Source organism: Galendromus occidentalis, unplaced genomic scaffold (genome assembly GCF_000255335.2).
Source record: "Galendromus occidentalis unplaced genomic scaffold, Mocc_1.1 scf7180000075388, whole genome shotgun sequence".
Taxonomy (NCBI): Eukaryota; Metazoa; Arthropoda; class Arachnida; order Mesostigmata; family Phytoseiidae; genus Galendromus; species Galendromus occidentalis.
The window spans coordinates 166,682-227,629 of NW_003803378.1; the positions used below are offsets into that span (position 1 = coordinate 166,682).

The 60,948-nt window shown below is 51.3% G+C and overlaps 17 protein-coding genes and 2 non-coding genes across 20 annotated transcripts; 10 read left to right on the forward strand and 9 right to left on the reverse strand.

The window, feature by feature from the left end:
* Positions 1 to 7,190: 7,190 nt before the first annotated feature.
* Positions 7,191 to 11,508, forward strand: LOC108865282 (uncharacterized). Its single transcript, XM_018642209.2, has 2 exons — positions 7,191 to 8,765; positions 9,946 to 11,508. The coding sequence occupies exons 1-2, from the start codon at positions 7,191 to 7,193 to the stop codon at positions 11,506 to 11,508; spliced, it is 3,138 nt and encodes a 1,045-aa protein (XP_018497725.2).
* A 944-nt stretch (positions 11,509 to 12,452) lies between these two features.
* Positions 12,453 to 19,783, reverse strand: LOC100907539 (uncharacterized). Its single transcript, XM_018638106.2, has 8 exons — positions 19,581 to 19,783; positions 16,221 to 16,547; positions 15,486 to 15,682; positions 15,096 to 15,282; positions 14,078 to 14,228; positions 13,792 to 13,949; positions 13,423 to 13,658; positions 12,453 to 13,268 (listed from the first exon to the last, which is right to left on the reverse strand). The coding sequence occupies exons 2-8, from the start codon at positions 16,540 to 16,542 to the stop codon at positions 13,080 to 13,082; spliced, it is 1,440 nt and encodes a 479-aa protein (XP_018493622.2). The 5' UTR covers positions 16,543 to 16,547; positions 19,581 to 19,783; the 3' UTR covers positions 12,453 to 13,079.
* A 279-nt stretch (positions 19,784 to 20,062) lies between these two features.
* Dus4 (Dihydrouridine synthase 4) lies at positions 20,063 to 21,679 on the forward strand. The gene is made up of 5 exons (XM_003736987.3): positions 20,063 to 20,379; positions 20,575 to 20,741; positions 20,838 to 21,104; positions 21,256 to 21,361; positions 21,481 to 21,679. The coding sequence occupies exons 1-5, from the start codon at positions 20,207 to 20,209 to the stop codon at positions 21,677 to 21,679; spliced, it is 912 nt and encodes a 303-aa protein (XP_003737035.1). The 5' UTR covers positions 20,063 to 20,206.
* Positions 21,528 to 24,393, reverse strand: LOC100907825 (uncharacterized). The gene is made up of 2 exons (XM_003736988.2): positions 24,298 to 24,393; positions 21,528 to 24,081 (listed from the first exon to the last, which is right to left on the reverse strand). The coding sequence occupies exons 1-2, from the start codon at positions 24,363 to 24,365 to the stop codon at positions 21,792 to 21,794; spliced, it is 2,358 nt and encodes a 785-aa protein (XP_003737036.1). The 5' UTR covers positions 24,366 to 24,393; the 3' UTR covers positions 21,528 to 21,791.
* A 2,903-nt stretch (positions 24,394 to 27,296) lies between these two features.
* On the reverse strand, positions 27,297 to 30,873 carry LOC100902381 (peroxisomal membrane protein 11C). Its single transcript, XM_003736952.2, has 5 exons — positions 30,735 to 30,873; positions 30,349 to 30,460; positions 30,130 to 30,247; positions 28,008 to 28,234; positions 27,297 to 27,790 (listed from the first exon to the last, which is right to left on the reverse strand). The coding sequence occupies exons 2-5, from the start codon at positions 30,456 to 30,458 to the stop codon at positions 27,604 to 27,606; spliced, it is 642 nt and encodes a 213-aa protein (XP_003737000.1). The 5' UTR covers positions 30,459 to 30,460; positions 30,735 to 30,873; the 3' UTR covers positions 27,297 to 27,603.
* On the forward strand, positions 28,608 to 28,679 carry TRNAE-UUC (transfer RNA glutamic acid (anticodon UUC)). The gene has a single exon. It is a non-coding gene; the product is annotated as a tRNA-Glu (tRNA).
* TRNAQ-UUG (transfer RNA glutamine (anticodon UUG)) lies at positions 28,685 to 28,756 on the forward strand. Its single transcript has one exon. It is a non-coding gene; the product is annotated as a tRNA-Gln (tRNA).
* Positions 30,874 to 31,330: 457 nt separating the features above from the next.
* eIF2Bgamma (eukaryotic translation initiation factor 2B subunit gamma) lies at positions 31,331 to 33,199 on the forward strand. The gene is made up of 6 exons (XM_003736951.2): positions 31,331 to 31,531; positions 31,682 to 31,775; positions 31,869 to 32,260; positions 32,363 to 32,550; positions 32,634 to 32,841; positions 32,991 to 33,199. Exons 1-6 carry the CDS (start codon positions 31,409 to 31,411, stop codon positions 33,186 to 33,188), a joined length of 1,203 nt encoding a protein of 400 aa, XP_003736999.1. The 5' UTR covers positions 31,331 to 31,408; the 3' UTR covers positions 33,189 to 33,199.
* Positions 33,200 to 33,254: 55 nt separating this feature from the next.
* Prp31 (pre-mRNA processing factor 31) lies at positions 33,255 to 35,631 on the reverse strand. The gene is made up of 5 exons (XM_029110635.1): positions 35,436 to 35,631; positions 35,042 to 35,255; positions 34,709 to 34,914; positions 33,729 to 34,623; positions 33,255 to 33,543 (listed from the first exon to the last, which is right to left on the reverse strand). The coding sequence occupies exons 1-5, from the start codon at positions 35,496 to 35,498 to the stop codon at positions 33,410 to 33,412; spliced, it is 1,512 nt and encodes a 503-aa protein (XP_028966468.1). The 5' UTR covers positions 35,499 to 35,631; the 3' UTR covers positions 33,255 to 33,409.
* Positions 35,632 to 36,578: 947 nt separating this feature from the next.
* Positions 36,579 to 39,129, reverse strand: LOC114828116 (histone-lysine N-methyltransferase PRDM9-like). The gene is made up of 2 exons (XM_029110965.1): positions 37,000 to 39,129; positions 36,579 to 36,779 (listed from the first exon to the last, which is right to left on the reverse strand). Exons 1-2 carry the CDS (start codon positions 39,127 to 39,129, stop codon positions 36,579 to 36,581), a joined length of 2,331 nt encoding a protein of 776 aa, XP_028966798.1.
* Positions 39,130 to 39,780: 651 nt separating this feature from the next.
* On the forward strand, positions 39,781 to 40,788 carry Polr2J (DNA-directed RNA polymerase II subunit RPB11). Its single transcript, XM_018639420.1, has 3 exons — positions 39,781 to 39,956; positions 40,116 to 40,193; positions 40,366 to 40,788. The coding sequence occupies exons 1-3, from the start codon at positions 39,879 to 39,881 to the stop codon at positions 40,561 to 40,563; spliced, it is 354 nt and encodes a 117-aa protein (XP_018494936.1). The 5' UTR covers positions 39,781 to 39,878; the 3' UTR covers positions 40,564 to 40,788.
* Positions 40,582 to 41,488, forward strand: LOC114828121 (uncharacterized). The gene is made up of 4 exons (XM_029110981.1): positions 40,582 to 40,588; positions 40,763 to 40,893; positions 40,979 to 41,047; positions 41,313 to 41,488. Exons 1-4 carry the CDS (start codon positions 40,582 to 40,584, stop codon positions 41,475 to 41,477), a joined length of 372 nt encoding a protein of 123 aa, XP_028966814.1. The 3' UTR covers positions 41,478 to 41,488.
* Positions 41,489 to 41,686: 198 nt separating this feature from the next.
* LOC100902907 (putative gamma-glutamylcyclotransferase CG2811) lies at positions 41,687 to 42,837 on the reverse strand. 2 transcript variants are annotated; one of them, XM_003736956.1, is made up of 3 exons: positions 42,505 to 42,837; positions 42,119 to 42,341; positions 41,687 to 41,797 (listed from the first exon to the last, which is right to left on the reverse strand). In XM_003736956.1, exons 1-3 carry the CDS (start codon positions 42,780 to 42,782, stop codon positions 41,795 to 41,797), a joined length of 504 nt encoding a protein of 167 aa, XP_003737004.1. In that variant the 5' UTR covers positions 42,783 to 42,837; the 3' UTR covers positions 41,687 to 41,794. The 2 variants fall into 2 exon arrangements, with proteins under 2 accessions (XP_003737004.1, XP_003737005.1); XM_003736957.1 differs by having other exon boundaries at positions 41,740 to 41,797; positions 42,180 to 42,341.
* A 378-nt stretch (positions 42,838 to 43,215) lies between these two features.
* Positions 43,216 to 43,774, reverse strand: LOC100907965 (gamma-glutamylaminecyclotransferase). Its single transcript, XM_003736989.1, has 2 exons — positions 43,518 to 43,774; positions 43,216 to 43,429 (listed from the first exon to the last, which is right to left on the reverse strand). Exons 1-2 carry the CDS (start codon positions 43,772 to 43,774, stop codon positions 43,216 to 43,218), a joined length of 471 nt encoding a protein of 156 aa, XP_003737037.1.
* An 841-nt stretch (positions 43,775 to 44,615) lies between these two features.
* On the reverse strand, positions 44,616 to 46,794 carry LOC114828278 (protein inturned-like). The gene is made up of 4 exons (XM_029111755.1): positions 46,472 to 46,794; positions 46,172 to 46,319; positions 45,872 to 46,040; positions 44,616 to 45,672 (listed from the first exon to the last, which is right to left on the reverse strand). The coding sequence occupies exons 1-4, from the start codon at positions 46,643 to 46,645 to the stop codon at positions 44,616 to 44,618; spliced, it is 1,548 nt and encodes a 515-aa protein (XP_028967588.1). The 5' UTR covers positions 46,646 to 46,794.
* A 333-nt stretch (positions 46,795 to 47,127) lies between these two features.
* LOC100908243 (tRNA-specific adenosine deaminase 2) lies at positions 47,128 to 47,609 on the forward strand. Its single transcript, XM_018639459.2, has one exon. The coding sequence runs from the start codon at positions 47,149 to 47,151 to the stop codon at positions 47,599 to 47,601; it is 453 nt and encodes a 150-aa protein (XP_018494975.1). The 5' UTR covers positions 47,128 to 47,148; the 3' UTR covers positions 47,602 to 47,609.
* Positions 47,610 to 47,678: 69 nt separating this feature from the next.
* Positions 47,679 to 48,701, forward strand: LOC100908385 (putative gamma-glutamylcyclotransferase CG2811). The gene is made up of 3 exons (XM_003736992.2): positions 47,679 to 47,723; positions 47,857 to 48,107; positions 48,258 to 48,701. The coding sequence occupies exons 1-3, from the start codon at positions 47,679 to 47,681 to the stop codon at positions 48,502 to 48,504; spliced, it is 543 nt and encodes a 180-aa protein (XP_003737040.1). The 3' UTR covers positions 48,505 to 48,701.
* Positions 48,702 to 48,843: 142 nt separating this feature from the next.
* Positions 48,844 to 53,610, reverse strand: LOC100908530 (uncharacterized). The gene is made up of 3 exons (XM_003736993.2): positions 53,332 to 53,610; positions 50,124 to 50,506; positions 48,844 to 49,970 (listed from the first exon to the last, which is right to left on the reverse strand). Exons 2-3 carry the CDS (start codon positions 50,376 to 50,378, stop codon positions 49,653 to 49,655), a joined length of 573 nt encoding a protein of 190 aa, XP_003737041.1. The 5' UTR covers positions 50,379 to 50,506; positions 53,332 to 53,610; the 3' UTR covers positions 48,844 to 49,652.
* A 1,745-nt stretch (positions 53,611 to 55,355) lies between these two features.
* Positions 55,356 to 59,550, forward strand: LOC100908668 (OTU domain-containing protein 4). Its single transcript, XM_003736994.1, has 10 exons — positions 55,356 to 55,421; positions 55,947 to 56,127; positions 56,795 to 57,116; positions 57,221 to 57,442; positions 57,569 to 57,670; positions 57,837 to 58,034; positions 58,110 to 58,272; positions 58,449 to 58,610; positions 58,745 to 59,168; positions 59,274 to 59,550. Exons 2-10 carry the CDS (start codon positions 55,964 to 55,966, stop codon positions 59,548 to 59,550), a joined length of 2,034 nt encoding a protein of 677 aa, XP_003737042.1. The 5' UTR covers positions 55,356 to 55,421; positions 55,947 to 55,963.
* Positions 59,551 to 60,948: the final 1,398 nt, after the last annotated feature.

Consider the following 60,948-nt stretch of genomic DNA (forward strand, 5'->3'; position numbering starts at 1 on the left):
TGTATTGATGCATCTAAAACGGATTGTAGGCCAAAAGCTCCTATAAGGGACGATGTCAGCAGATCCATCTAGCAGGATTCTCACCGTGATGAGATATTCATTCAATACGCATCGACCGAAAATTGCCTGATCAAGTCGACTAGCCGACGGCGTCGTTCGTCCGGCCCTGTATTCCCACGATCTGTCCACTGACGAGATACTAACGCTGAGAAAACCCAGCGAGCGGACACCTAAGCGATGCTCCAGAACGAAAGAGTGCGTCTTGAGCTCATTGATTCGAATGAGGCCATTCTGACCACCAGAGTCGACATTCCTAAACTCTAAGCCGGAGACGATCTCCATTACGGCGACGACCGGGGGCTCGAGCGACACTTAGAGAGAGAGCCAGGAAGTAAGTTGACTCAGCTGCATCATCAAGCGTCTGTTCAAGACAGGCGGATGGAATACCGCCGGCTTTGCGCATTGAATGCTCGCCGGTTCCCTCGCCAGCTTGCACACTTACTCGTTGTCTGACTGAGTAAACGCTAGTGGCCGATCTCTGAGAACTACGGCTCCGGAGCGGTGCGAGGGCACCGATCGGGTGATGTCTCAACATTTCTTCATGCAGCGAAAACCGACGCGAAGGCAGCTCGAGGTGAGAGAATGTCTGACTCTGTCTGCCCCAACAATCTTCGACAAGTAGCATCCCAACAGATTTTCTCCCTGGCGACAAACAGGTGCGGACGTGAATCAGAATACATTGTTCAGAGATGAACGATAGATTGAGCGATTTTGGGCACTGCGTCGAACAGATGACTGGGTAAGCCTTCGTAAAGGTGTGGAACTCTCAGTAAGACGCTTTCGATGCTCTATTCAGGATGCGGAAGCCCCGAATCAGTTTATTTGTGCAATGTTATTTTTTCACTGAGGACCGCGATTTCTTGCGTTTTCCTCATCGGGAATGAGCGACCTTGGCCGTGCGATCTGTAACACCGAAGGGGGAGGCGCAGACGATGAGAAGGACAGGACAGGAAAATTTGAGGCCTGTTTCCCGCAAAAGTTTTTTTACGGCCATTCTAAAAGTTCTTCTTCTTCTAATATTTTCCCGGCTCGTGGCTCGACTCGGAGCATCTGCCGCATCTGATGACCTTCAAGTTGGAGGAAAAAAGCACAGATGGCTTCTTCTGACTGGGAGGGCATTTAGTATTTTTTCCTCTCTCGTCTTGTCGAAGGCGTCCCCGTCCAACGGAGGATCGAGGACGAGAAAGCCCACATACGAAAGGAGATAGAAGGAGGCGAACTGTACCCTAGAAATAGCTTAGGTTGCTTCTAAAAGTATCCATCCAAGACTTGGCTTTTGCCCAAGACAGTGAAAGACGCGGGAAGACGAACAATGGCTTGCAGGAAGGCACATCCCGACCCGCCGAAGCTATAAGAGCTCCGGCAGCAGGCTCGTCTGCCGATCCCCGGCAGCAGAATCCAAAAACTGATATTCAATTCAAGTTTCCTGCGGAGACACCAGTATTTGGAAACAAAGCGTCATACGGACTGTACAGATGATATCCTGAACCGGAATCATGAATACTTCGAGCATCTCGTTCGGCGAATTCTTTAGTATTAATTCAACGATCCCGAGCTCACAAACGGATGAGTTCCCGTTGCGGGAACAAAACCGTCGGCTCGGGACACTTTTCAAAGCTCGGGAAGGGACGGATTGAAATTTCACTTCTCACAACAGCTGCCTAGCTATCTGTCTCTCGCACGCACCGATGATGGCGAAGAAACTGGTGATGAGGGTGGTCGTTAGCTAACTTAGCTGTTTCCGGGAATGGGAGAAGACATGGGAAGGATGGAAACAAAAAGATTCTGAAGAAGAGTTGTTCCTGTGGAATGGTTTCGGAACGACGGGGAGCAGCGAGACCTCGTTCAGCGCACGAGCGCGCTCGCCGGCACGAGTCCGCACGCGATTCGGCCTAAGTTCCGACAACTCTGACGAAGAATTATCTGCTGTAGTCTGCTCGACAACTGCCCATCACGGTCGTTCGCTCATCCGGCGGAGCGTGGAAAGGATTATTTCTTGGTCCCCTCCATTCGTCGTCGGCCACGGTTCTTGACACTTAGTTTCTGTCACCAGAAATAACAGTGTCTCTCCGCGGGTTTTTTCCCCGTCCACAAAATCTTTCCCGCACATTAGCGCTCGGAGACAAAGTCGGTGCTCGCGGGGAGACAAACGACGAGAGGACTCTAGATGACAAAAGAGAAGCGCAAGGCCAAACCTCTCGGAGAAATTCGCCCCTCGACGTGGTGGACGGTCGATATTCTATTCATCGTCTTCGGCGCGGCTCATCAATTTTAGGACGAAATTCGATCGCACCAAGGATCAATTTTTCCTCGACGTTGGTACTCAATCGAGTTCGAGCTCCTTGAGCGGCCTATATTCTCTCTCTGAGACCTTGCTCTCGGTGCGGATTACGTCCGCGTTCGCGTGCGGAATTTACGTGGACTTCACCAGTTCCAAGATTATTCGAGCGAGAGTCGACGTAGGCAATCCGAAAAATGTGATCGGAGGGTCGAAACCGGAGGGCCGCTCGATCTTTCCCGAGACCTCGATGATTGGTCGATGGGATCAGTGGAAAAATCGAAGGACCCAGTGAGGAACTGCATCGCAGCCACGCTGTGTCTATTCGAGCGCAGCGGTGGACCATGTCGTGTATGACGGGACCAGAATGAGCATCGTCTGTATGGCGGTCGTCCTTCGCGGAACACAGGCTTGCTGGTGACCTCCGCGGAAAATTCGGCGGCGACTCACTTTGAAGCGCCGGGGCTCGCGAGAACACACCTTGCCGGGATGAGCTTCGCCGCGGGACCGAGGCATTCCTCTATAAAGCTCGCTCTCGACATTCTTTATGGTTCTATTAAGGTTGACTCATGCTGCTGCATTCTGCCCAGTTTCAAAGTTATTGACTCCGGTGCCCTTCCGATTCGACCCAGTAATTCGAATCGTACTCTAAAGCTCTCCGGATGGTGGATCAAATCGTTCCTCTGTAACGCGAAAAGTCTCGGGACACGCTTCGGAAACTCGGGACGGAACCCTCAGTCTGTTGAGACGGAAGGAAATTTTTTTCGGAGGACCAGAATCCCCTGCAGGGGTAAATTTTATTCCTAAAAAAATCATCTTCTTCGATTAATGCCACTCGCGACGATATCGGGACATCTGCCCGCGGAGCGGGATCGAATTCCTGAGCCTGTCAGCCTTCGCCTCGCGTTCCTTCGCGGAGATTCGATCAGGTGCGTCTTTCTTTGAAGGAGCCGACTTCCGCAAATCGAGGCGCGAACTGCACCTTCATCTCTTTCGCACCTGTGGGAAGCAAAGTAGCTAGATGGACGACGCTCGAATTAACCCCAAATGCTCCTATGCTGAGAAATGATCGGTCGAAACGAGTGATGAATGGCCGACCCAAAGACAAATCTCGGAACATATATCCTTCAGAAGAATAGAGAGTCAGCTCTTGCTTCTCGTATCCGATGATGACGGCGTTCCCCGGGATCGATGAAGAGAGTTGAACAAAGCGAATTATTCATCGGAGAAATCGATCTGAATCTTCCTCGCAGTTTGGTGATCGCGGTGAGGGTAAGCGTTTTCCAGTGACTTTTCGTCCGAATTGCGGCAGGCTCGGGACTGTCGTGTGCGGCTCGACCGCTTGTCGTTTGCAGCCACAATCTGCAAAGCTGTCTGAATCTTGCAGCTCGTTTTTGTCAAGACTTCGCGGAACCCCTCTCGGATGTTCTGCCTGCGTCAGCGATTCTCGGCACGGGTAGCACGACGGGTTTGAGTCGCCGAACGAATCCGTTTGGCCTTTGGTATCGCTAATTCTAAGTGTTCGGTGTCGTGACAGAACAAGTCCCCAAGCAATATCGCGGACGTATAAGAGATTCCAGATCGAAGGTTTAAAAAAAGGTATCCTCTGGTTCCCGAAGAATGAACGGCAGGACATCTAGAAGAGCTGTAAGGGATCCGCGGAGGGCATCGCGTTGTCAAGCGAACTGAGCTTATGGGAGGTCTTCTGAAGAGAGGTCCCGGAACCGGAAAACTCCGCCGGAAAATCTACGCGGCTCACTCAGATCAGAGATGCTCCCATTCATCGAGGGAAGTCTCGAACGGAGTAAGAAAGCAGCGCGAGAAATCTGCGAAGATGAGCTTGCACAAATTGCGCGACCGACAGTGCGCCGCCGTGGGACGCTACGCATCTTGATGCGGGCATCATATTCGCCAGGAATCTGTCACTTTCGACATCGATCCGCATCCTGTCAAAGCATAGACGGAGTTCCAATCTCCTTCCGGGGGCCTCTGCCATGCTTACCGGAAGTTAGACGCAATTCGGCAGCCGGAGTGGGAGGCTGACGCGAATCGCAAAGGAGTTTGAGTTTTGAATTTCCGACAAATAGGATTTCCTCTCTCGAACCAAGCGAGTCTGGCGCACAAGGACGGGATTTCCTGCGAGATGGCCTCTCCGAAGTACTTTTGAAAATAGTCGTGATAAGAGATAGAGGAACCGCAGCACCTCTTCTCTGAGAATTGGGATTTTATTCGGTGACGTTCTTGTTGCTTTCACCAGTGTCGGGGTGCTCACTGAGTTCATGACTGGATTCGACTCCGACTGTGGAAGTACTGCCAAGCTATTTCCAAGTCACCACCGAGAGACAGCCGTTGACAGTCGCTACGAGTGCGATATACGACTCGTCTCCTGGGACCAGACCCAGCTCGATCTGCTCTCGGCCTGCCACGTCTCTCTCAATTCCCCCCATGCAGACCCAGGGACTTTGTCTATCTTCGGGAATCCGCTCATTATACGGGAAGCCACGGAAAATTCGCTCGGGAGGGAACCTTCCTCCCGCTGTTGGAACTTCGACCTGCAACACTTCGCCCGGAAATTGCCGCGACGATGGATTCTATTCCCTCAATTAGTCGGCTTTCTTCCGCGGCGAGAACAAAGAGGGAGGAAACTCGTAATGAGACATCGGATAAGTCTTACCCCCCCCCGCAGCAGGTTGATTACGTGTTTCCCAGGGAGAAGAATTCTGATCTGAGATATCGAGAGCTGAACTTGAGGTCGACTTGTGAATACAGAGTATATTCCACCGCTGGGGTTCTACTTACGGTAGTCCAGGACTAATCGAATGTGCCAAATTTCATCTAATTGTAAGCTAAGAATTTGCTCGTACCGGTCACCTCTTTCGCGGAAGGCTGCAGCTGAACCCATTTGATACGGGTACTTATTGCGGGTCCAGAAGCATTTTGATCTTCTGAGTTGAGAAACGAGAGACCGATTCGAGGAGAAAATATGTTAATGCGAGAAGAGACCGCCGTAGTTTACTGGGTCTTCTGAATTTTCAAAGATAAGGACGGAGGAGGAGAATATCGATTCATTGTGCTCCGACACGGGGGAAGTCGATTCCGATGGACCCCATATTCCGAAGTTATTCCGACGTAGAGAAATACAGCCATGGCAAGGATATTCCCTGGGATGAAGGGAGTCTCCCCACCTCTTCCGGAGCATATAATCAATGATCAGGATGCCTGCTAAATTCAATTTGGAAGCCAGTAACAGTGAACCTGTAAAGTCTCCGTTGGGCGTTTTTCTCCGAGGAACTCCCAGTCGTCTTCCAAGATCGTTTGAAGATGATCCCCGAATGAGCTTCCAGGTGCCTATCTCATCTCATACAATATAGCCCCGGGAACCATCTCTCGAAGTCTCGAATATGGCTCGATATCTGACCTTATTCCGAAGAGCTCGTTTAAGAGTCTGCGAGTATTTCGCCGACCGAAGTGACTGAGCTGGAGGGATGAGCTCAGGGGACGAGGCGCTCAAATCGTCGTCCATCTCCCTGATTCCGGAGATAATCCAGCCTCATTTAAGGCAGAGATCATCATTCGAATCATTTGTACTCGAAAAGTGGGCAAAGAGCCGTCCCGTATCCCCCTGATCGGCCGTAGTAACTCTCTGAGCTCGGGAATCGGTTCGGCACTGCGCGACCTTGATCACTCCAGCCGCGGCAAGATCTCAGAAAAAACACTAGATGGCCCGACACTGACGCCACTAATGGGATATATATTTTTTTGACACCAGCCAAAGAGCCTCTACCCCTAGCCCGCCCCGTTCCCCCAATTTACAAGGGAATTCCTGCTTTGCAGTGCTTTGAGGCCCACCGCTTTCAGCCAGTCGAAGACTCTCGAGACTTCCGAGACCACATATCCCCCGATTTTGTGTGACTCCTCCCGGCTCGGAGACTTCGCTTTCTGAGCTCTTCCCATTACCGACTCGTCCGTGGAATCTGACCAATCCGGGTTTGGCTTGAGCGAAAACTCTCTCGGATTCGACTCCGGTCTTGAAATGGTGACAGCGACGATGATCTCCTCGGCGATCGGCAGCCGAGCTCGATGATGTGGACGGCGAATCTCCTGTGCTCGGTCGCTGTTGTGATTTTCGAATCGTCACCGCGTGTGTCAGAAATGAATTTCATAACCATCGACTGTATCCACATCCGAGCTGCAGATCCTCCTTCTCATCGAAAAATATTCTGCCGAGACAGAAATTTCCACAAAATCAGAAAGCTGACCGCTGTCTCGGAGTCATCACAGCACCGGGACTTTCAGACAGAAGCTCCCACAGAAGGTTCCAGCGCCAGTCAACGACTTCCCTCGTGCGGAGGATTTTACAGCAGTTGCTAGACGAATTCCCCGTTCACCGTCCACTCCCGCTGAATGGCTCATCGGTGAGAGCGGGACCATTGAGTTGATAAATTGTTGGGAGAGTCCGGAGTGTCCTCTTCTCTCCTAATGCACCGCGTTGACACAATCTCGCTCATTCTCCCCTCCTCGAAAAGACGGAACGGAACTCCGTGCTTCCTGTTTCTCTAGGAATATGTCTACGGTCGCGGGTATTTCCTGTGCCGCGAACGAGATTGTTCGGTCCAGAATCGTTTCCCTCACCAAACTTCAGCTCTTTCCCGCGTGACAGAAACAAGTCCGCGTACCCGAAACAACCAGTGTCGAACATCAACACGAGTATGACCACCATCGCCACCATTGCCCTCATCATCATCAGCGGCGACTGCAGCATCAGCTTCGGAATCGACTGAAGTCGTCGGCCGCCGCCACGACCGAAGCCAGAAAATTTTTCCAGATTGACAAAGCGGCAATCGAAACGGCGATGCGGTTGTGGTGTTTGACAACAGTCTTTGGTGCTACTGCGCTTATTTCTGCTTCGGGCCAAAATCAGCGGGACTCATTAGTGGAACAAGTGCGTCAAGTGGACCCGGCCATATACAAATGGTATCGAGATACCTATTGGGATACCTGCGGCGAGATCGAACAGCGGTCGTCTCCGCCTCCCGATGACGTGAATCGAAATACGAATCGGAACGATCAAACGACTCGCGCTCCATCTTCGACTCGAGCTCCGTCTCGACCGCCGACGGTAGCCCCCAGACCAACTCCGGACCGAGGACAGCAGGGCAACGACAGCAACAACGGATACCGCGACCCCAGTTATCCGCCCAACTACGACCCGAATAACCCGAAAAACTTGAACACGAGGACTCTCCCCATAAGTTTCCCATCCGAAGCCGACGAAGCCCGGAACATCGCGCACCAGGACCGCATCAATAAGGAGGTTCTAGCCCAGCGAGAATATATCGGACCAAACGGGGGTGCTGCCCCGATTAGCAACCCGGGTTACCAAGCCGGATCACAGGGAACAGGACGCTTCCGCTTCGGTAACGGACAAAACAACGGGTATGGAGGCGTTAATAACGGGGGAGCCGGATACAACAACAACAACGGCTACAACGACAACAGCAACGACGGCTACAACAGAAACAGCAATGGCTACAACAACAATGGCTATAACAACAACGGCGTCAACAACAGACCAAACGGTGGTAAATACGGCTCTCGAGCTCAGAGTCCTCAAATAGTTCGACTGGCCAACGGAGACACTTTGATCATCCTCAGAACGAAACGTGAAACCGTCACGGACACGAAAATGTACTTCCCAACCGTGGTAGGGGGTCGAGAAGCCTCTCGAACCTATCCTTGGATGGTGCCCATAGTTGCGAAGGGTTCCGAGGAGAGCTACGTTATCTGGTGTGGCAGCACCCTAATAAGCGATCGGCATCTGCTGTCAGCAGGTCACTGCTTTGATATTCGTCAAGATCCGGCAACGTTCAGCGCTCTCATCCGAGCGCACAACATTTCGCAGCCGCAGGAAGTTGTCGACCTGAAGAGTATCGTCATTCATCCGGACTACCAGCCAGGAAAATTCTACAACGACATCGCCATCGTGACGCTTGCGAAACCTGTGAAGAATTTCAAGCCGGCATGCCTTCCGATTGAAGATCCGGTAGGTGTTGATGACGCGGGGAAGACCGTCGAGGTTCTCGGATACGGTTCGTTGGCGTTCGGGGAACGAGCGAGTCAGACGCTACAGGTAGCGAAACTGGAAGTTTTCAAAAACGACGAGTGCCGAGCGAATTATTCTTCGAAGCAGGACACGGCGCTGAATCAGGGAATAATCAAAACCCAACTCTGTGCCGGGGCCAGAGACGGATCTAGTGACGCGTGCCAGAACGATTCCGGAGGTCCTCTGGTGAACGATGACTATCTGGGTCGACGCATGGTGGTCGGTGTCGTGTCGTTCGGTTTCCAGTGCGCTCGGGAAGGATATCCGGGAGTGTATTCAAGGGTGAAAGAATTCCTGCCCTGGATTATGCCGATCATTCGAAAAGTTTGAGAGCCACTTTCTTTCGATGAGTTTCTCTATTGGAGTCGAACCATAGAAATGGAAGAGTCCGCGGGAGAGGGACGGAAACGATCAGGAAAGAGCGCTCGCGCTCGGGGAGGACCCGCTGCAGAGTGAATCAAGGAGAGAAACTCCAACTAAAGGTCACGAGATCTGAACGTGGATATCTATTTAGAGATAATAAACAACCCATTCATTATTATCATTCCCATCATCATCATCATTCAGAATATTCCGATACTTTATTCAATTCACGGATTATCGCATGGGTCATCAGAGGGGTCGGAAACCCTCCGTCATGAAGACCAAACCGCATCCGGAGGAGGGTGCTCGGGGGAAAGCGCAGCACGTCTTGAGAATCATAGCCGCGTATCCCCGAGCTCCCGAATACGAGGGAGTATCGAGAAATATCTTGTCAACCCGTCACGCGATTCGTTCCTATTGTGAGTCGGGTCGAAAAGCGTCGAACTCGGAGGAAATACGATGGGAGAGACGCTTCCACGCGGCGTCTCTGAGAGGGCATGTTCTCGTTGGAAACAGCGACCGAGAGAATCGCTGGAAGCGTTGTATTCAACATTTCTGAAGGATTCTTGTTTCCTCGAGTGTTTCCATCGGTCTTCGGCGAATTCGTAAAACCGGCTGCGATAATTGCGTCATCGTCCCCAACAATGGCGATTTCAGAGCTCCGGAGACGTCACCGGCGGCGGACCATGTAACATTGAAGTCTCTCGCGCAAGCCCCGCCGCGGTGAATCAGCATTGATTTGAAACGAAATTCCGGGAGAACACTGTTTTGCTGCACGGCGCGCGCCGCGTTTTTCGTGGTTGCTCCCGCATCGCAGAAACGGCTAACTCCGTGCGAAAGTCTCCTTGCAATGAGAAGACGCATTTCATCGCGGTGACGTAGGTGATCGGGTATGGACTCCCTGTATAGGGAAAACCGTCGTTGATTGGAATGGTCGGAACAGCGGGAGGATTGAAGGTGAGGGGGGAATGGAGAGTCGCCTCACACTGAGGAATATAATTGATCCTGCTCGAAATTTCGTCGACCTCTCGCCTATTCCCTCACCATAGTGTGGGTGTCTCAATGTTCCCTCATTGAATTGATGCACAGAAGCACAGTCTAATATCTTGGAATTGTTTACCCGACGTTGTTCTCCGTGGAGAAAGCCTTACCAGCAGTGCCCGGCCGCGGGAATTTCTGCGGTTTCTACCGAAAACTGTCGAAAGACATCATGCTGTGCCGTACGTTCGCGCTTCTCAATTTGCTCGTGTGCGCGTCGGCGTTGCCCGGAGGGATAAATGCGAAAGAAACTTCAGGAGACGCCTCCAGCCTCGAGCCCGGACTATACCAGTGGTACATCGACAGCTTCTGGAGCACGTGCGGCCGGACAGAAGATAGAGTTCGCCCTACGGAAGACCACAGAGATCTTTTGGGCAGTTTGGACGAACGCACACCTCCGTCGAGTGGAGTGGACGACACTGTGAAAACAACCGAAAAGCCGCCTGCACTGGCTCCTGAAATAACAACGCTGTCTACTAGCCCTACGGAAAGAACAACATCCCGGGCGTTCACAACGAGTGAAGCCGCTCCAAAAGCCGATGGACTTTTTCCGTTTTCGGGGGACCGCGAGATAAAGGCATCGGATGGGTTCATCGGCAAGCCCAATAATAACGGACAGACTTCGACTGCTGGGGGGACCCAGTCGCTATTCATAAGCTTCCCTTCCGTAGCTCAGGAAGCGCGGGATATCGCTGAACAAGACCGTAAAAAGCAGGAATTCCTTTCCTTACGGGAGAGACAAAGGTCCCCGTATAATGCTGAGCCAGGTGAAGAGTTTTCGTGGGTCCCTGGCTACATGCGCGGATCCGATGAGGAACGCGGAGCGGTGACTCACGGACCCTCTCGAATGCGATCAATGGACGCGATGGGCTACCACTCGAACGTGGGGGAGGGTTCCCCTGTCAGCAGGAAGGAGCGAGACGCTCGTACACAGGTCGCTGGAGGACACGAAGCTACGAAAATATACCCCTGGATGACTCCGCTCATCGCGAAGGGCATAAATAACAGCTCAGTAATTTGGTGCGGGAGCTCCCTCATAACCAGCAGACACCTCTTGACCGCTGCCCACTGCTTCAACGTCAGGAAAGATCCGACGCTTTTCAGCGCCCTGATCAGAGTTCACACTCTCAGTGAGCCTGGAGAAACCATCGATCTGGAAACAATCACCATCCATCCTGATTACGAGAAGCACCTCTTGTATAACGACATCGCAATCGTCACGTTGGCGAGAAACGTCGAAAACTTCAAACCGGTCTGTCTCCCAGTCGGAGAAGGCTCCGCAAGCCTCGGGGAAACTGGAGCGCCGGTCGAAGTCTTGGGCTTCGGTTCTCTGGCCTACGGTGAAGGATCGAGCAAGACCCTGCAGGTGGCGGAGCTGGAAGTTTCAGCGAATGAGGACTGTCACTCCAACTATTCCACGAAGCCGGACGATGCGCTCATCAGAGGAATTATCGGTAGTCAGCTCTGTGCGGGAGCGGCGGAAGGATACGCAGACGCCTGTCAGAACGATTCCGGGGGTCCACTGGTGAACGAAGACAGCAGCGAGCGTCGCATTGTTGTCGGTATTGTTTCATTCGGATTCCTATGCGCAGGAGAAGGCTTCCCCGGAGTTTATACCCGAGTGTCAACGTTTTTGCCGTGGATCTTATCCACAATTCGTGGGTAGACGAGGTTGGCCGTGGTGAACGAGGAATGTGATTGGGAGCAACCCAGAGTGAGGAGCCGACGTTCGTGTTAACCTGAAGCCCTCTGACATTTCGATGTGTTTGATCGATGCATGACATCAATGCGTGCCATCGGGAAGTCTGTCCGCCCGCCGAGCAGAAGTTAAGAGCGGTTCGTGTCCTGTGAATGAAATACTCAATAATGAATTGATAAAGCACAAGACTCCCACGCCTGAATTCCGACTCACTGTAGTGAGCAGGGCTGAGGGGAAAAGGAAGTTTGATTGCTCCGTGGATGCTCCTTCTGGACGGGAGAACTACCGAGGTCCTTTTCGACTCCGAATAGATCCACCGTTGAGATCTGCGACTCGGAAGGAAACAACCACGATTACATGGATCCAGAGAGTGGAGCAGCAATGTCAGGTCTGGAGACAATCGGCGATACAGGGAGTTTCCGACGGGACTGACCCGAAACGAGCAAAGTCTCGGGGTCGGGGAGTAGTGGAATCATCCGGTACCAACGAGTAATCGTCTGGATCTTTCGTTGGGATTTTCCGCTGAGGTTTCTCGAGATGGAGCAGTTGGCCCCTCCTTCTCTCTCCCTGGGTGCTCGGAGAGAGATCCCATCAGAGAAAGAAAAATTTTGTGTCACATGTAAACGCTCCTGGTTACCGACTAACCAGTGCAGATTTTTATTTCGTAATTAAGCAGTGTGCTTGCCGCTCGATTTCCCTCCCTCGTTGGATCCCAATCGGAACTTCAACAAATTGATTTAGATTTGGTCTCTGATTCTGTAGTTCGTTTCAGATTCGACGGACATGAGCCGCGATCGGAGTCCGATCCGCTTCGTGGAGTTCTGAACTTGCATCATAGAAGATGTTCCCATCATAACAGTTGAACGATCTCGAGTCGCCAAGAGATTCGTATTTAGAAATAAGATGTCGGCTCATTCATTTTATATTAATCATCATTCCTCCTGGATGGTTTTTCTTTGACCGTGAGATCACTCCCAGGACCGCTCCGGGTGCGGTCACATCGACCCCTTCTCCGGGGAGGCTCCGAGAAGAAAACCTCAGACTACCATATCAACTCTGGAGTCTGAATCCGCTCGATCACAAAGTGCATTTATACATATGCATCACTCTCTTAGGCATTCAATGTTCTCATTTCTATGACAATCTTTTCCCTACCTAGGAGCCCGGTTCGAAGAGCCGAACTCAAACAACCTTGGTGCAAGAAAACAGTTCTGTCAAAAGTCGTGGAAAATAGTTGAAAGAACCCTACAACACCAAATTATACAAAATATACAAACGAGCCTCACAGTCGTCCGCTCGATCGATCATCTATCTAGATGATCACAATAATCCATGTAATGATATTATTACTCGAACGAATCTCCGCTCTGACGACAGACGCTTCGAGACGTCCCTCGAAATAATTGCCCCTTTTTGGATACCGCAAACTCTATAGACTCTCGAACACATGGATTTTCGTTCAGACGCAATACAATAAGATCGATTGTCACCGTTGATAGAGCAGCTGCTGGGAGTCGGAAACGACCCGCATCGCCGACTCAGCTGAGAGACATCGCCTTGACATTTATTCGAGTGTCGCTGATGTTCGTGTTGGTTTTGCCGTTCAAACGAGCTATCGGAATGTTATTCGGCTGGAGACCTCGGAAATGTTCTTGGAGAAACGCAACTGTTCGTCGTCTCGAGAACTCCATGGCCTCCTCGGACGGAGTGGTGAGCGAAACGCATCCCTGATGAGCGAATGAGTCGAGTTAGGAAATATTTCGAGGCTTTTTCACGAAGGCTTTGGGATCGGGACGGATATCACGGCGATTCTAGGGGCGGGGGAAGCCTCCGGTTGTAAATCGTCCCCGAAGTTCATTTTGGGAATCAGCTCCGACTTACGGAAGAGTCTCCACTGAGACGACCAGTGAAGGAAACACTCGAATCTCGGAGACCGCCTTTGTTGAGGATATTCTGACAAGCTTGAACTTTATTTCGAAGAATCGCTCGACGTTGGTATATTGAACTCAGTCGGACGGTTGCTTCGATTAGAGTAAGACATTTACGCTTGCCATAGATCATTTCGAGCTCTTCCACATCTTCTACCGCATCTCCGAATTCCTCCGCGTCTGCCTCGCCTGCAATTATGGCGAAAAAGGATTTGAGCAAAATTATTTGCTTCTGTCGACGCCGACAGCTTCGAGATGAAGAATCGGACCGAGTGCGCCGTCAGTTCCGCTTCACCGGGGGATTCGTATGCGACATACTAACCAGACGAAATTTTTTCTAGGATCATTTTCTGCTTTTTCAGAAGAATCTCCTCCTCTTGGAGTATTTTGAGGAGGTGTTCGTAAATGTCCTTCTTGAGTTCAGTGAGACTCCGGTCTTGCTTCTTTGGACTATTGCCTTGGGACAGTCGGTCGTACTCTCTGTGGAATAGGAAGCGAGACATGAGAATCTTGAAGTCTTGGATGCTGCTATCGGGAGTTTTCTTCCAAACACACTGGATTTCGACACGATAATCGCGCTGGGCTTCAACATATTTGGAGAAACTCACCTTCGTTTGAAGGTTCTGACTGCCATCATCCAGCGCAGTCTCTCTTGACTCACAAATACACTCAATTTCAAGAATCGGGCTTGATGCGACGCGGTCCAGCGCGCGAAGTCGACTCCGGCACCGTGGTCACGTTTCATTCGATCTCGCTGACCTATGCAGGAGAAAATCGTAGAATCGAGTGAGCTTGCAATTTTGGGAATAATTTCATTGGGACTAAACATCGTCGCGGCGAGGAGAGGTCAATCCTGGGCGAAAAAACTGTCGATTGAATAATGCAAATGTCGCCGAATTCCACGCCATGGGGGAAAAATTCGATGCTGTGCGAGCCGAGAATCGGGAGTCATCGGAGGAGACAAGAATGGACCGATGAGCGAGAAACGGCACGGATGGCACTCCGAACTTATGGTCATCGAATCTCCGACAATGAAGATGGGTCCGGAAACCCAGACAGACTTTCATCGCTCTGCGGAACGAGAAGACGAGGAGCGGAAACGTGGTCGGCTACTTTCATGGAAATTCCGTGGCCACCACGGATTAACTAGTGGATTGAAGGAGACGTCGCATCACACGCTTGTGTTTTAGTTCCGGAACGACGCCCCGCGTACGGGTTGAAATTCGCCGCATTCTGCTCGGTCGCTCGCTCGCCTGCCTGCCTGCCGGCTGACCGTTAAGCCGGATAATCAGCGACTTCAGCAGCGATGCTTGGTGCTACATTGCTGCTCCTTCGTTTAGATGCTTATTAGATTCCTGCGCACGCTTTTGGAACCGCTGTCAGAGCTGTGGTGCGTAGCGATGAGCTATCACAATCCGGTGCTCGTAGAGGTAAAATGGCTTTTCCAATAAATCTTCGAAACGATCCAATTCGAAACCGCAAGTGAAGGTCGTCGCGGAGAGCGCCGGGGAAATCGAGAATGACCAGAGTATAGGGAGAACGTAGAAACATTGGTGGCCCCTTAATGACAGAGCAGATTTTCGAACGACAATGATTTAGGCGTCTACGGAGAACAGCTCTACCCACCTAAGACTAGATCGAGACAGGCGGCGTGGTAGATGATGGTGAGTTCATCCACCGCTTGTTGAGCTTGCTCCGCTCGATCGGTCCAGTGAGAGGATCGTTGCTTTTCGCAAAGATCTCTCATCTCAGCGAACGTTGAAATGCGGAAGTTGAACAGTTCCCCCAAGGCTAGACTAATATTCGTAACAATCTGGAAGTAGATGGGATGAATTACCCGCGATGCCAAGGAAAAATCAACGTTCCAGTCCATACAAGAAAAAGCCGACGAAAGCCTGGATCGAAGCGCCTAGTCAACGGAGATGGCGAACCCGATGTCGAGCTGACTGAGTGAGATTTTTCTCAGAGCCATCCTCGCGGCAGGAGTCCATCTGTGATAAAGCTCAGAGTTCTTACCTCATCTTCCATGCTGTAGGCGGTATCGAGACCGAGACCCGCTTTCGAATCCAGCAGACGAGTGAGCTCATCGCGGCTTTTTGCCAAATCGACTTCGAGGATCTTCCGCTGGAATTTATCGACCTCCGGGTCGAATTCGGCATGCGAAACCTCTTCCGCCATGAAAAATACCCATGCCAGCAGAGTAGCGCCGCAACCTGATCGATAGGGAAGAGACACGGGCTTTTTAGAATCAAATTGTCATATAGCTTCTTTCGTCTTCGATCGTTTCCGAGCCGTGTGATCCACGTGACGTGATCCACCCACTTCCAGTAGCAGCAGAGAATTGCTTCCCAGAGAAGAGCGGCTTGAGACAAACAAGGTCAATACTCCGGGGAGACGCAAACTTTGAGGAAATTTTCTTTCGGCTGATTTTTCGGAAAAAAAAATTGTCAGGAACGGCTCAGTTATTCATATCGGAGCGCCGTCGATAATTCGATCTGGCGATCCATTCTGTTTTCCGGAGTGTTTTTCGAGAGGAGTTCTAAATATACGAGTATATCTGTGTATGAGACATCGCAGCGGGACCATTCGGAGCCTCGACGGCCGCATGACAACGCGAGCTCTATCATGGTGCGTCGTCGCCTAGGACAGGGAGACGCAACAGGAGCTCATTCAACAGCTGTCAACGGAGGATTCGCAATGTCATTCTACTTGACTAGCCATCAACTATCGCTCGCAGAAACGGGGACTCACCGTCCAGAACTCCTTTGAGGTAACGCTTGAGGTTGGCGCAGACAGACGTCGCTTCGGAGCACGTTCGAGGAGCGAGTTTGGTGGGGAAGACTTCGTCGATCGCCGGATAGACCTGACGAAGTTCACCGTGTGCTTTGTGAATTTCGGTGGCAGTGAGATGTGCTATATGCTTCCTCCGAGCGTGCAGGGCCAAAGCGAAACGCTTGCTCTGCGGCTCCCATTCGACAAATATTTGGTGGTCGACAGGGATTGCGGGGAGCCGTCGCGCCGGCGACGGTGTCGGCAGCAGGGGTGACACCCTGGGCTCCACCATTGTTGACATACTACCTGTCGAAAGGAATCAAGTCAATTAGCACGGAAGCGATTAGCACCTCCCGACAACTTCCGCAGATCTGCGAAGTGACTCTGACGTTGTCTCGAGGGGCAGACGCATCGTGAGTTCGCAGCCGGAAGTCGGGTTTTTCCGCGGGAAAGAAAAATAGTTCCCTGGTCTCCATCCTTCTCGGACGAATTCCGAAAGGGATTCCTTGGGTCGCGGCACGGCCCTTCGAACCCCGAGACCGAAGTTCCGTGCCTGAAGCCAGGATGAACTCTTGCGAGAGGCCGAGGGGAGTAGAGGCAGAGAGATTGACAAATGAGCTTCAGATTCTAATCCGAAAATTTCATTGAGCCGACGCATCCGACGCTCTGGGAGATCCTCTGATTCGGCTGAGGGCAGATACGGTGAGGGTTCTTCCTCCAGGACGTAATTACGGTACTCTGATGCATCGGATAAAAATGTCGTCAGAAAGAAATCGTATCTCCAAGAGAGAGTCCCTTCTCTCAAGCAAACACCAGCCAGTTGTGTTTCGTCAACGCACCCAACCAGGCCAACGACTGAACTGGCTTTGACAATCACATCAGCGATGACGGTGGCGGCGACGCCGCGACCGACAATAACGGCACGAATATAGCAAGCCTTAGAGCGATACAGCGATTTTCGGAATGCGAGACGCAAATCTAAATAGATACAGATCGTCCAACTCATGGATAAGCAGCTTCGGGACGGAACTGCTTCGTATGCTCAATCAGTTTCGATTCCGATGAAGCTTGAGAAAAAAATCCGCAGATTCCGGAGACAAGTCTAGATGGAGCAGCGCGAAATGACTTTCCTTCAGTTTCCCGTTTACTTTCCTTCCACAACAATTTTCATAGAACCTTATTCTCACGGGATAGAGACTGAGTCAGCTCTTGACGAGGACCTGCCCGGCTTGACATAAAGCGTCGTTCCCAGGACGGCTTTTTTAGGTTTGAGCATTTTCGGACTGGTAGAATTCAGGAAGGGCAGGGAGAAAGAAGAAAATGATGAAGAGAGCAGAATCATCGGTTTTGAACTGAGGCAAAGCTCCGGTAGTCGGAGGAAGGGGCGAGGAGACCACACCCAGTCAACAGGCCACGCGACGAGCGTCGCGATGTCTTCTAACGGGCTTCGATCTTGAACGATGCGGCGGAGTGTACGGAGTTTTGTTGAACGATTTTCATTGGATAAATATACGGATTGAGATGTTTCCCGAATATTCGGAAACATTGTCATCGATATTCGATCGGAGTGGTCGTGGCCTAGAGCGTGCTTATCTCCGAGGCTGCAGAGACCCGACCGACGATGACTGAGATCGATCTCCGATGTCTCATCAAAGCCTCGTGGAGCGAAGGAGTTTCCGAAACTCTATTTTGGACAATCTAACATTGTCCTTACGGAATCCCGGGATCTCACGTCAGCTCGTCCGAAGCCTCAGCCGAATCTCAGCCCGTATAGTATCGTATGGTTTATCGCGGATCGCTCGTTCTGTTTGACCATCGACATCGTGGGCAAAACGGGCAGCTTGAAAAGCGTCGCCGCCTTCCCGAACTTATCCCCGATTCTAAGCGTGGATTATTACTGTTTACGATCTGAAGTGGTTTCCAGCGAAGAGTTTACGTAAACTCTCGGAGATAAGCATTGACAGGACGATACGTGCAGTGATTATGCCTCGAATATGGTAGCCGTGGAAAGCTCTCGAGACATTCACACAGCATTCGAAGGTGATATATTGAGATATCGTCCTGATTTCCTGAGTTTCGCCACGCACCGAATTGCTCTGAAAATTCACCCGATCATCAAGAGCCATACGACATAACGACGACGGCTGGTCGGTCGGCTGAACAAAAGAAAACCGTTTTCCCAAGGATGATTCCGTCAAAATCGACCTCCGCGTTCCGCTTCCCCGTCAGACGCGGAATGCTTTTGAAGAACAAATTCGCCATAACTCGATATCTGCTAGCGGAACTGAATGAAACGGAAGTTCTTGTGACCTGAAGAGAATAAATTCCAGGAGGGTTCGAGTCCAGGGAATTTTCGACACGAAATTTCAGCTTTTGCCCCATTCCAAACATGTAATATCCTCTGTCGAGTGACTAAAACAAAACGAAAATCGATACAACGACCAACGTCGGATGTTTGACGGGAGCGAAAACTGGTTCGTCTGTAGACGTTGGGCAACAGATTGGGCAAAACCTGATTGAAACCCCGAAAGCGCGAGCGGGAACCAGAAATCGGAGAGATAGGCTGGTGACGATTAAACGACGACGAACTCTTCCGAGCGTCATCGGGAGACGGTGAAGGCGATGAGACCAACGGATGTTTCCTCGACGACGGCCTGACAAGCTATGATGAACTTCTTGAGAACTCGGAGCTCAATCGTCCATCCAGACATAAGCAGGAAGCTCATAAGGCTGCGAGAAAAGAGCCGAATACATCGATCGACCGTCAGACGCTCGAGCGCTCAGACGGTATTTGAAGAGGGCTCTCATTTTCGGTGGAATCCCGCGGTTAGGATCCAAGACGATTTTGTGCTAAAGCCGTCTATATATTCTAAACAGAGTGGTTTTCGTCGCAATCGCCTTCGTCGTATCCGCGGTTGGTTTTGCTGCTTGGCTGCCACTACCGCAGCTCCTGTTTTTGTTGATGCCAACTACACCGACCGAGTGGAAACTTCGCTCCAAAAAAAATAAGTTGCACCCGCACGCTAGTCAACGGAGGCGTCGCTTGAGACCTGACTGTCACGAGGGAGCTTCATCTGTCGTCAGATATCGTCACAAATTTCCGCATAACCTCCCGTTGAGCGAACCTCTGCGAGCATGTCCCAAAGTCGTATCCTTCGATCGAAATCTCACGCACATACGTACACTCGCTCGCAGAAGCACACGTCGACGCGCGGCGGTACACTCTGGAGAATCGGACGTGGGCGCCTTAGTGTGGGCGCCCAGCTTTCCGTGTGGCACGGTTGGATCAATTTCTTTTTCCACCAGTCTCATATCTCTGCCGCAAGCAAGAGCACTCACCGAGCTTTCGTCAGCACATTATTGACAGGAGACCGGGTTGACGCTCCACCCAAGACCAGTGATGTGGGGCCGTAACTCGGTGACCTCGAGCGTCCACCGGCTCTCCTCGAAATCGTCCAGTTCACGGAGGGAAGCGCACTCGCTCAGCTATCCATGGTTTCGCGGCTCAAGCAGCCGACTACGATGACCGACCACCACAAGCCATTATTTCCACGAAGTCAACAGCTGCTCTACACTCCGAAGTCCAGCGGTGAAAATGCCGATAGGGCGGGTCGGGTCACAAACAGATTCTCTTCTGGAAGCGCGGAGGAGCCCGACGAATTTCCCACGGCGATTCGTACAAGGCGAGTGGAGCTCACGCTTGCTCGTAACACTACGTTATAATCGCGACGTACGCCGGAATCTCGTCTACGGTTTCGACCAAAGCCACGATTTGACGGGGAGAGGGTACGGGCTATGAGGGGAGAGGGTACTCGTTTGAAACTTCCACGAAGATCACATGGCAGCAGCACCTGGGGAAGTTTCTCAATATTTTCCTCCGACTCGTCTAGTGGGATTCTGGATTCGAATTCGAAGCGTTCGAAGACTTGTGCTTTGACAACTGTCGCCGGCTATGAGTCCTCGTGATGACGTCGCCAATCACCGATCTCCTGGAAAGTCCAGAAATGACAAGAATATGCGCTCCCATGGTACGGTATTCGAAACAATCGTTCCGTGAGTTGGTGCGTCTCTACGATGTGGACATCGCGTATACCCCGATGGTCCTCGCGGAAAGTTTCACGAAGAGTGCCAAAGCCAGGTGAGGGCGCCATGATATAGAAGGATGAGCTGCTTAACCCCCGGCTCTTTCCCGCGTGCGGGGATCCTCGTCTATGATTGATCGATCGATCGATCGACGGACCATTCCAGAAAAAGTCCACTGTTCCCGAGTCCGAGCACATGTGATACCCTGACGATTCCAGATGTTTCAGCTCCCTGATTCTCTTAATTCCAGGAACGTGGAGTTCTCCACTTCATCGACGGACCGTCCCCTTATCGTTCAATTTGCCTCCCACGACCCAGAGGAATTCGCCCTGGCAGCAGAAATGGTCTCCCCGCTATCCGACGGTGTGGATCTCAATTGTGGATGTCCGCAACGTTGGGCGATCCAGGAACACTACGGTGAGCCTCATCGGGATGCTCATTCGCCGGCAAATTCTTCGAGGGCTATCTGACGCCATCTTCACGACAACATCTTCCGAAGAAAATCCTTTCCAGGATGTTGGATGCTCAGTCAGCCAGAGTTGGTGGCTGATATGATTCGAACGATGAGGAGAAGACTTCCGAACGCCTACACGGTCTCGGTGAAGATAAGAATCAAGGACGATCTGAAGGATAGCGTGGAATTCGTAAGACGCATGGAGGCAGCTGGTGCGAGTTTCATCACGATCCATGGAAGAACTCCGGCGCAAAGAGCAGAAGTTCCGAACTTTGAAGCGGTCAAGATTTTGCGTCAGGCTGTCAGGATTCCCGTTGTGCACAATGGTGAATCTTCCGCTGCTCCGAAAAGTTTCGAGTTTCGATTCTCGAATCCGTCGGATAGATGAATGTTGCGCAACCTTCGAGATTCTTATAATGCTAGAAGAGTGCCCTCCTAAGCGTGAGCTCATGTCCGATTTTTCATTGTGTTTGGCAGGTGGAGTTAGGAGCCTCGAGGAAGCCCGGAGAATCCATGAGGATACCGGTGTGGCCGGCATCATGGTGGCGCAAGGCCTCTTGAACAATCCAGCTCTGTTCGCAGGGTACGAACAGGGTCAGACTAGCGAAATTCGTGAAAAAAAAACCATTGGGTTTGTTTCATGACAAGATGTGTGGAATGAAATCGCTCCCTTTAATACTCGTTACATTACTCTCCTTACAGGCATACTCATACACCGGAAAGCTGTGTTCAGAAGTACCTCGATATTGCGACGGCGTACGGAACCCAGTTCGCGCACTTCCAGCACCACGTTACTTACATGGTCAAAGATCTCTTACCCAGAGCGGATAGGCATCAAATGAATCTCCTGTGCAGTTATGCGGCCATTTTGGATTTCTTGGAGGAGAGAAACATTCTGTGATATCGTGCTGTACAGTCCATAGAATATATTACAATCTTTCACTGTCCGGATGCTTTCCCGAATTCCGATCCCCTAACTCGAGCGCACAGATCACAAGGAACGGAAAAATCACTTATGATGCTTTTCTACGTCCAGGCTTGAATAGCACCGGCGAGGTTGTGAGATGAAGAAGCGAGATCGCCGTCGGTGAAGTGAAAGCTTTCTTCTGCGGTGAGAACATCAGTCGGCGCGTGAGCTGTTTGCGAGGACTCGTTCGTGGGGTTTTATTCGGCGTCTTCCGTGGTGTTCTCCTCGGGGTGACCTTCGACGGAGTGGCCTTCATCGGAGACTCGTCGACCTCCACGACCTGCTCATCCTCCTGAGAAACGTTCATGATCGACGACTGTCTCCTGAGTGTTTCCTGGGTCCGACGAACTCGATCCGGAGCCTGTTTTCCGACGGGGGTTTCCGGAACGACCTGGGTTTTGAGAATCCTCCGACCTCTCGGAGTGGTCGGCATCGATCGCGTGGAGGACGTCCGCTTCATCGGCGAATGCGCGGTCGAGCTCGGCTGCGTTTTCACATTCCGACGTTTCGGTATTTGAATTTGTCTCTGCGAAAGGTTCGCCGAAGACATTCGCCGTAGAGGATCTCCACCCTTCGCAATCGGTTTGCTCGGCAACGAATGCGGTACGGAGTTCGTCGCGGAGCCTAAAGACGAGATTCCTGACAGAGGCTCAGCAAAAGATCCAACGGAACTCGTCGCACCGACCTCGTCGTCTGATGATTGAGCGAAGAGGGGCAAGTCGAAGGTTTCGGCGATTTCTTGCAGAAGAGGTCTGACCGTCTCTACGTAGAGGTTTTTCAGAGTCTCTTGGATGAAGTCGAAGAGGGTACTGGGCGTCGTCAGAAACAGCAGTTTCCTCATTGCACTGAGAACCTCGGACTTCACCGTTTCTGCTTCCGTCGGACAGAGGGATACTACTTCAAAGCAAACCAAAATGAAAATTCGACACTCGTTCGCCCATTCGTTTTGAGGTCGTTCGGATTTCGACGGGAATTGGAAATGATCGCGGAGGAACGCTCTGATTTGCGGGACGTCACTCTTGAAGAAGTGGACTGTAGCCGAAACGATGCTCTGAGCACCAGCCACCGCGCTCAGGCGACCGGTCACGGCTCGGTCGTGCGTGAGACGCATCTGCTGCAACAGGGACTCCTCCGAGTTGAAGCTCCCCGCAGAAAGCTCTTCGGGTGGAGATCCCGGATTCCTCTGCTTCTGCTTAGGAACGTCTGGCTCGACGGAACTGATTGGTTTCCGTTGCTTGTGAGCGGCTTGAATCCTGGTCAGCAATTCCGGCGCAGCGTCCGCGGTCTCCTCTGACGGTTCGGCTAAACAAGCCCGTTCCAGGAAGAAGCTGTCGAACAGTTTTGGGGAGGGATCCGTTTCGGTGTTTCTGGAGAAGTCCCTGTCTACGACCTGAGCCAATGTCGCAGCCGACTCTGAGAGTGGTTTCAGCAGGAACAGGAAGTCATCGCATTTCAGGAAACAGACTGATCTCAGAGACCTGAGCTCCATCAGTAGGCGGTAGAAATGGGCATCGCGTGACGTCACCACGAAGAGGGCCAGGGCTTTTCCCAAGATTGACGCGATCGTAGGGTCTTCCATCAACCCGTCGAAGGCAAGCTCGCGTTCCGTGCAATCGAAAGAAATTTCCGTTTTGGTTTGATTGGGAAATATGTAAAGTTCGATCGGATTTAGCAGACTAGCCATGGTAAACTGGCAAATCGCGAGGGGTGCGGGCTTGGATTTTCGTAGGAGAAGGGGAACTATCCTCGACCGCGGTCCCAAGCTCGACGTGTATTGGAGCTGATCTGCCGGGAAAACACCGCACAGTTGAACTAGATCGCGAATCCGGAGAAAAGCGCATTTGCTCGACGGAGTAGGCGTCTGCTGCAACGTGTCGTGAACCCAGAAGAGCTCGATCCGGTTTTCCTGGAGACATTTCCCCAGGCTGGATGTCACGAGCTCGTCGCGGATTTTCGCGAGCGTACCAGGTGGCAAACGGGAGAATAGAAAGAGCATGTTACGGTTCTCGGGCTCGTCCACACGCTGAATGTTCTGACGACGTTTCCTCGAAGCCTTTACCGGCGACGTCACGGTGACCGAGTGCCATCCGAGATCCGTTATGGAGCGAGAAATCGCCCAGCGGAGCGTTTCGATTTGTGACACAGAGTCGGCTTTCCGGGACTCCACGACGCCCTCCGACAGCTTGGCCTCGAACTCCTCCACGGCATTCGTCGTCGGGTTGAAGAAACCTGCGGCGTCGACATTTTGAGCTCGCGATGATTCCGAATCGAAAAGCAAATAACCGAACTTGCAACCTTCCGAGAGCCACGTCGTGATCAATTGCAAGGCGGAAAACCTGGAACGAGCACACGATCTGTCAGTTCCCGAAACTTTTCTGATAATCGAATCGGGGAGACACGTTCGAAGAGTAAGAGCACTCCGACCCGGTATGATGTCGGAGATCAATGAACGAATGCGGAGGAAGCTTCCTCGTGATCATGAAATTGACCGTTCACTCATCGAGAGCCTGCCGTGAACCGCGAGCGATAGATCGATTGCTGTGGACACTCACCGGACAGCGTCGATTGTCTCTTCATCTTGTAGCCAGGAGACATCAATGGACAAGGCTATCTGTTTCATTGCTCGCAAGAACAGGTCTAGGAAACGGCCCGTGAACAAAACTGCATCTGGGAGTCTTCGACAGCACCTCCCCGCTTGGAAAATTAGCTCCCACCACCAGATAGAACGCACCGCTCTCAGCTGGACGAGCGAAAATTATTCGCGCCAATCATGAACGCATTCTGCGGGGCGGAGCCGAAAATTCAAAAGACACCCGGCGCGCTAGATCGTGCTATGCGCTGCTAGGTCTTCGCTGCAGAAGAAGTCTGTGAACGCTGTTCTCGCCAGAATTGAAAGTTCCAGGTGCTCGGAAGAGCTAGCAAATATCTCGAATGATGATCCTCGCTCGAGAAGAGCCTGATGCCACACTCAATCACGGAGTTCCCACCCCCCTTCCCGTGGATACGGAGCAAACTGTGTTCAGGAGAGACGGGACATCCCCGAAGCTCGAGGTGCTGATAGAAGAATATATCCTGAGATCATCCGATAGTTCTACCCCTTCCCGCAGGAAACATGGGAGAAGCGGAGCCTGAGGGCAACTGCTGTTGTGGAGGTCTCCCCAACTCTTCCGCAGCTGATGGCGAGTTGAATAAATGATCGATGAAAGATGAGAAGGTCGATAGCTGATAGCATTCTGGAGCTCTGGGACAGCACAAACAATGAGTAAGTTGATCATTGATCCCTGATGGAGTGGCTTAGGGTCCTCGGACGATCCGAGTGTATCGGGACGGGGGAGGTCTCGAGGAACAAGTCCAGCGCCGGCGTTGTAATGATCTGTCTGAGTGAACGAGCATCATTATCATTATTTATCAATGATCTCTCGCGAGGGGGCCGGATCATGCAAGGATAATAGCGATATACCATCTCGGGTCGATTGAGTTGAAAAAGAAGAGTGTGAGACAAGGCTCACGTCTTGTGGAGGAACTATGCCTTGTTTTTCATTCCGGGAAGTCATTTCCTCGATGAAGAATGGAGGGACCCGCCAGCTCTTGTTCTTTAAATTTATTTACATATGTAGATACACGGCGATCAATCCACTCATTTGTGGAAGCTTTCCGGGAACAACAATCGGTTCCGCGGTTTATGGAAGTCCGATACTTGATCGTTTTTCTAATATAGTTGAGCAAAAGTGTCCTGAGATGCGTCGCTTTTTGAGAGGCTGACTGAATCATGTTGCCATGACGAAGTCCTGCCGGCATTCTGGGTACGATTCCGCGCACAAACCTCCCCGCAGGCCGGTGCTTACCGCGGGCCAATGGATGGAAGTTCCATCGAGGTGAGACTCTACGCTCTGCAGGATGCCTGAGAAGAGAATGAGCATCACTATAATCGGCTGTCATCACGATCATGGAAACGTGACACTTTGGTCGGTCCGAGCCGGTGAAGTAATTGACGAGACACGGCCCAGCGATCTGACGTAAGTGGGTCATTTGAGAGACTGTACAAAGCGCCAAGAGGTTCCTTTGAGGTCCCCGTCAGGGTGCCCCAAAATTTAATCCTACCGCTCCGGCGGCGGTGATGTTACTTACGAGCGACTCGGCTATTCCGCTGAAGTAAATAATAACCGCATTCGCAGGCCGCCTTGCTGCGACAACTTCTTCGGATTCTCATGAGACGTAGTCCGGTGTCGAGGAAGTCCCACCGTGTCGGGATCATCGATGAATTTCCCTCCGTGCTTCGTGCAGCAGGCTGCGATGGAAAGCCGTCGAAATTTTTATCGGAAAGGGTCGAGTGCGATATTTTTCCCCCTCAATCATTCTCATCCAACGAGGCTTACCCCCGCCGCGCCGGAACTCGGCTCACTCCAGAAGAAACGCTTTCCGTAATCGATAACTAGCTCCAGAATGTTGGTCAGCACACCTCCGAGAAGATTCGGCAGGAAAGTCACCAACTGTTCGTGAACGGATGGGGAAAGAGAAAAAATCTGTGTTACGCAATACACAACCCTCCGTATTTACTGACCCACAAATAGAGCCACGAGCAGGGAGGAACCGGCTCAGAAAGGTGAGCGGCCGGAAGGTGTCAACCGACGGTACGAGCGAAAAACGTTCCCAAAATCGACGGTGTTTTTTCTTCTGCCTCTCTCCCGCCTAACAATGAGTTTGAGGGACTTACGCTGGGCATCGTTTTCGCAAGTGACTTTGGAAACATGAAATCCATGATCATGTCCCACAGTGAGATCTTAGGCACCTCTGAAACACTTCCCCCGACGGCCAGCGCTGGTGTCGCGAAGAACATCCACGCGAAGATTAACGGTAGGGATATCATGGCTGCCCGGCGGAAATCGAACAAGAGCGGGACTCGGAGTCCCGAATTCCGGGGGGACGGCTCACTTCGAGGGAACGAGCGTTTCTGCTTTGGAAAACACTTCGGAGATTGGTGTCACTACTTAATTTTCGGGCCGGTGCAAGTTCGGTGGCTCGATTCGTAAGTGTGCGTGTGCCTCCGTCAGCTGAAGGCCGGTCCGGTTGTCAGTCGGCCGAGAGAGGAGGAGCGGCGAGAGACCGTTCGATTCTAGTAAAGGAATCCCGTAGACGGCTAGATCGAGTGGCGGATCCAGCCGACGGTGGAACTAGAGCCTGCGATTCGCACCCAGCCTATCATCAGACCTTGATGGGATAATCGTCTTGGGAAACCGCTCTGACCCCTCGGACCTACTCAAAGCAGAGTCCAGACTGGGGAGCAAACTCCCCGGAACTACGGTCTTCTGAGCGCACCGATCAAGGAGAAATCGATGAGCTCCAGATGATCGCCATGAATTTCCGCAGCTGATCAATGATCAGGCATAGCTTTCTAATTTCTCATCCTAGCCGTTGATTAGTTGGCTACCGAGAATCGAATGGGGTCAGCTTCTCTCGCACGCTACAGAATACGGAGATGATCGCTGTACTGCCCATCGACTTTTATCTGTAGCGATTTCTTCAGGTTCTAGAGGCGACTATGTGAGGGAACTTGCTTTCGTTTATTTTATTCCAAACAGAATCCGAACACTGGATTATCTATGTACACTACCACCATCAATATTTATGCATCGATCTCGTTCCATTCACAAAAATAGCAATAACAAGACCTCGCATGTCACATGACCAAGAATATTCTGCCTCGTATTCCAAGGAGACGTTTCACGGAATTTTCCATCTGATTGGCATCATATCGAATGTTCGTCACGATCAGGATGAGGACGCGCTCCCCAATGTCGTCTGTTTTGAAAACCTAGGACATTTTCTGAAGCGGTTCGGCTCGTTAGAATGAGAGGCATTCATTTCACAATCAATTGGAAGAGTCCTAGAAGTGACGCGAGCAGCCCAACGGCCCCATTGTGCCAAACTTTGAGCTTTCCGGCCCAGAGCACTCCTTCGGGCAACCAGGATATGGCGTTGATCAGGTTCAGAGTGGAAATCGTCAGACTGAGGACCTGTTGGGCTTTGGCGCGTCTGATTTCCGCTCTGAAAATAGGAAGCGCAAAGTAGAAATCAGATTGAGAGTAGGTACTCCCGTTTATGGATTCTCCGGTATCCGGCGACGTGATTAGAGAGTTCTGCGTGATGTGCGGGCGTCTCGCTACAGTCCCCATGTCGTCTCACCGGGACCGGAGTTTTCGATACGGATTTGATGCTTGGTTCGAGCTTGGTATCCTCGTTCCTCGGGGAACTCAAAACTCACGTTTCACGTCTGAGCTCTCCTTGTTTCCGCTGGAGAGCATTCAGGGTTCGCACAGCCTTGAGACATCCGCAGTACAACGAGAACGCCCATAGGAACTTACTCGCTACCCACAGACGATTTGTGTGCCGAGTTCGGACGATCCGCTTGTCTGCCAACCAAGCCAAGTGCTCGACTGGGAAGAATAGCTGGTCCGCGATGTTTTTTATAACACTAACAGCTCTCAACAACTGGAATTCGGAGTACGCTCACGATTAGAAACGACGCTCCTCCTTCGAAGTCCATCATAAGAGTCCAAGACAAGGCGCCAAATTATGTAATCCTCAGCCGCAAAATTCGGTTCCGATGAGCACCCGATCGTGCCGCGTGAAGCCCGGGCGTCTGGGGCTCTGGGAGAGCTCCTTTCCAATCACTGTGAAGATCTCACACGATGGCTTTCTCGAGGCCTCTCGGGTCTGGCGCGTCGAAATCGAATCGAAAATGGTTTTGGTCTTTCTTCAAGTCCTTCGGATCACGAATCATTCCGATTAAGTAAGCCGAAACTTCGGAGCACCTCGAAATCATATCTCGACCTAGGCTTCGGTTATGAAAGAGTCGAATGTATCCGGCGTGGTCTAGTGGCTAGGATTCCTGGTTTTCACCCAGGCGGCCCGGGTTCAATTCCCGGCGTCGGAAGATGAGGTTCCATGGTGTAATGGTTAGCACTCTGGACTTTGAATCCAGCGATCCGAGTTCAAATCTCGGTGGAACCTTCAATATTTTTTCCAAAATTTGTGAAGTCGCCCCTAGCGAGGAACTCCAAACAAGTGCTGTTCGGGAGATGTCGACCATTCTTGGCCTTGTCGCTTACGAGCCCCTACGTCTCAGATCACTCCGTCAGTCGTCCGAGAAGCCAGTCCGGATCGATGACGTGGCGAGCAAAAGGAATTCTCTTCATATTCAAGGTGGGCAAACACGAAGTCCCCCGCAGTTCCAGCAGTCTGTGAGAGGTCGGGAAGATAGACGCTGTAGAAGAGCATGCCCCCTAGCGGCGAGGAGTCTGATGGTCTCCACGGAGAATGCACAGGAGAGAGTAGTAACAGCTGTGACCATGGCTTTCAAGAGTGCGGTACACAGCCGAACAGCATGATCTCATCGTACGTAATAAGAATAATGAGGAAAACTCAGGCGGAAGTTCGAGTCCTGGCGGAAATCTCGGTTTTTAGTTCGAACTCCGAACACCCAGAGTTCCTCTATCGACAACCGAAAGATCCGCTCCCGAGTCGAAGACTTCCTGGGTTATATTAGGATACATGGAAATATTTCAGTCAAGGGAATCGTCAGTGGCTTAGGAATGGGAGCCGAGGCGTTTCTGTACGATCAGTACTCGAGTTTTCGAGCCGGAGCGGGCTGTGGAAAATGATGGTACGACAGGCGTTTGATGAAGAATCGTTTACAGCAAGCTGTACATCAGTTATTAGTTCGTCAGGTACCACTCAGGCACCGTCTCGATCAGCATCGCTGGCTCTGACGCTAGAGCGGGCTAACCTTGAGGGTTGCCCGGGCGACGCGACGCCGACGCCCTCTCGTCTCGGATACCGTTTATCTTAGTCTCGAGAGTTTCCTATGACTCCGGAGTCCTCCTTCTTTTCGAAGGTGCAGAAGAGAAACTTTTGATCCATTATCGACCAAGGGGAAGGCGAAAGCACTCCTTCTGAGCTTCTTTTTTTTCCTCCAGATTTTTCTCTCATCTCATGGAAAGAGAGGAGCCTATCGGCACGAACCGGCGCTCGGTAGTTCCGCAGGTACCTCAGCTCGACTTGGAAGACACTCCGTCGGAGAGGACATATTGATTTGGACGGCCAGGTTCCCGAGTTCTCACGCTTTCAGGGATGAGGTGAAACGATTCACCGCATCGGTTTGCCGCTGATGGGAACGGAAAATGATCATCACGGCTCCAAGTAACGACTTTCCTCCTTTCGCAGTAACGTGATCAAGTTCACGCGTTCTTGCTGATGACTCTCACTGACTTAGCCTCGGTTGTCGTTCGGTATGACGAATCGGAAGACATCAACTCCGGAGACGCCAGATCCATGCATAGATGTGAAGAATCAAACTCAAGTTCATCTCAGTAATGACTATATACCTGATCTTCCTCTGGTTTTCCCAGTCCATACTGGAGATTATATTTCAGCATGGGCCAATCATCGAGAAGTCGGAGAATGACTCTGCAGTGCGACATCTCTTTGGAGAGGATTTGAAACCTGAAGAATGAAATAATCGCAGAGGGAGCTCGCTCCACTTTTTCCTCCAAAAGGATCCAAGTCGGATGGAGGGTGCAAATCACTCGCTCATTTGTCCCTACCTTTTCTTGACTCCCTTATCCGTGACCCCTCCGCACAACATGAAGGCGTAGCCCATCGTTTTGATGAGGCCATCTCGGCCCTGGTACGTTTGTAAAAGTCTATCACACATGTCTGGAATAAGAATGATAATGAGCATTTCTAAAGGCAGGCTCAGTAGGAGGATGTCGAGGCGACTTCGGAGAGCTGCAGCTCCATGCTCAGCTCGACCGAAAGAACGCGGGGGTCTTGGATTAATTAAAAGATGGGGAAGAGCTCAAATTGATATCACGCCGAACACAAATTCCACTCGAATGCGTAGAGCTCTGGCTCTATCGCCGTTCGATCCAACAGGTCCATCCTTTCAGACGAGTACCCATTTCAAAATCCGACTGGGGAATCAACTGACCTTATGCAAGTATGTACAATGAGCCTCCGCAGACCTAATTGACACAATTTCTGAGCATCTGTGTCCAGACCTCCAAGAGTACCACGGATAGAAGCTCGGACTTCTTATGTGTTCGAAAATCACGGCCGATGGCTCACACGATCCTCTCACGAAAACACACAGGAACAGACACTGTGCCGACAACACGCTGATCGCGGATCGGATTTTCCTCTTGTGGAGCGCTGACGTTGAAGACCTCCATCAGACTAGAGAATTCAGGCATTGACTTCTTTAGCTCGGAATGAGCCTCATCCCTCCACGGAGTCGCGGAGCTTGCTCGAATAACATTTCTATCAATTATAGGGGCAATAAGAATCCAAGAAATGTATTCTCGGACATATCCTCCCCGCGAGACATATTTCTTCAGTTGGCGGTCCTTAGCGATTTTGAATTCCCGCGCCGCTGGAACACATGTAGATCCTGATGTACACATGTTTTTCTCCGGTACTCCGGTGATCTCATCGGAGAAATTCGAAAAGCTCAGTGTAGAGCGTAACTTCGGCTATTGCATCACCTGATTCTAGCTCCTCCTAAGGCTCTGCGTCGTGATACCCTCGGGAGGCACGGTGTCGGAGGTTTTCGCTATCTCGGTTGCCGTCGTACCCATATGCTCTGCGAGTAGAGAAATTCACAAAATGCATCCGAATATGAACGACTTCCAAGCTGTCGTTCTGGCTGCCGGAAAAGGCTCGAGGATTACAGATCTCGTTTCCTGTGATGAATTCAAGTGTAACGTTCAGATCGGTAACCGGCCAATGGTGAGTTTCCTTTTAACCTACTCTTGTCAGTCAATGGGAAGTGACGCGACTTTGGGGTTTCCGAAGCACAGTTTCGTTGCAACCTGATGTTCCTCACGGAGGCTGATCTCTTGTCCATGATCCCTGAATATCTACTCTTCCGTGTCGCAGCTCTTCTATCCGCTCCGGAATCTCAAGAACGCCGGCTTCAAAGAGGCAACAGTCATTGTTCCTAATAAATACAGAGCCGATGAGAATATCGCAAGTGAGTAACTCATCCAAATTGAGACCAGGAAGGCTTTTATGATGACCCTCTCGAGGAGAAGATTTTTGATCCTACGGGAAATTCTGTCCTCAGAGGAGCTGCAGCTACACATCGATTACGTGAACGTAAACGTGGAGCTCGAGGACCAGGGAACTGCCGAGAGTTTACGATTGATCAAGGACCGTTTGAAACCGAACCGTCACGTACTCCTGGTCTCCTGTGACCTCATCACCGACATAGACCTCTCTGAACTCTGCGTGCGGCAGCGTGTCAGTGATGCTCTGCTCACCCTTCTACTGGCACCACTTCCTACGCAGCTCACCGAGTGTGCCGTTCCGGGGAGCCGAAAAAAGTTCCAACCTGAATGCGACATCGTCGTCCTCCAGACAGGCACTCAGCGACTCCTGAAGTTCGGAGCCGCAGCCGATTTCGCCGAGAATGTGACGTTCCGACAGAAACTCGTCAGACAATTCCCGAGCATGCAGGTTAGTAGGGGAAGCCTCATTCCGATGGCTTGATGTCGGAAAGCTGATCGATGACCGTCGAGAGGAACCTAAGAATAACGTGTTCCACATCTTCCTTCACAGCTGCACTCGGATCAGCTCGATTGCCACGTTTACGCTCTGCACCCGAAAGCCGTCGAATTCGTGCTGACGCACAAACTGCTGGCTACTTTCAAGGGCGAAGTACTTCCCAAGTTGGTTGAGAAACAATTCAGCAAAAAAGATCTCCGAGACGAAGACCGCAGCAAAGCGGACACGCTCGACACGCTCAAGTGAGTATCGATCGGGATATTGGGTAGCCTCGCCGTGAGCATCTCCTGTGCTTGGACAATCATTCATGCTTTGAATTCCATAGATGCTACGCTCTGCTATCGACAAGTTTCGCCCTACGGGCCAACACACTACAAGCGTACAAGATCGCCAACGGAGAGGTGAAGAATATTTTCCATGACCTCTTCCCCGGAGGGAGTGAGAACATTTTCAAAGAGAAGACGCTCCTCCATAAAGTCCAAGCCAAGAAGAGCGTCATCGGGGCTCGGGTCACCATCGGTACCGGTTCGAGGGTGAGTAATTTTCATTCAATTCTTCCATCTGATCATCATCTGCTGCTGTTTGATTCCCGGAGGAATCGGGTAGTTCAAATCTCACCTACTTTCTACATTCGATCGAAGACCTTCCGTTGATCCGAATCTCATTGCGTACGTTTTCGCAGGTACTCTCGTGCGTGATCCAGGACGATGTCGTCATCGGTGAGGGTGCTCTCATCCAAAACTCGATCGTGTGCAGAGGATGCAAGCTCGGTAAAAATGTCAGCGTGATCAACTCATTCCTGGGTGCGCGAACGCAACTCGGAGAAGGGAAGGGTGTCACGAATGAGAGTGTGGGGATCTCAAGTATGGAGTTTGAATAAATTCCGCGAGACGTTTTCGAGAGGAATTCTTTATTCCTACTTCAGACACGCAAACGTTCCCCAATATCGTTTCCCTCGTTCCTTCCACGGCTCCATTAATCCCCCGGGCTCGACAGGCCGGGCTCGGCAATCTTCTCTTTCGAAAGGCGCAAAAACTCCGATATAGGGGAAAGAAAGTTACAGCGGGAACGTTCTATGTATGTACAATTCGAGGGGAGTGTCTATTTATTCACATTGAGGAAGCCAGCCGTATTGCTGAAATACTTCCCCTCCTGAGACTTGGTGGACTCGGCCGCATTCGGGTTGACGATTTCCAAACCTTGTAGAGGAGTGAAGGCCACCGAAGACGCCGTACCTGGGGAAGAATGAAGATATGAATTAACTCGATACTGGGCACGTCCGACGATCGTAGCGGTATCAGACGGGGTACGATGAGGTGCCGCTATGGCTCATGAGGGGCTTGGAATCTTCGCGGCCAGGGGATGTCCGCAAAGACAGCATGGGGATACAAAGACGGAAGAGAATGATTCTTGTGCTTACCTGCAACGTGTTTCCGCACTGTGGTGGATCCACCGTACACCTGCTGCCGCTGTAGATTTTTCTGCAAAGTCTTGGAGATTCTGACTTTGGTCTTCTCGTCGACCTGCGCGGTTCTGATCTTTCCTGCGGCACCTCGTTTCCCGGCCTGGCCCGTAGTGAAGCCAAGATCGTCCTGGTAGGCGTCGTCTTCGATTTCTCCAAAGGTCATTCGGTTCTGCTGTTTACGAAGCTCGGTGACAGCGTACCGCTCCTTCATTCTCCGCACCCGACGACCGCCGCGTTTTTTGCGCGCGATGTCGATCGGAGCGGCCAGGGGTTTCACGGTTTTGACCGGCGGAGGTTCCTGGAGTTTCTCCAACTTTTTCTCCACGTCCGACCGCAAGGATTCGCCCATGCTCCCGTCACGGCTCCCATGGAAGGAATCGATTCTCGAGGCGAGGGAACACTTCGCTGCGAGGAGCTTGGCTGCTTTCCGACGAAGGTCCGAGGGATATCCTTGAACGTATTCTGAGTTGAAGATGAAACCCGTGTGCGGCAGCATCGTCGTCGACGAAAATCCCGTAACCGTTTTTTTAGACGCCCCCAATACTTGGATGTTGCAGGCAGGCATTTTGCTGAGCTTCGTCAAGCCTCCGGCGACTCCCATGAGTTTTGCGGCGACCGATGCGCCGACCAGAACGCTCAGGTTCGGGGCGATCAGACTCATACGACTCTCGACGAATTCGAAGATTTCCGCCTTCATGTCGTTCAGTTCCTGCGCCATCGAGCAGGCTTCCAGAACTCTTTCGAGCTCTTGCGGAGTCAGAGCTTGACCCTGCGAGGTCGACGCCGAGACCGAAACAACCATCACTGTGGCGGGTCTGAGGATCTGAGTCAAGCGATCATTGTTCTTCACCTGCAGGGAGGAACACCTCCGTTCAAGAAAAGAGCTCAATTCGAGCGGATCTATTCTGAAGAAGTGGAACTGCTTGGGAGCTCACCCGACTGAGGTCGTTGCCGATTTCTTGAACTGTCAGAAGGTAATCAGCTGACTCCGGCACCAACGATTCAAGTTCCGGGAACCTCTTCGAGTAATGGTCTCTCGCAAACTTGTGGATTATCAGCAAGTCGTCGTCGATCTCCACGAGAATGTTGTTCGAGTCCACGATCAATTTGTATTCGGGATCGGATTCTACCGGACCTACCACTGGAAAGCGGATCGCCCCGATTATTATTCACTCATCACTTGCCATGGATACAGAGAATGAAAGAAGCATCGGGCTCGATAGCCTGAATTATCCAGCTAATTGAGACGAAAATTCGTCGGATCTTACGCTCGGTCCCTCTTGACGTTTGCTTTCTTCTCCGTATGTCAGCGAGGATGTTGGTGAGCTGTTCTGAATATCGGAGCTTGGCAATCTCCTTCACGCTCCGAACATTTGTGTCGATTTCCATCTTCTCCTCTTCGAACTCCATTTCGTCCACATTTTCTTCTGGAGCCTCATCGTTCAGAGGTGCTGCGAGCCGGGCAGGTTTCACCAGCGCGTCCTACAAATGAAAAAACTTCAGCCTGTCACACCGAGACACCACGAGACCGAGCCCTCCTCCTCACTCCCGATGCGATCAGAGATGGATCAGTTCCCCGTCGGGCGGGAAATTGATCATTGCATAACATCAATCAGCAACACTTCCCTATGAATCTAGAAAGCGAAATGCCGGGATTTTCACCTCGATCGATTCGGATGGTTCGTCCTCTTCGAGGTCGGCCAGGAGCTCTTCGGCCAGAGACATCGTTAAGTCGATTGGAGATAATCGACAGATTTAATGAGAGCACCGGAAGGTACACCTCGGGTTCGGACCAGCTCGGAAGTAAAAACGTTTTAACAAGAGAGATTGCCCGGTCCGGAGAAGAAGACTCTTGTTTATGTTGATGTTTTGCTCGTGTGCCCTCTCCCGCTACAGGGTGGTGAAATGGCTCTTGTGCGGGAAATCGGGAAAAATACCGGAGATCGGGACGATTGATCGGGATCTATTCTAACAATTGACGTCACCACGAGGGACGTTTCGAGTCCCGGTCCGGATCACAAAGAATCCCCTGCTGGCAGCGGTGTGCAGCGGGCGGCGGCGAATTGGTCGCGAGGAGCTTGTCTGCTACGGGACCCGAGGACTCGGGAGGCGGTATTTTCGAAATCGCGCAGGCCTCCGCTACCATATGAAATCTTTCTCTCTGAAGTGGCGGCCTTTCCGGTAACCATTCAGATAGACCCTTTCAGATAGAGGTCCCTGATATGAAGCTGATAATCGATTTCCGCTGGTTCGTGCCTCAGCGCCTCCGCGACTCTTGTATCACCGCATCTGAAATAGGCTGCACGATTGATCGTGAATCCGATGCAGGTATCCCTTCGAGGTTTTTGTCGCTCCTTCAATCATGCAATCCATCGATCAGATTGGAGTTGGTCGTCGCATGCATCAGGAGTCTTTGCTTCCCGAGATCCCCGCTATAGAATCGTCCGCTTCCCGGAGGAAGTAGACTCTTGAGGTGAATGAAAAGATCTGGAGAATGCTGAGCAACCGTCTCATTTCTTTCATCGCGACTCCATCGAGGCAAAACGAAACTGTCAGCTTAAGGTATCGTATTCGATGCGAGGCTCACACAATTCGAAGTAAGCGTATAGATACAAGGTTTGTAGCCACGGGGGCTACTGGGGTTCATGCATATATATAGAGCGAACTATAAGATTCTACCTAGGAAAAAGAACAGTCTTTCCCTGAAGCTCTCAGCATGGGAGTGTCAATGCGTGGCTCCGTAATCGACTTCTCCGATAGATGATCAAGCCAAGGAACATGATTCCCTCCGCACAACTTTCAACATCAGTCAGCTTCATTTACTATTGCCCCCTCATGGTCTTCAAATCCTGCCTCCTCGTCATCTGTCTTCACCCCTTCAATGATTTCGATATCTCCTTGGCCGTTCTCTTGTTCTTCTTCAGGCCCCGCTCCTCCTCCTTCCTGTCCCGCATCTTCTTCACCCTGTTCCGCTTCTTCTTCATTCTGGTCCGCTTCTTCTTCTCCTTCCTCCCCTTCCTCCCTTCCTCCCTTCCTCCCTTCCTCCCTTCCTCCCTTCCTCCCCTTCCTCCCCTTCCTCCCCTTCCTCCCCTTCCTCCCCTTCCTCCCCTTCCTCCCCTTCCTCCCCTTCCTCTCCCTCCTCCTCCTCCTCTTCATTCTCATCGTCCTCTTCCTCCTCCTCCTTCTCCTCTTCCTCCTGGGAATCGTTCTCTTCCTTCGAAGGTGCTTTCTTGCAACGGCGTTTATGAGATCTGAGCTCGACGCTCGTTCGACACCTCTTCCCGCAGAATAGGCAGGCGAAACGATCGGGATCGGCGTTCTCGTGGGTCATCAGATGCTCTTTGAGGCTCACGCTCAACTTGAATGTCTTTTCGCATTGATCGCAAGCGAACTTCCGCTCCTCGGTGTGACACGACATATGCGTCTTGTAGGTCGTGGGGTAGGCCGTCGAATAGCAGCAGACCTCACATTGATACTTGTATTTGGGCTTGACAGACGCCAGCATCTCTTCCCGGTGCTGCTTGAGCTCCTCGGCGGTATTGTACGACGCTTTGTGGGGTCGGCATTTGTAGATTTTCTCAACCTTGAACACGTTGTGGAGTTTGTTCTGATGCTGACGGAGATCTTTCTTGCAGAAGAACGATTTTGAGCACAGGTCGCAGAAAGCCGTCCGAATTTTCAAGTGCACGCAGCGAGTGTGGCGGTTCAGTGTTCGTTTGCAATAAGTAGCGTAGCCACAGCCTTTGTACTCGCACTTGAAATTCTTGCCCTCGTGCATTTGCGCGTGTTCTTTCAAAATGCCGATGGTCGTGTAACCCTTGCCGCAAACGTTGCAGAAGAAGAGGTTTTTCCGATGCCATTGCGAATGAATGTCCATGGCGTTCTTCGACGGGAACCGCTGGCCGCAAACTTTGCATTCGATATCGTAAGAATCGGGGAACTCCATGTTCTTGTGTCTCCTCTCGAGATGCAGCCGGTACCGGAGCTCATTGAAGGTCCTGTATCCACATTTCCACCGACAGCGGTGGACCGTGACATTGACGTGCTTCGGGTTCGCCAGATGCCGGTCCATCATGGCTTGATGAACCGTGAAGAACCCGCACCCCGGAACCTCGCACTTGAGGGTCTTGGGCAGGTCCGGGTTCTTGCCGCATTTCTTGACGTGCCGATCGAAGGTCGACTTGACCAACATCTTCGACGAGCAATGTGGACACTTATAGGTCTTCATGGCCGTCGACTCGACCGTTTCCATTTTTTTCCGCTTTTTACTCTCGATCTGACTGTTTATAACTTTCCGGTATTCCTTACCGTACCAAACCAGCAGCTCGTCCCCCGGAACGATCGGCTTACAGGTCTTGTAATAAATCCGCTTCTCGTGCTGGAACACTCGCAGGTTCGCCTCTTCGGCCGAGTTCGAACAATTGACATACCGCAACCAGTTCGCGTGCTTGACGTCGAATCCGTCGACGACCGTCTCGCCTTCTTTGAAACCCCGCAGCTGCCAAGCATAGCCACTCTCGTTGTTGACGTTCTTCATTTTTCGTATGACTCCCGCGTAGGGTCCGAACCTCACCCCGATGTCGATGGGAAGTTTTGCCAAGACCCCGTATCCTTTCGCCCGGAACCGGTGGAACTCAAGGAAGTCTGGTATGACCCGATCGGTCCTGAGATCCCGAGGGCCGGCGGCGGGGTTTTCGATGACTTTGTCACGAACCACCGTGACGATCTGCTTCACGCCACGTGACTTCGCCAGGACCCTCGTACCGAATTTCCGTTTGGGATCTTCTTCCATTTCGCTGCGGAGTTTCTCAGCGGCGTTCGTCATTGCTCTGTCGACCATCGAACGGACTTGTTCGAAAGCCCACTTCGCATCGGCTTCATCAGCCTGAGGTGGTTGCCATTCGTCTTCGGACGAAGACAGATCCTCGTCGTCATCGTCCGAAGGCACATAGATGATTTCTTTGGGAAGTTTGTTCTTCTTTCCTCGAGTGACTCTTTTCAGAGGCGGAGACCGAGTTTTCGATCTCACGGATTTCACATCGGCGTCCGCCTGCCGGATAATAACTCTAGGCATCTGAGACGTTTCGAACGTCAGCTCAGGATCGTCAACGCTTTCTGGATCTTCGAGCCGGTCGTCGGGCTCGTCGTCCTCAAGCATGTCCTCTTCGTCCTCCTGGTACTGGACCTCCGGCATGTGCTCGTCACCGACTTCGCCGCATTCGTCGATGACCGCCTCGGCGACAACTTCATAGTTGGAGACGGCGCTCAAATCCGTGTAAACTTTCTCTACCTCAACATGATTCCCTTCGGATACTTGCGGCACCTCGACTAGAGCGTTCCTCTGACGTGTCTTCATTTTCTGGCTGAGACGATGCCAACGTTCGAACTATCGCAGCTATCGATCCGGGGAACCTGAGGAACTTTCCCCACAGAAGAAAAAACCAACACAAGCCACAGCTCTCCTGACAGTTTCAGGCACCCCGAAATTCCGTTGCGAAGGTTCTCTGCACTACTGCTGGTCGAGTGTGAAGCAGGCCTCGAAGAGGATAAGCAGAAGTTTCGTCAATTGTAACCGGACCCCCGGCTTGCCGCCAAAGCTTTTCGGCTGCGCACACTCTACTTCACAAGAAGTAACTCCTGTAGCGCTCTGATGCGACGCCTTGTAAAGTGCTGCTGTAGCGGCGGCAGCTACTACACAACCGATTATTTTTGATTCCGAATCGACACACGTTGGGTGAGTGTGTGGGCTTTTTCACGACTTCTGCTCCGGCCTACGGCGGGCGCCTCCTTCGAGAGAAGGACAACGATTGTAAGACTCAGAACCCTCAGCCTCCGATCTGAGTCTCCCGAGGTGATCTGAAATGCTTCGGCGAGATGAAACCGAGTGAACGGAGCGGCAGCCGCCGAAGAGTGCTAGGCCCACCGTTCCCGGTACATTCCAACACGCGGTAGCGGTCAACCCTGCGATGGAACACAACAAAAGTGGCGGCGTCGCAGCTCGCAGCTCAAGTGGCGGCGGTGCGAGAGCGTGAAAGAAGAAAGCAGTCTCTAATCGATTGGATTGCGATTTGCTCAGCTGCTGGAACTGTGCACTGAGCCGTAAACATGAACGCACCGCCAACATTCGAATGCTTCTTGCTTTTCGACGGTGAGAAAAAAATCACGATCGAAAAAGACACCAAGGTGAGCTTCGAGCCGTTCGTCCGATTGTACACCTCTTGCCTATCAGTCATGCACGGGGACCCGATCGCCGATAGTCGCAACTCCACGAAGTCGAAGCCGGCTTCCTCTTGTCGTATCTTCTCATCGGAATGAAGACTTGAGTCCCGATGTTCCCCGCAGGTGCCAAACGCCTCCATCTTCACAATCAACAAGGAAGACCACACACTTGGAAACATGATTCGCGCTCAGCTTTTGAAGGTTCGATTCGATTTGCCAAACACTGATTCCCCTCCGAGCGGAGGCATCCCTCGGCGATTCCGACGCCAGAAGCGGAATCGCTTTGGCTGCTCGGCATATGAATATCAAGGAATATTCTGGCCGTCGTAATGGTCATTGCGCTCTCGAACCTTATTGGTTTTACCCTCCACAGGATCCTCTGGTGACTTTCGCCGGATACAAGAACCCACATCCCCTCGAGCACAAAATTCTACTCCGGGTACAGACGACACCCGATTCTACACCCGTGGAAGCTCTGAAGAGCGCGATAAATGATCTGATGTCAGAACTTTCGTTGTTTGAGGAACGTTTCCAAGAAGCGTACAAGGAGAAGTGCGAGAACATGGATTGAGCATCGGATTTGTTTAAAATGGAATGTATATATGATCATGTGTATAAATTCAGAAGAATTTCTATGCTCGAGCCGTCCTTCCTATCACGGCAAGGAGAGAAAATGTTTACCTCTCAACGAGCAATACATCCAAGCGGCATTTCGCTCTCTCATTGTTCGGTAAGTGATCGATCAACGCTTCAGGTGCGTTGCCACGTAGGTTTCGAACATTTGAAGCTCATCCTAGTTCCGGATCGTGGCTCGAAAGGCTGCGCGATTCGTCTCACGACCACCTCGGCTCGTCTCTCTAAATTCTTTCACGCTTTCGAAACTGGGAATCCGGTTCCTGTAGTACGTCACGGAACGAACTCTTTGGTGCAGATCGTGATGCAGTTTTTCGCCGGTATGGTCCTGCTAATCCTCGTCATTTGCGCAGCGGTTCAGGCATTGGACGGGAACCCCAGGGAACTCGAGGAGTGTCGCAAGAGGAACAGGGGCAAATGGTGTACGTGCAGGAAACTTGTCAAATATATCCAGGATCATCTGCTGGGGAAACGCATGGGCGTTTTCGTGCCGCGGGTCGGTTTCATCGTTCTGTCGCGGATCCTCCCGCGGGAGAGCGTGCATATGTAAACCACTATCCCTCACGAATACACTATGTCCTTCGTTTTCTTTGACTTGGGTCACATTATCCGGAGAAATCTCCCTCGCTACTGATTAAGTTCATCCGATCGGAGAGCGGAAACCAATCCCAAAAACGTAATTTTCAGTGTGGTCAATTCTACAAGAAACTCTACGCCAGGAAGCAGTGCTACATGAACGACATGGAGTGCTGGTGCGTCAATCCGAAAACCGGCTTGATGATAGAGGGCACAAAGATAGGAGACTTCGAGAGTGACTTCCTCGACTGTAATCCCACGAAACCGGAGCTCTGAATCGATGTTCCTATGTGATATGCGCCCAGGGGACGGACTAGGACCATTTTCCTACGGTGAGCAACTAGAGACTGCTCAAGAAGAGAAGACTGCTTACATGAAATCAAGGGCTCCGTCATACGCCTAATTGTCAGGGCTCGTAAGCCTGAGCTATCCTCAGCAACTTCGTAGGCTACCCGGAAGGGAACAGATCGAGAGAATTTCCGGAGTTCGTCTCATACATTAGACGAATGCCCATTTATTTGGAAACGTAACATGGGAATAAACTCAGCGATGTCGTTGATTACGTGTATAGATCCTCAACACGATCGGTGTCCTCACTGGAACCATAGGAAGAACATTAGTCTTACAATTGGTGCAGTAAATTTTGAGGCCAGGTCCTCTTGAGAATGTTAGATCATCATTGGGAGTCCTTTCAAGACGGAACCGTCCTCGGAATCGAAACTTTGCTGAAGAGGAGTATACTCTATTGGGAGAGAGTTCTCTTGGCTTGATCCCGATTCCCCGAATGGTATTAGACTTTTAGAGCAAAAGACGGGCTGTCCCGGAAATAGAATACCGTTCTTGGAAGAAAATTCTGGGAATGAGGCCAGAAGCCAGTGGAGCTCAATTTCGAAATCAGTTATTCCAATCATCCTCACCGATTCTTTCTTAACCTCTGCGTAATAGGAATTACTCGGGTCCTCATTGTCTCTCAAATACCTCTCAACGTATTGGAGACCGTGAGGTCCTTTCGAAGAATAGTTCGCCATCAACGACTTTTGCAAAAGTTCATCCCGGAAATTCATCATCATATACACCCAGGCTTTCTCAATGCGCTTGTCCAACTCGAACTCCACGTCCTCTTGCTGACGTAGGTAGTAGCTGCCACATGAAAGGAGAAATTCCGAAGACTTGAGAATCTCCCTCAAGTCAATCGCTGCTCGATCAAGTCACAAGCTCGGGCGGATCGGACAATTACGCGAGATTTCAGTTCAATCTTTCCGGCCCGCAAATCTCCTCGCTAGCAATCAGCTGATCAACCTACTTCGGGTGATTCTCGAACTCATCGAGGAACTGCAAGAGCTTGTCATCGACATCGTACACTTCACCAATGATCCTGTGGCCGGTTCCCGGTTTGTAGAGCAAATAGGGCACATTGAATCGCGATGCAATCAGTAAAGGAAACTTTCGGACAGTTTCAGCCTTCCCTACGAAGGTCGCTTTTCCCAGGGTGGAATCAACCATCAAATGAGCGTTGGGTTCCCCACTCTTTAGAGTCCCGTACACGAATATCCGATGCATAGCTCTTGAGATTAGAGACATCCATCAGGATCGAAGGGTGTAAAAACCGTTCGTTTTATAACCGGCTTTCCGTCGCGACGACTTGAGCGAAAGTGGAGAGGAGAAGTGTGGGAGAGCGTGCGACGGAGTCTAACTGGAAGGGGGCGAGGGCATCACAGCTCGATATGCTGACTGACTGAGTGGATGAGACTGCTCGACATACATACACGATCGAGGGCCGCGCAGTGGAGCCCGAAGCTTATCCCAGGCTCTGATAGGAATTGCGGGCATTGATTTTCCAACAATTCTCAAAGGATCCTCAGGTACTCGATGAGATTCAGACGGAGATCGAGGGAGATTGACTCTCCCGATCGTCTCCAGAATGTGTCGTAGAACTTTGGGATCACTCTTTATTCGTATGAGCTCGGACCTGATCACAATAGCATCAGAATTCACACCGAGGAATCCATGGATTTCAGGCACCTCTTTTCACATCATCGTAGTGCGTATGGCCTGGATCATCGACATCTGCCTTGTTGTATTCGAGGCCGTGGGGTCCTTTCGAGGAATAATCAGCCATCATAGGTCTTTGTAGGAGATCTTCCTTGAAATCTCTCAGAGTGTAGAGCCAAGCTCTCGTCATGGAACCGTCTTCAAGCTCAACATGTTCCTCCAGGCGTCGATAGTACCTGTGGATCATCTTGAGAATCATGATTTCGCTGAGGAGAGCCTCTCGCGACGAGTAATAGAGGGACTTTCACAACGTCGTTGACTTACTCGGGACAGTTCTCGAAGCCGTCCAAAAAGGAAAACATCCTATCGTCTACCTCGAAGACTTCACCGAATATTCGATATCCGATACCCGGCTTGTAGAGCAAGTATGGAACATTGTACTTCGAAGCGATTAGCAAAGGGAAACGCTCCTGGGTTCTTGCGCGGGAGAGGAACCTCGCGTAGCCGTTCTTCCCGTCTCTCATGACATGCTCATTCGGCTCTCCTTCCTTCAAAGTTCCGTAGACAAACACTCGATTCATCTTGCCTTGATGACGGTGCGAATCATGGCGTGGGCTCGACCGTGTGCATCTTAACAGCGCCGGAAAGGAGTCGATGCGGGCGAGAGGTACATGCTTATCTCCACACGAGATTGGTTGGCTCTTTGGGTCTCCGGATACAGCATGGCTCAAAACTAATGTTCGAGTCAATCCATGCACGTGAGACTGTTTGCCGCTCAGGTGCATACCTATCATGAACCGATATGATGGAGTGCTCGGATGAGTGCTGATTCCCATAACATTATACTGTGAAAACTAGACCAATGGGCGAGCGTGCCTTCGCTATAAAGGATATTTATTTTCCTCGACGTGATCGAGAGCCATGAACCCCATCTTAGACCGCTGAGATCCAAACAACGTTGCATAACAGGTTTACTAGAAAATCGACGCTCATGATTTACCCCCGATAAATAAATTAGTCGTTACTAACATCTGACTGACGTGACCCGGGCTGCTCCGAGCTCTCCTCTTACAGATTCGAAATTTCCCTTCCATCACTACATTCAAAAAGGCAGTTTCCAGCCCCATAGCAGGTAATCGAGTTTCAGTTCAAATAATCATCTCCTGTAGAACTACATGCAACTTTTGGCTTGCGAGGTCCTGTCGACGAGACTCGATGCTCGGGGAACAATTTCTTTTGACTAAAGCTCTCGTGAACCAGCCGCGCACTGAAAGCTCAACTGAAAGAAGCGCACCGTCGCTTAGGACGCTCAGCCGACCGCTACCCCTTACCACTCACAAAAGGAACCCTAGCGAGAGCGGCGAGGAACCCTGAATGTTTTCCGCTCCTCAGCGTGAGAATCACGTCGGAGGATCGCTCGTCTCAAAAGTCAATACCGCTCACAACCTCGAGCGCATGTTCTATGGTGTTGAGCGGTTTCGCCTGACGATTTACAAGTGTGATATTATTTATAGTTTGGCAGCATAGATAGCCCGAAGCCGACTTGAGCATCGAGCACACCCCTCGTCGCTTCCTAAGTACGGTCCACAACTCCGCGTCATAGCTCTCGGCTACGTAAAATCCCCTGCGCTCATCCAAAACGAGGAAGTCCTTCAGAACGTTGATCGGGACCGAGGCGAGGACGTTCTTCAACATTGTGAGATTCTCCTCCGCCCAATCTACGACGAAGGGATCCGGTCCTACAGATCCGTCATTGGTGCAGAAAGCATTGACCTCAAGCAGCGTGACGAGACAGTAGTCGCCTCTCGAAACCGCAAGGAGGAAATTCAGAGATGACTTTGAAATAAAAACAGGTCGCCAGGCTATGACTCTTGAAATCTCCGAGTTGAAAACCCGTTCTTGCCGCGTCATGAGGAACGAAAGTTGCAAATGATCTCTGGTCAAGTGCGAACAAATAACGCTCCCTTTCACGAAGACCGCACTTCCGATTATGTGATGTGTTCGTAAAAATGCCCCGTCTTCTAGTTCGCATGCCTCGTACCGATACAGAACGGTGTCCAATTTGCTCCGGTTCGTATCGGAGATCAGGGATAAACGAGGCCACGGGAGAGATCGACTTTCGATCGGTTCGCTCATGATGCTGTGGAAGAATCGGTTGAAAAACGCAGACACCCTTTCCACGTCGTTCTCGATACAGGCGTCGAACTCTTCCCCGAATTCCCATTCAACAGTTTTACGCAGCTGATCGATCAGCGGACTGATGTAGTAAATTGGCACGATGTCGTGGCTGATCGCGACGCAGAGGAGTCCGCTTTTGAGTTGCGCGTAACTGACTGAATGCAGATTTCCATTGAAAGTAATCGAGGTGGAAGCCGCTCCCGAGTTGAAAGAGTTGTTCAGGGCGTCGTGAAGTGTCGGGAACGCCCCGCTAAGAGGAACGGGGGTTCCGGGGAATTTGTAGACTTCTCGCGCTGCGGGGCTGGAAAGGTCGCAACATGAAATACGCCAATTCATGGGAAGCGGAAATATTTCGGGAGGGGAAGGGGGCGATTCGCGGTGGATGAATCGTCCGAATTCCACTTATAGAGATCTGGACTGTCCATGCCCAGACATTCCAGAATTCGTGCGAGAGAGCAGCTGACCGCCGCCCCTCCTCCGAAGGAACGGCCGAGACTCACTCGAAGTAAAGCAGTTGGTGGGAGAAAGCTACCGGTTTCTTCGGTAGGGTTGTCTCTATCTCCTCGACTTTCTGAGATTTTCGGAGCAGATGCAGGTTGACTGATTGTGCGTTCGGTCCGATTCCTGAGAGGGTCATTTCCACGCCGGCGCGGTCCTGCACTGGGATTCCTGCAAGGAAAAAAAGAGCTACTCCTTGAAAACGAATACTCAGTCCAATCCCTCTGTTATTCGCTCCGCCGACTCGAGCATGAGGGACATGGAGGAACTGTTCAAGAGCGAAAAAGTGCGGAGATAGTCACCATCGACTCGGTGCACGATATCTCCTTCTTGAACCAAATCTTCGACTCCGACGTTTGCTTCGATCACTCCTCCCCGCCCGACTTTGATTCCAAGCAGCTTCTCGGACAATCCGGCTTTCCTTCCGAGGTTCCCGCGCCTATGGTCAACCTTGAAAGAAAATCACGTTTTCCTCAGGCTTCGGGGAAACTTTCGTTGTGACACAATACGAGAGCTCGAGACATATTTCGCCTGTCTCGGGTGTGCATCACACGAGAGCTTCCTCGAGAAGTCATTGGAGAAATGCCGCCTCGCCCACTCACCGGGAGACTGACTCTGATTTCTTCCCAATTCGGTTCGAGCGAAGTCTCGACATAGAAAAGTCTGCCTTGGGCGTCAACTTTGTCCTCCCAGGCTTCGGTAGACGAAGAACTGCCTGTTGCTCGTTCCAGGCCGGACATCCACTGCGATTCGGGATATCGGTGAGATGAAGTCATGCTCACGGTGAGCGGATCCCCCACTCTGGAATTTCACATTTTGAATTCGTGACTTCCGACTACACGAAGAAAGTCCGAACCATCCGGATTTCCATGAAAGATCCGAAATTCCTCTGTTTACTGTTTGACGTAGCGTCCGTCAGAACCGCTCTCCCATTCGGGAGCTCCCTCGCCGCTCAAAACAAAAACAGCTCAGCATGGCGGTGCAGGCGCGAAGACGCCATCGACCAGCTGATCCACCAAACGCACTCATGATCGAAAAGGGAGCCTCCCGCTGAAATACTCTCCATCATTCGTGGTTTCTTGGGAGATCAATCGGCAATCGAACCTGAACCGCATGGAAGAAGAGCTCGAAGACAAAACATCCAACCAGGATCTCCCGCAAGGAGACGCTCATGTGAGACTCGGAACGACCGCTTCCAGAAGCTTTCATCTCCCTTTCTATACCTTTCTCGAAGGGGTTTGAGCTACAATTATTAGTCACTGAGACTTTTCAGGACTTCATGGAACTCGCCTTCAAAGCGGCGACCGAAGCTTTGGACAACCAGGAAGTCCCCGTCGGGTGCGTTTTTGTTCTGGACGGTAAAGTCATCGCGACAGGAAGAAACCGTGTCAATGAAACGAAGAACGCTTGTATGCACGCCGAGTTCGTCTGTCTGAATCAGGTGGTCGCAAATCAGGGTCGGGAAGTTTTGCCAAGACTCGAAGTCTACGTCACAGTCGAGCCATGTATAATGTGTGCGGCGATGCTGGGTCAGATCGGGGTGAGGAAAATTGTTTACGGTGCTCCGAACGATCGTTTCGGAGGTCTAGGTAGTGTTCTCGATATTCTACGAGGAAACTCGCGAGTCGCTATCACGTCCGGAGTTCAGAAGGAACGCGCCGTAGCCCTGTTGAAGAAATTTTATACGGGTCAGAACCCCAACACCGAATGCCTAAAAAGAAAGAATAAATGACAATTCCTAATTCGGAGGTGAGCATATGATTTTGATAGGTTACTGGGCTTTCTCCTCGCCGGATTTCGCCTCGAGCCATGGTCATTCCCGCTGCCCTCGGCATTTACTACCAGAATATCAGCGTGAGACCGTGCGAGAACACTTCGAGAATATCTTCCGCCATCGAGATAAGAACACTCTACAGTGCTCGAGATCCATATTTACGTTCGGCAGTCTCGTGTTCGGTAACATTCAGAGCAGTGTTCCTCCCCTGAGATGCCCAAAGTCTTCTTCTATGGAACCCTCAAGAGGGGCGAGCCGAACGAACATGTGCTTAGGAATCCTGGGCTCGGGCTTGTCTCTTTCATCGCCGAAGCGAAGACCGTTCAGAAGTTTCCGCTTACCATAGCCTCAGAATTCAACCTCCCGTATCTCTTACTGAAACCGGGACAAGGGAACCGAATCCACGGCGAAATTTTCGAAGTTGAGAATTTATCTATCCTCGACGAATTCGAGAGTTGTCCCAGGCAAGTCGACGGAGTTCAATGGACGCGGAGAAATTTCATTTATGATCCAACTGGAAATCTATGCGAACCGATTGTCGAACACGTCGATCGTCCCATGGATTTTCAATCTGATTGGAGCAATCGTCGCTAATCGGGTGTCACCTCTCGCAGATATTACACTCGGGTGGAAGAGCTAGTTGAACTTGAAAACGGAGAGCTCATCAATGTCTGGCTCTACGCTTTGGAAGGTTTCAAGCTAGAGCTCCTCGAAAGACCTTTGTTGAGCAGCTATTCGTCCAGTGGTACGCACGGGCTCGCCTACAGGAGGGGCGCCGGTCAGAACCCACAGCATCGGTACCAGGTGATGAAATCTGAAGATGATGGGGTAGACGATTGCCTTCGAGGTCCTCCACGTTGATGTATTATTGAGCCGTCTTCTACGTCTGTGGAATGGAGAACTCTCTGCAGGAAGTACCCACCGGTGTACCATCACCGGTCGAGCAAGAGTAAACGAGCTCTTCGAGACTACATGACGTCAATAATAATTTATTACGTTCATAAGAGTAAATAAACGTTATCTCGTCGGTGAGGTTCTCCACGACCGGACGTAAAAGCTGCGAGAATACTTGCAAACTACTGAATCAAGGATCTGCTGCATCTCTCGCCTTGGGGAGAGCGATACCTTGTGTACACGTCCCTCCTCCGGGTACCCCGGTCTCTGAGAGTCCTCCCACGAGCGCTAGAATGGTAGACATCCTGCCTCTCAAGTAGAGTAGTTGTGGTGACGACTGGCGGTATCCAATCGGACGCTTGTGAACTTGACGAAGGAGGTTTCCAGGCATTGGTTTTGGGACCATTCTGTTCCTCGTTCACGTGCGCAGCCTCCTTTCTAACGCAAACTCGCTCTCGCCTGATCTCAAAGTCAAGCTGTTTGCGGACGACACAAGCGTATTACTCAGCTTTGATCGAGCCAGCTTGAGCTACTCAGATATTCGACTCTGCTACTCTGGTTTTTGGAGGCCAACTCCGATGCAAACTATCCTCGCTCAAATTCTGCATACATCGGCTCCGACGCCTCGGTGGGAGGAACTCTTCTTCGCAAGGGTTTCTTAGATCTTCCGTGCAATTCTTAGCAGCCCCAGTCGTACTGTATCTCCGTATCCTCTCAGCATCGCATTTTTACAAACATTCGTCTATCATCACCGTAAGGCAACTCAGCACTGACAGACTATCGTGTCTAGCTGTCTGCTCAGTCCACCAAACCTTACCCCGCTCTCTATCGATAACGGATGCGGTTCTCTCTCAACGCCGCTCCCGCCAACTGCTCATATCAAACTACCAATATTGCTCCCCATGCTTTTCTCAGTTCGTCTTTGCAACGGATGGTTCTTGCTTGGAACAGCTATCCCTATGAGCTTCGTTCCGCTAGCCTATTTTCTCGATTCTAGAGGCTTACTCTCGACCATTTGATCGAAAGACAGGATGCGACCCAGGGCCTGCGGGTCAATCGTAGTGACCATTGTAGAATAATAACTCCAAGTCAAATAAAATGAATAAATACTCAATTCAAAGCTTCAGTTTCGCCGTCCTTTTCTGAAAGTCTATCGAAAGGCTCTCAAGTCCTTCGAATCTTCTCAAATACCTAACAATTGTGTCCCCATCGCATTCAAGAAACTCTTTGCCGATGCAGACAAAAGCTCGGAGATCTCGGCCATTGCGCGGATGCATCATAACTAGAAACGAGTTTGGCTTAAACCCCACCAGGAATTCGCCAGAAGAGGGATTTCGTTGGAAGCGGAAGAAATTCGTTTCAGAAATTCGTTGTAATGGTACCACAATTATCGGATCTTCGTCTTCGTCATCCGAAACTTCGTGCGAGGTCACCTGGAATTCGAAAAATAATCTCCTTACGCCCTCTCCAGGAATTATCCACGGGCTCCGAAGGGAATGAAAGCGAGGAGGGGAACAATCACGCTGCTCCAAACCATGCGTGATATAAGGATACTAAGTATTGAACAATTTGAATCCCGAACTGACCTTGATCACGTCATCTTCGATGAGAGCGTAATTGTCTCGAGTGACTTCAAAGTTGAGTTCACCGTCGAGAAAGTTGAGTTCCAGACTGATTCCTTGGAATCCGTCGAGTTGTTTCATCGAGAAATCTGAGTAGCCCTTGATGAGAGGCACATCGTTGACTACTTGATTCATTTTCATCCGTGCCTGGCAAATCACATCACTACAATCAGAGCAGAGGAGCCACACGAAAGCCGCAGATAAATATTTCGTTGTCATATGGTGTCGCGTGTGCACCTCTCGGAGACTCAGGTACAAGTGACTGCCGATTCGCCGTCATCGTCGCAGTCGCCCATAATAAGGCCGAACGGAGGGACGGACGCACCGACCGACCAACCAACCTGAAACTGCCAGCCTTGTACGTTAGGTGGGAGAGAAAGCGAGCTCTGACACTGGAGCGCCGCGCCGACTGAAAACGTCGCGGCCGGAACGACAACAGTTCAATCACAGCGTGGAATACCATCAGAGCGATACCACTCACTCAGGGAGAGTACTGTCAGCCGTCCTCGATCGATGTTTTCAGAGATAAGTATAAGCAAGCCGATCCGCTCCCGAGATATTGGGCTCAAATTAAGCAGAGGTTCTCGAGGCCGCAGGCGAAGACACAGCGCACGGTGATTCACTAACGCATCCGCCGTGTAAGCACGACAGTTGTACAAATATGCGGTTTCGTGGAAGTCTGAGCCAAGTCGGAGCGTGACTCACCGTTCCAGTGAGAGTTTGGCCCCGTTGCCAGGCTCCGAGGGTACTGACTGAAGCGAGCTGGGCGTAGAGTATCCCCAGGACCTGCATACAGTGGATTATCCCGCTCACGCCCCAGTCACTCAGTCAGTGGGCCACTCACCGAGCTCAGACTTCGCCGAATGTGCGCGGTATCGTCGTCTCGATCGCTATTGCTCGGCGCTGTATCGCCTGTTCCGTAATTATTTGACTTCGGCTTTATCGGTGTTCACGTAACAGTTCGGCCTGGCGACTTCAGGAGTGATCTTATCGGCGTAAAATCCGGTTGGAATCATTATTATGCGTCCACGTGCTCGCTAATAGAATGAACAGTTCCAATCATGAATCATAGGACCGCTGTCAGGAACAATGCTCGGGAAATTATATTATACATCGGACCTCGCTCATCACGGATTCGAGGTCAACATTCCAGACCGCTTCCGTAAGAAGGGCCGGATTCACTCCGCGATTGAATTCTTCAACGAGCGATTCTTCAAAGAAGTTTCACCTGCCTACTAGACTAGCCGAGATTGGCGGGATCTGAGCAACATCCGAATTCCTTAGAAGTCGAACGCAGCCGGCAAAGAATATCAGACCGAAAACGGTGCAAAGAATCACAACCTCGTGTGACCGAGTCACGGCTCGGGGATCTACCGAGTGCTTCGGATCACGCTCCAAATATGTCACTCGACATCTAGGGGAACTTCTACGGTTTTTCAGTTGAACTATTGTGTCCCATGTTTCACTACCGAAGGGCACACCCCTTCCACCTGTCCTCGAGCGCCTATCATTCGATCCCGACCAAGGTGCAGGACCCGGAAATATTTCGGGCTCTCGTATCGCGGACGAGATCGATTGCAAGAGTAGATGGCGGACGGTAGAAGGCGCTAGAGGAATTCGATAGAGCGATCACGGGAAGAAAGGACGTCAACGCCGCGAACGGCTCTCTTCCGGAGGGTCGCACATGGATCTCTGGCCTATGAGACAAAACGGAAATTCGTTGATCGTTTTCAGTGATTTCTCGCGACATCGATCCTGCTCACGGTGGAAAGCGGTGGACAGGTCGCCCTTAAAGAATGTCAACCAACAGAATCGTGCGCTAATGACCCGCTTTCTTCGCCTGACAGGGACGCCGCTTTTTCTGTTGGTTCAACGATACAGCGGAGACGTCTCTCGACATCTCAATTGTCAGTCGACGTTCCAATGGATTTCGATTAGTTCTTCCTCTCCTGGCTGTGAAATGCAATATTGAACACAAGAAGGCAGGAAAAGCTCGGGATAGAGCCCAAGTTACCGAGGAGTCAATCAAGATGATCGAGAGCAGACCACCGGGAGTCCGTCAAACCTACGACCCCATTAGTCCACCTGCCGACCGCAAAATCCAATAAGGAGAACAATGAACCGCTAAGTCGCTCATGTTTACCCGAGGAACGTGTTTGGAGCACCTGCTCGCATTGCGGCTGCGGAGCCTCTCGCTCACGCGCGCAGAGCTTTCGGAAGCGAAAAGCGGCTTAGATTCGCTCTAAGAGGCGACGAACGAAATCGTTTTCGAACGCGGAATCCATCCGTGAAATCTGAGAAGAGAATCTGAAGAGGAAAGCAAAAGGCGCCGAATCAGTCTTCGAGATGCTTGTGCTCGGTAATTGACAGTAGCCGGGGATTGAGGTCTTACAAAGAGCGAACTTTCGCGACTGGAACGGCATCGTGTGTTTGAGGGAGATTCTGACGTTTTCTTATCCTCCGGGCTTTTCTAGAAAGAAGGAGGATGTCTCTCCCACACACTAATCGACAACCAATTGAGGATGGAACTGACTATTGGAGGGCGAGAGAAAAAGTCTTGTCGTTCGCTCCTCTGGCACCGCCGCAAAAACGCGAGACAGCAAAAAAGCCGAGGAGCTCCACGACCGCCGCGACGATTCGATTGAATAAACGCTTAAAGCTGTCCACGTGAAATGTCCACCTCCCGTTCGAGAGGCTGTCTGTTGATGTTCATTGTGGCCGGCAGGAGCGACGACGATTTTCCCGGGAGACCGGATAGATTATCGTTGGAAACGCTCGCGATACCGTCAAGAGCCCATTTGAGGCGGCAGAGCGCTTTGAAAATCACAGCTCTTCGTTTTCCTCATAGAGGAAGGAGCCCCGGATAATCCCTCCGCCCTCGCCGGAGTTCTCTGGGGGACTCCGAGAAGCTGACTGAGTGCCTCACGTTCGCACAAGATGCGTTCGATTATGCGGCGCGCTGGATTACACCGTAGTCGATGTCTAAATCCGTAGGAGATATGAAAGCATTCTCCCGCGTTGCCGTTCCCGCTCTATTTCTGGGAGCTCGCTTCAAAAACTACGTGCTACGTACCTCCAACGCCTACCTATAGCTTCGGTAGTTCGTAGCGTTTTCGATCTTCACGCATACGTTGGATTCCATAGTCAAGAAAATGAGAACTCCCGGTCTTACCTGGCTATTGGTTCCGCAGTACTCGCTCAGTGATGGGCGACGGTAGACCGGATCCGTCACTTGCTGGAGCAGCTGATCGCTGACCGCCGCCGCTTCCTTGCTCCGAGCCTATCCTTCCTGTTCCAGGGGACACAACAACAACAAAGACGCAGATCAGAACACTCCGGCGATGGGTTCCGAGCAAGGGATTTTCGAGGTTCCTGAATGAGCAGCAAGAACATCAGACAACGACGAAAACACACAACGGACTATACTTTTTTCCTCGAATCTCTCCCCTCGCATTTATTTACGCACGCTGCAGGACCGCGCATGCGCCGTCGCAGCTTTGCTGCGCTCGCTCTGCAGCAGCCTGTCGGTGGTGAGAGATTCACGCGCCGGCGGCTTTTTTGACGTCGGTGGCGGCGAAACTTTTCTTCTTTCTCTCTCTGTCTCTTTATCTCGCTCTCTCCCACTCTCTCTCTTCCTTCTCACGGACTCGAGCCGTCGGTGGCAAACACCGGCGGAATGACTCACGGAAGGGCCTCACGAAGTGTCTGAAAGGAAGAAGAGAACGATTCCGCGTCTATTCACAGGGCTCGGAAGGCACTTGCTCGACCTGGAGCACGCTGCATGATTGATCATGAACGAGAAGCTCATGTCGGATGTCGACGACGATGAGTAAAATCATCCGTAGGGACAGTACAACGGATTCGAGGTGGTGTACACATCAACGGCATCGAGAGCCCGTCCAGGTACCCGCGGAGCGCCTCGAATTCCCTTGAGTGCGGGACCGTGGCCGGAAGGGAGTCCCCAGAGATCCAACGACAACTTTCGGCTCCGGAATCCGGAACCCTATCAAGTCAAGGCTCATCTTTCGCGAAACTCACCAAATATGTTCATATGTAGAAATTAATGATGCTTTTTCCCTGAGCGAGCTGAACGCCCGAGCCGTTTCCGGTGAATCTTGCTCCTGGGTGATCTTGCTCGAGGCTCGAGGCTCCCTCTTCATGAATCCGACTGCGAGCTGTGAGCGTCCTCGATTCTCGTTTGATACTTTCGTGTGTCGGACAGTCTCGGAAACTTGTTTTTGGTCCAAATATCCTCGCTCGGGCCAATGGAATCTCGGATGGTCTATCCATGGTATATTCTCCTCTTTATAGCCCCAACACACATAACATGTCCATCGGATTTCTTATCATAGGTGGAGCGGGTTTTTATTTTTATCTGACTGCGGTGCTCCGAAGAGAGCGTATCTCCATCCATAGATTTTCATTCGGGCCCATTCGTTTATCGGATGTGATTTTGCGGATCTGCCGGATCTACTCGCTCTTGGCTGTCCACATCGCTTCACGATGAATCCTTCTGGCGTTTTCTTACCGAAGATTCATCGGCTCGAGACGGTAAACTTATGATCGACCGTCTGTCAATCGGATGATTCCCTGTAGAGGTGGAGCCCTTCGTCGGTACTAATATACGGTGGTGCTAAGAAGGGTTGTCGGTCGCCACAGCCGGTCTCTGGACAGTCTGACAAGGGTTCAATCTCGAATCTACGTATCTGCGGTTCACTGATGGGGGCGGAATCCTATGCTCATGGAAGCTCGCTAGGAACACTGTTCTTCTCTCGTCATCTCTCCTCCGAGCAGAATATTCTCCGGTGCTAAGAACTACGACCCATGACCCTCACAGCCCTCGACCTCGGCATCAGGAAGGGTCCGGCATACAGACAACTTCGTTCGTCGAGGAAGGGGTATCTCCTAGCGCGGTCCTGCTCCGGGGTGAGATTCAGCTCTGACGACACTTGAAATTTCCGATAAGAAGGCTCATATTCCGTCAGTCGCGCTGATTTCTGAGGGAAAATGCACAGTCTCGGAGTGTACGTGAGCAGTCAGCTGAATCGATACAGAAAAGTACATCGTGTTGGAATAGCCACAGATATTTCCTAGATGGATTCCGCTGACCTCTCGAACCCCTGTCTCAACGTCCGAGAGTCGAACCGTTCCGTTCTTCGAAAGTGCAATTGTGCGTCCGGCGGCGTGGAACGTGCATTTTCTATTGACTTCTGTGGACCTCGCCGAGACACGCGCGAGAGAATTCTTGAGTGCTTCGAATTCGTGAGTATTTCGATCTGAAACGATACTCGATCTATCTCGCGGCTCCCGAGGTCTCGTGCGCAATCGTACGGTGTGAGCATGAGAGAATGCTCTCCCCCGCCATCGTTGAACGGGACCAAACGTTGCCACCGATCGAGGCTACGCCTCTTCCAAGGCGATGCTATGGGGGGAAACCCGGGAGCTCCGAAGCTTCTCGAACCTCAACTACGGAACCGGCGAGATCTAACGCTCTCCGAGGACGCAGATTTCGGCAACCCCGGTATAATTCCACCGATTTCCCGCTCAGTTTGTATCATCCATACGTTTCCGGAAGGGAGCAATGGGCATTTCAGCGATAGGATACGCCACCTATGCTGGACGCCTTGTCCGTTATAGAGCCGACCACAGCAGCCATATAAATGTGTCAGTTACAAACATTTGAAAAAGGGAGAGAAGCGTTGAGCGCGCGCTTAATAGCATATAACAATTTGCATGTGGAAGGCGTACGTAAGACATTCCTTGAGGGAAACTTCGCTATTTCTGCAGAAGCTGGTCGATGAACGATGTCGCACATGAAACGGAGAAGCATTGCTGCTCTTCCTTCGCACTTGTCGAGCCTTATCAGCTCGAGCTCGAGCCAAGCTTGGAGTGGCGGAAGTTCCGTTGCTCAGGAGATGTCTGATGATTTCTCTGAGGCTGCCATGGATGAGTTCTTCGAGAATCGTGGGTAAGTCCAATTCCGCTAAGCATTGAGTTTCTCTGAAGATCGATCCCAAAAGGTTGTAGACGCTGAGGTGAAAGCAGACGTAACTCCGTCCAGTTAGCATTCTTGATCGCGGTTTGCAGATCGATAGGCTTGACTCCTGTTCCCGTTTTTCGCATGGTTCCCTTCGGATATTCATTCGAGATATTTGTGTTCTGATTTTCCTCCAGAGCGTTTTCCTCTTCTCACTTCCTTGAAGTCTTGTTCCCACAATGTTGCTGCAATGGCTCGTGGTGAGGATTTGTTCAGGAAGCGTGCTGCGTAGGAATGATTTCCGTAATTCGCGGATTCGGAATGCAGCCATAAATCCCCTGACCTGGGAACTCTGCTGGAAGAGCCATTCAGCAAACGACGGGGAATTCAAGGCTAAAATCCAAAAGTCGATGGAAATGATTTCGGAACCGATAGAAGAGTCTGATAATCAGGATTCGGGTATTGTGCGCGAGGAGTTCATTGCGGGGTCCGAACAGCAGACTTGAATTCGCCGACGCAATCAACCCTGTATCACTCTCTAAGTTCGCTGATCAAGCTCCGGATGCACCATCATAGCTCCACGATGATCGTAGAGACTCCCTTTGTGTACCATAATCGCGCCCTCGTCTCTCCATCTGAAGCTACTCTCCATTCGCAGGCTCTTCAGGTACCACTTGCCGGTGGACGGCACGTGTCTTTTCCGAGCCGTTTCTGAAGCACTTTTTGGATGTCAAACCAAACATCAGGCGATCCGCGAGACCTTCCTCAAGTACATGGAAACGAACCAGAAACAGCTCTCGAAAGATTTCGATCGCAACCAGAGCGCTGATGAGCAAGTCCAAAGCATGCGTGACATCCAGTACCCCAGCGTAATGTCCGAAATGCACATCTTGTCAAAAATCTATAAAGTCGACTTCCTCGTCTACTTCTTGCCAGAACCGAACCCAAAGAACGTTACGCGCGGCAGCCACGAAAAGAAGGTTCGTACTCCTCGAAAGTTATGGATCTGCCGGACTTTATTTCTGCCCGATGTGGAGGATCTCGACAGGATTTGAGATTTGTCCTTTCTCTCCCACACCTTCAGATCGTGCTCTGTTGGTCGCACAGCAAGCAATACGACCTCGTTTACACAAGGCAACACATCGAAGCACTGAGAGTGACACAGGCGATCGTATACGACGTATTGTACAAAGATGTCTTCGAGCTGGGATCGGACGAGGTCGATTTCGCCGTCAACCAGATGCTCTACGAGAAGGATAACTTCAAAAACAAGCGACATCTCACCTTCACGCAGTGGTGCAATTCGGTGAGATCATTAGGAAAGCCTCCGCACTTTCTCGGCGGCGGACGAGCGTGATGGAGATCTTTTATTGCGTGTGCATGCGTGTCCGAGGTAAGTTTCGCCGGATCCTCAATCAATTCGTCACGACAGGTCACTGAGGGGGAGGAGAAAGACGTGCCTCAGCTCCCGGAAAATAAGGGCGAACAAATTGTTCTGGCAGTTCGCTGCGGAGTCCCACCATTCCCATTCAAGGTATCTCCCCCGACTGCTGAGTTTATTTTATAGCGCCCGGTGTCCTTTGCGATCGACCACGACTAACTAACAATAAGCCCGACCGGAACCGCTGGTCAAGATCTCGGCTGCCCTCCGGACTTGAACGAGGCTCACCCAATTTAATCTTGGGCTAATCTTCCTGAAGGTGGCCAAGTGCTTGGACCCCAGAATACTTCGAAACGTCGAGTATCTGAATTGGTGTGAGGAAAAGCGTGACGCTTTCCGATCAGGGAATCTCATCACACCCGCATTGGACTCGGGGGTCAAATGCACAGCGCGCATTGGCATGAAAGAACACACGGGATTCGTCCAATCTATCGACAGGAAAGCCGACTCGGCAGAGGTGAGTTTCGACAACTTGGACGCCTTGAAACAGCATCACCTATCTCTTGTTTTGCATTCCGTTTTTTTGCCGAAGGTGTTCCTGCAGAGTATCGGAGCAGTTCGCACTATTCCGCTGTGCCAGATAGAGAGTTCGCCGGTTAAGAAAGATCAACGATGTGGTAGAGACGAGGACGATATCGGCAAAATCAAACCTTTCACTTCCACCCCCATGAAGAGCCGCCGGAGTCTGAGCACGGGTACGTCGACACCTTGCAATGGAAGCTTAAGCTTCCCCGAGTCGAGTTTTCGTATTTCACTTGACAGCCCTCCTGAATTGCAATATGACGGACCGTAGACGCCGTCCGCGGGACTTCGGACCTCACAGTGTTGCTCAGGACCAAGAGAAACAATTTTCGGGGCTGTTTTTCTTCAGGAGACGCGATCACGAAGGACCAGTCGAAGGCTCTGAGTGAGCGGTTCAATGTCTCCAGAACCAACAGAGAGAGGACGCTTAGGCAAATTCCCGAAATGAGCGACTACGAATACAACTCTTACGATGAAGTTCATCAGAAGGGCAAGAAACATGGACGCAAGGGTGAGTCAACTCCTACATCCATTCAGTGTTCGGCCCGGATTGAATGGACTGAGTCCTAAGGATTAGTAATCAATGATCAATCTTCGGCGCAAAATCGAGGGCCTGCAATCCGGTCTCATTCAGTTTCTCCGAAGGTTCTCTCCCTGCTGCTCATCTGTCCCCAATTACGAGCAGTCCGCCGACGACATATGTTCAGAGCTCACCTCCGATCGCGATGATCTCGACTCCGATGCCACCGGTGATTGTTGACGTATCTGGCCGCTACCATGTCGGCGTCTCGTCCCCGACAGATGCTCCGTTGTACAGCCCACCGTCCCACTTCGTGCGCTCAAATTCCGAGCCGTACCCAGTGAGCGTCCCTGTGGTCCCTCTGACGGAGTTCAACCCGTCGGTTCCTCCTCCAACATTGCACAGCATGCCAAATGAAATTGATCCTCCGGATGAGGTGGTCGAGTTCGGATTCTCTTTCCCGGGGCCTCCGGGTAGCTTCGATGCACCTTCTGTCGGCAAAATTGAGCGGAACGATGGCGCCGATCTGCCAAGAATGGACGTCCTGCGGTGAGCTTACGAGTCTTAGAACCAGGATGGGGCCCGAGAGGTCCGGAGCTGTGCTTATGACGAAGGTGAACGTTCTCTTGTTCTCATGACGCTTCTCGCTTCCAGATATTTCTTCAATCTCGGTGTGTCCGTCTACCGGATGCGCAAATCGGCTGAAAACAGCATCGTCGACGACTCGCTCCTGCAATCATCGACTCCGAACAACTCGTACTCGATAACGACGCCGATCTCTGGTTATTCGATCGTGCCGCAACACAGCGTAGTCTATCAGCCAAGCTACCCACACTTTTACTCGTTGGTGCCATCGCAACAGCAAGCCCCCTACGCCGAAGTTCCGACCTATCAGGTCGGATCCATAATGGCAACCAAGCCGATGTCATGAGCTTTCGTTTCTTTCGTCTGCGTAATGCACTGGGAGGAATCACGTAAGGTGGATGGGTGTCGTGACGGTCGATTGCGGTTTTCGATCTGGATCGAGCGGGGTGGGGCGAGAAAACGGTACCATGGAAAACGTGACTCTCAAAGTAGCTCACTCCTTGAGACTAAGATGAGTAAAGTATGGCCCTTCATTCTTTCGTCTGTTGTGCACCATGACGTCGGCGCAGCAGACGCCCGTTTTAGTGGGGATTCAACGAAAACGGCGGGGCTGGCAGCGGAGCCCCCTTGCCTCTATACGAACCCGAAATCGATGCAGTTTGGATACGAGATAGAAATATCCACGGCATGGAGAGGAGTCCGGAAATCGCTTCGCTAAGATTAGGATGAATCGATGTCCGCTTTGAGCTCCGCATCGCTCGATATACTTAGTGGGAGATGCTTCTGTAGATACACATACCTATATATTACGAGCTCTATTGATCTGCAAAACACGGACGCCTATTTAAAATCAATAAATCTAAGATGTTTCGCGGATAACGCTATCTACCCCTTCATACATACAGAGATACGAGAGGGGGCGTAGGCCTGAGTGAGTCGCCAGATTAAGCATCGGAATCCTACGGAAAGAGATAGATACTCTCCGTTTTGTTGACGCTTGCGGAAGTCTTCGGGGAACGCGGCTACTCATGGAAAGATGGAGTCATGAACACGATAATACGTTGAACCCAGCTGCCTCCGATCCGATTTACTTCGTGGGGAGGAGGCGACTCGTGGAGAGTTTCCGTAGTCGATAGACATCGACGCGTGGTTTCGCTACGAATAAGCTCTCTGTCGCGAACTCATGGCTACCTATTCACAATCTAGATACCACATATCCTATCACAAAATGTCTACGATGCATCTAATTGAGCCGTGCGATAGCTTTGCTTGTGGCACATGGGATAGTGATGGGATGGACGGGATCCGGTCCGTGGCGGGGAAATCTTCCCCCAGAAGGGGAAACCGAGGCGGACGCGAAGTTTGCACTCATTCCCTCGGCAAGAGGAAACGGCTGCGGCACGGATCGCCTCGTGCTAACCTGTGTAGCAACTCTCGGAAACTCCAACTGTCTCGATCGTCGGTGATGAAATCGTTCGGTTACGAACGAGAGATTTCAAGCGAGATTCTAAGAACGCATCGGAGGTATTTGAATTCCTTGCGGGAAAATTTCGATGAAATCGCGGTATGTCCTGGAAGGAAAATAGGAAATTCGTGGAAAACCCCGAAACTGCCTTGAAGTCGCTGAAAATCGCAAAATCCGCTCCTTATTTGCGAAGAGAGCAGCTGCCGGGAACGAATAGGTTTCCTGAGGTCGATTCTTACAGCGAATCTCGATTCCCGATTCGGCCGTATTTCCGGGCTC

Bases quoted from the DNA above. Each gene is read 5' to 3' on its own strand.
- LOC100907825 (XM_003736988.2), bottom strand. From the start codon at position 24,365: ATGAAACAGATAGCCTTGTCCATTGATGTCTCCTGGCTACAAGATGAA. The intron at 24,082-24,297 runs GTGAGTGTCCAC...TGCTCGTTCCAG, and splicing joins GAGACAATCGACGCTGTCCG to GTTTTCCGCCTTGCAATTGA.
- LOC114828278 (XM_029111755.1), bottom strand. From the start codon at position 46,645: ATGACTTCATCTCACCGATATCCCGAATCGCAGTGGATGTCCGGCCTG. The intron at 46,041-46,171 runs GTGACTATCTCC...TTTTCCTTGCAG, and splicing joins TATCGTGCACCGAGTCGATG to GAATCCCAGTGCAGGACCGC. The intron at 45,673-45,871 runs GTGAGTCTCGGC...CGACCTTTCCAG, and splicing joins CACCAACTGCTTTACTTCGA to CCCCGCAGCGCGAGAAGTCT.
- LOC108865282 (XM_018642209.2), top strand. From the start codon at position 7,191: ATGCGGTTGTGGTGTTTGACAACAGTCTTTGGTGCTACTGCGCTTATT. The intron at 8,766-9,945 runs GTTTGAGAGCCA...TTCTCCGTGGAG, and splicing joins TTATGCCGATCATTCGAAAA to AAAGCCTTACCAGCAGTGCC.
- LOC100908243 (XM_018639459.2), top strand. From the start codon at position 47,149: ATGGAACTCGCCTTCAAAGCGGCGACCGAAGCTTTGGACAACCAGGAA.
- LOC100908385 (XM_003736992.2), top strand. From the start codon at position 47,679: ATGGTCATTCCCGCTGCCCTCGGCATTTACTACCAGAATATCAGC. The intron at 47,724-47,856 runs GTGAGACCGTGC...TCCTCCCCTGAG, and splicing joins TTTACTACCAGAATATCAGC to ATGCCCAAAGTCTTCTTCTA. The intron at 48,108-48,257 runs GCAAGTCGACGG...CACCTCTCGCAG, and splicing joins GAATTCGAGAGTTGTCCCAG to ATATTACACTCGGGTGGAAG.
- LOC114828116 (XM_029110965.1), bottom strand. From the start codon at position 39,129: ATGAAGACACGTCAGAGGAACGCTCTAGTCGAGGTGCCGCAAGTATCC. The intron at 36,780-36,999 runs GCACCTTCGAAG...GAAGGGGAGGAA, and splicing joins ATAAACGCCGTTGCAAGAAA to GGAGAAGAAGAAGCGGACCA.
- Dus4 (XM_003736987.3), top strand. From the start codon at position 20,207: ATGACGTCGCCAATCACCGATCTCCTGGAAAGTCCAGAAATGACAAGA. The intron at 20,380-20,574 runs GTGAGGGCGCCA...TCTTAATTCCAG, and splicing joins ACGAAGAGTGCCAAAGCCAG to GAACGTGGAGTTCTCCACTT. The intron at 21,362-21,480 runs GTACGAACAGGG...CTCTCCTTACAG, and splicing joins AATCCAGCTCTGTTCGCAGG to GCATACTCATACACCGGAAA.
- Prp31 (XM_029110635.1), bottom strand. From the start codon at position 35,498: ATGTCTCTGGCCGAAGAGCTCCTGGCCGACCTCGAAGAGGACGAACCA. The intron at 35,256-35,435 runs GTGAAAATCCCG...TTTCATTTGTAG, and splicing joins AACCATCCGAATCGATCGAG to GACGCGCTGGTGAAACCTGC. The intron at 34,915-35,041 runs GTAAGATCCGAC...TCCGCTTTCCAG, and splicing joins AACGTCAAGAGGGACCGAGC to TGGTAGGTCCGGTAGAATCC.
- LOC100908530 (XM_003736993.2), bottom strand. From the start codon at position 50,378: ATGACAACGAAATATTTATCTGCGGCTTTCGTGTGGCTCCTCTGCTCT. The intron at 49,971-50,123 runs GTCAGTTCGGGA...TTCGAATTCCAG, and splicing joins TCGAAGATGACGTGATCAAG to GTGACCTCGCACGAAGTTTC.
- LOC100902381 (XM_003736952.2), bottom strand. From the start codon at position 30,458: ATGTGTGATAGACTTTTACAAACGTACCAGGGCCGAGATGGCCTCATC. The intron at 30,248-30,348 runs GTAGGGACAAAT...TTCATTCTTCAG, and splicing joins GATAAGGGAGTCAAGAAAAG to GTTTCAAATCCTCTCCAAAG. The intron at 28,235-30,129 runs GTATATAGTCAT...TCCGAATTCCAG, and splicing joins GAAAACCAGAGGAAGATCAG to TTGTTGAGAGCTGTTAGTGT.
- LOC100907965 (XM_003736989.1), bottom strand. From the start codon at position 43,774: ATGAATCGAGTGTTTGTCTACGGAACTTTGAAGGAAGGAGAGCCGAAT. The intron at 43,430-43,517 runs GTAAGTCAACGA...GATGATCCACAG, and splicing joins GGCTTCGAGAACTGTCCCGA to GTACTATCGACGCCTGGAGG.
- LOC100908668 (XM_003736994.1), top strand. From the start codon at position 55,964: ATGTCGCACATGAAACGGAGAAGCATTGCTGCTCTTCCTTCGCACTTG. The intron at 58,035-58,109 runs GTGAGTTTCGAC...TTTTTGCCGAAG, and splicing joins GGAAAGCCGACTCGGCAGAG to GTGTTCCTGCAGAGTATCGG. The intron at 58,611-58,744 runs GTGAGTCAACTC...GTTTCTCCGAAG, and splicing joins CAAGAAACATGGACGCAAGG to GTTCTCTCCCTGCTGCTCAT.
- LOC114828121 (XM_029110981.1), top strand. The intron at 40,894-40,978 runs GTACGTCACGGA...TCATTTGCGCAG, and splicing joins CTGGGAATCCGGTTCCTGTA to CGGTTCAGGCATTGGACGGG. The intron at 41,048-41,312 runs GTACGTGCAGGA...CGTAATTTTCAG, and splicing joins GAGGAACAGGGGCAAATGGT to TGTGGTCAATTCTACAAGAA.
- eIF2Bgamma (XM_003736951.2), top strand. From the start codon at position 31,409: ATGCATCCGAATATGAACGACTTCCAAGCTGTCGTTCTGGCTGCCGGA. The intron at 31,532-31,681 runs GTGAGTTTCCTT...TCCGTGTCGCAG, and splicing joins AGATCGGTAACCGGCCAATG to CTCTTCTATCCGCTCCGGAA. The intron at 32,551-32,633 runs GTGAGTATCGAT...TGAATTCCATAG, and splicing joins GACACGCTCGACACGCTCAA to ATGCTACGCTCTGCTATCGA.
- LOC100907539 (XM_018638106.2), bottom strand. From the start codon at position 16,542: ATGTCAACAATGGTGGAGCCCAGGGTGTCACCCCTGCTGCCGACACCG. The intron at 14,229-15,095 runs GTGGGTAGAGCT...TCTCCTGCATAG, and splicing joins CTGTCTCGATCTAGTCTTAG to GTCAGCGAGATCGAATGAAA. The intron at 13,659-13,791 runs GTTAGTATGTCG...CCATAATTGCAG, and splicing joins CCTAGAAAAAATTTCGTCTG to GCGAGGCAGACGCGGAGGAA.
- LOC100902907 (XM_003736956.1), bottom strand. From the start codon at position 42,782: ATGTCTCTAATCTCAAGAGCTATGCATCGGATATTCGTGTACGGGACT. The intron at 42,342-42,504 runs GTAGGTTGATCA...TTCATGTGGCAG, and splicing joins GAGTTCGAGAATCACCCGAA to CTACTACCTACGTCAGCAAG.
- Polr2J (XM_018639420.1), top strand. From the start codon at position 39,879: ATGAACGCACCGCCAACATTCGAATGCTTCTTGCTTTTCGACGGTGAG. The intron at 39,957-40,115 runs GTGAGCTTCGAG...TGTTCCCCGCAG, and splicing joins CGATCGAAAAAGACACCAAG to GTGCCAAACGCCTCCATCTT. The intron at 40,194-40,365 runs GTTCGATTCGAT...TACCCTCCACAG, and splicing joins TTCGCGCTCAGCTTTTGAAG to GATCCTCTGGTGACTTTCGC.